Here is a 72,089-nt window from a genome sequence, read left to right as displayed (position 1 = left end):
CAAAACAAGAAGAAATAATGCTTTTTTATGAATAAAGTGCTCTTGTATCTATAACATACATAATATATATATCGATTTAATAAGAAAAAAAATGATTTGAGCATATAATGTTAAAAACTTTTAGCAGATTGATTTTTAATTTATTAAATTCTCGTACCACCGAGTACACGACTTGCAATTTCCTAGTTGCAATCAACTATATTTTTAGAAGGTGTGGGGTGGATTAAAAGTTATGAAGTTTCCTCTCGCATATGTTATCAACATATGCACGATGTGAAATATTTTTTTATATTTCTATAATTTGGGCTTATGTTATTCAAATATGGGGCTGTGCCAATGCAAGTTAAATCTATACTGTAATAATAACCTTCCAGTCTATCATTTTTCGTTTTGCCAGTTCTGCACCTTGGTAGTTATCCAAGTCTACGCTTTGCAAAGATAAATAATCAAAGCAACAAAATCATTTAGCTATCAAATATTCAATATTTCTACTTCAAATTAAGTAGGGCAGGTAGATACTTAGTTTATTTTTATTTTATCTGATGAAACCCTTTGAAAAAGTGCACATCAAGAGTGATTTTATGAAATAAGTTTACATTATATTATATAAGTTATTTTCTACACATATATGCAATATGAATACGCTTGAAAACTAGTACAAAAACACAAATATTAATTAATTGACTGATAATACAATTATAGCTTGATAACTTGTTATTACCTTAAGTCGTTAAACTGAAGAAAAAATAGCTGCGTACTGAATAGGTTATTTTAATTATTGAAGGTGATATTTAACCATACCTAATATAATGCATCGTTGCAGAGTTCAACAATGCGAAAAATATGAAAAATATTTCAAAAAATTTTCATTCACTCATAGTTTATAACTTGATGAGTTATACACAAAGTTAAATCTATTATAAAATAACCTATCATAAAATCAGTATTTATTTATTTTACATGGTGTTAATAATTTAAAAATATATTCAATTGTATTTAATATTTTAATGTATTGAATAATATACCACTTACATAATTATTATTGTGTGTTGCATACACTATTATATTATAATTTATTGTACTTTATATCATCAGAAAAATATATAAGTACTTGTGTGCTACTCAAAATGATATTACATTTTTTTTTTATTATTAACTTGAAGGTTATTTACTGGGTAAGAATTAAACTTGATTTTGTTTTTTTCATTTAAAAATTTAAAATGAATGGTCTTTTTTTATAAAATTATTCATTACATAAAGCAAAAATAATATTAATAAATTAAATACTAATATTGTCCAAGTTGTTCATATATCAAGAAAATCTTATAAGTAACAACATAACCGAAAGTGGTTTTGATGTAGGTAGGTAGTTGTTGTGATGACAGGAAAAAATAACTGTATAACCTAAGACACGATACACATGCAATATAATTTTTTATTATAAAGAAAACTTGATCAAAAATAAAATTTAAAAAAATGTAGTGGAAACTTTTAAAACAATTACAATTTAAATTGAGTGTCTATTATAAATTAATAATAATTCTAATATATATAGTAAAATGTTATAAATTGAATTATTTAAAAAATTATAAATGTTAATAGATTAATATTTGTTAATAAAATATTCAAGTCATAACTCTTATATCTTCAACCACATTATCGTGAAACTGTTATCTTCATTTTACAAAGTTAAATAAATCAAATGCCACTTAATAGAACTTTGTTTTTCTAATATCAAAATATTTGAAAAAAATCATTCACTAAATAATGTATAAGTGGGGTTTTATATAAAATACAATAGTTTGTATATTGAAGAAAAAAAAGTATGGTCATTTGACGAATCGTCTTATTTATAAGTACATAATTAAAGAAAACTAGTCTTAATATCTATATAAAGAAAATGTTATCTAAGTACCTACTTTGATATTAGATAATAGTAATATCAGTAAAACCATCATAATTATTTTATTACTATACAATGGATTTTTTTTTATAACCATCCAGTTATAATGTCCAAAAATATGTCTTAAAATATTTAAATAGAATCAATCAAGTACTACATATCTATTAACACATGATAATGAAATATAATTTTAATACATGTTTATTATTATTTAAAATTTACTCGATAATTTAAAATGAATAAATAAATAAAACATATATTTTAGTCGAAAAAAATATTTTTATAAATTGTTATCATAGAACATATCAGCATATAGTATATTGTTTAGTTAATATACTTAAATTTTTAATTAAATTTTATTATTCTATATGGTGGATTGATTTAAATTTATATAAAACAATTAATCGTTTTATTATCCAATAAAATATAAGTACAAATGACAATACTACAGATATAATTCTGTTCTAACAATCAACTTATTTTCATTTTTGATGGGTATCTCGTAGATGGGTCATGGACAATATTTTGTTTAAAAATTATGTTATCAGTGAAAATTAGGTGGCTATGATGGGGGCATCTATAATTTATCCTTGCTTCTTTAATATTTGTTTGTAAATTAAAATATACATGCTATGAAATATCATAACTATTTTATAGCTTTTAAATATAAAATTATAGTATATACTTATACTCGTATTCACAAACCATGATCATATAGTACTTAATTAATAAAATCTATATCTAATTATTCGAAATAAATACATGACCGTACATAAATCACTTTTTTTATTGCAACGTAATGCAACCAACGTTTAGGTAAACTGATCCGAAGTGTAATACGATCTGGGACAAATAATTTTTTCAATGACTGATGTATAAAATATATACAAAGTAATAAAAAAAAAAAATGTAGATGAATGTTAAGTTTATTCTATCCTGTACATGTATAATATAATTTAAAATTAAGAAAACAATCAAAACAATAATTATATGTTCCACAAATATATAGCACGTTTAATTCTAAATATATTCTTAAAGAAAATAATTTTATTATTGTTATCTTATGAAATACTGGAAATGGAAAAAAGTTGTTTGACTTACTTCATGGCCCAAAGAGCCGGTTTACCATGTGATACCTTATTTTTTACTTTATAGTCATATCATCGTTTGATCGTTATGTGAAAGTTTCGTGTTTAGTACAATATAATATTATATAGTAGGTAGCATAATGTAATAGAACTTTATCAATTATTTGCTTTAAAAAAAGATATTTATATTATAATGAAAATATTGTTTAATTCTTAAAAATGATTGTTTAAAGCAAGTAATTCGAACATAATAATAGGCACCTACCTACATTTAAGATAATAAGCCGACATGTGGTGACCTGTAAACCTTATCGGTTTGGTGACCGACAGTCTTCATAATTTTAGTAAAAAAGTTATTTTGAATCATAGAATTATGTTTAAGAAATATATTTCTATAGGAATTGTTTTAAAATGTTTTATGCACAAGAATGTAAATACACTATAACGGTGATCTTTAACGTTATGAAGTAATATCATGAAACTAACCAAAACAAATTTAATCTAAATTTAAGATTTTTAGATTATCTTCCATTCGTTTGACAAAATAGATACCTATAGACTGAGTATAGTACCTAAATTTTACATGTTTTGGCGATTTTGTATAAATAGTTATTTTGTAAAAATATTAATAAAGTTAAAACGCTTTTTATGTATTTTATTTTATTTCTATTTCATGCGTATAAAATTCTTTAGAGCGAAGACAATAAAAATAATAACGAATTGTTAAACGCTAAAATTTGTCTGCTATACACCTTAATGTATGTCATTATATATTATACGAATACAGAGTAATAGACAATATGGAAACACAAAATTATTCCTGATATTTTCGGGTCAACTCTTTCATGTGATTATTTAATTTGGTAGGTAATCTACAAGTTGTAAACAAATCAAAACAACGTACGAGTTTAAATTTAAGTTAGTACACATAGTTTTTATTTTAAATTTAATTCATAATTTCATCATATTATGAATAATTCAGTATTACGTTGTAAGTAACCTGTAAAAAAACTGCAGATTTTAATAAAAGGAGATTTTTTTTTTTTTTGTTTCAAAGTATCTTATTACGTTCAAAATTATTACAAAAATATACTAAACTAATTTTGTTTTCACATTTATATATCACAGAACATATCATAATATATTATTTTATATTTTCATTTAATTTATTTCAAGCGCCTACAAGATGTACGAATTAATGATGTAAATCAAGATGATTGTTATTGATATATTTTTTACAATAAGTATACATAATAAATCTGTAAATAAACTTTCCCATTCATAATAACACTATGATTTGTTTACATACAGTGCTTACTGTTTGTTCTATTTAATAACGAACCAAAATGAGACTCAAGATTAAGTAGGTAATTTCTTCATATATTACTAGTTTGAAATTTTAGAATGAGTATTCCATGGATGTGTACTTTTATTTTATTATCAATTAAGAAATTTAATGAAAAGTTTAAATTTAAATTTATACTTTTTTTTTTTTTAAATTATAATGTTTAGTTGCTTAAATGATTTCAAAGATGATATATATATTTTTTTTAGAGTATTTATTTTAATAACCGTATAAAATCGGTTTATTCTGTTAAACCTAGATGACCGTGAGTTTTCGTTGTAAACCTCGAAATCATTGTACAAGATTTAAAAATTTGCATCATTACCGTTGAAGATATGATATTGTTACATTTATAGCTTGGATTAATATAGCTCACACAAAAAGTAATTATTTACAGGTAGTTGATTAAAAAAATACCATGATTTATTTTTAAGAAATCAAAAGTTGGCAGATTTATGATCGTGATGTAGTATATTATATTTTCTTTAATACATAGTTATACATTGAATTAAATAGAGTTATAAAAAAAAAAAAAATAGCTCCTCTCAACATATCATAGAGTGGTTTAATCGATGATAAAAATCAAATTAATTATTGAATATATTTAATTAACAATAAATCCTTGAAGAGGTATACTTAAGTATTTTTATTTATTACCTATAGTATAACAAACATTGTAGTCAATTGGTTCGTTTGTTATCTATAGGAACATACTTAATAATATTACATTAAAAATAAATTGGTAAAAAAATTTTATGAATACAATCCACAAGATGAATGCATAAATAATATCGTTGCGGTTAATAAACGAAACAAGTCGCAAAAATATATCTATGCGAAATAATTTATTTTAGTTATTTTATTTGATAACAGCCTACAGCGATGTAAAATTATTAGTGACACGCAAGTATGTAGGTACTTAATAGATTGATTATATAATTCTGTACTGATTGCTTTATATGATTTACTTTACAACTATATATCTATATTAAATTAACTTGTAATATAATTTTATCACATATTATAATAATTTATATAGTTAAAAAAAATATATATATTATATAGTGTGAGTGAAGTAAATGTAATTATATTATTACTATGTCCTAATTATTTTAGAATGTACAAAATTCATATTAATAATTTATTATATTTTTGATTTGAAAAACCAAAATTTAAGCTCATTTTTAATATACAAACTTAATTTCAAGCCATTTAAATGATTAAACGTATTAATTAGTGAATAAATTGAATTTTATTGTTTTTAGTGGCTATTGCCTATTGCTAAATGTGTAAACATTTCAATGATTCATATTGATATTTTTGTAGAAAATATGTTGTGAAGTTATTATAAATTTAATGTTTTTATTTCATTCATTTTTATAACATTTTGCCAAAAAGTTCACCAATGAAAACAAAATACGTCAAATGTTATCTTATACGGTACGCGAATAAATAATAATAAAAAGAAAAAATAGACATAAAACATTTAAGCTACTATACTGCTATGATATAAAAACTCAAAGAATTAATTTGATCACTAAAAATCATTGATTATATGGCTTATATAAATATTCACTTTAAAATGCAAACGCAAAAATATACTGATAAAATTATATATAACTTATTTATTTTTGATTTTCAAGTAAATTATGTTTATTTGTCATAAATATATTATATTATTTTATTTTATTATTTAAGGCCGTCTTTTAGAACGATCAACAATTTTCATATTATATAGTATTGAGTTTGTTAATAATATGATTAAGTTAACTTTAAGAGATCATATTTTAATTTTTTCAATAGATATATTAAATCAAAAAAATAAAAATCATTATTTTTATGTTCAATAAATAATTTTGTTTCAAGTATATTCATTATAATTTAAGTATTTATTTTAATATTAGTTTTTACATTTTTTTTTTATTAGTATTTTAGCATTCAAAATTAATATTGATTATATCACGCATTTATGCAATCAGGTCTCTAGCTTATACGGATAACTCTAAACACATATAAAACATACAAAAATGTTTGGATAATTAACATTTTTATTTTTATATATGTACAAATACGATATATTGTACATTATTTTATTTTGTATTGGAAATAACATTATACTATTTTAAAACTCTGCGTAACTTATAAACTGAAATAAGAGAAATTAAATTAAACCGATCAAATGTTTAAAAAGGGTAAAATTAGGTAAGAAACTTAAAGTTTTTTTTATTATTTTTTTATTTGTTATTATTTTAAAATTTTTTTAAGAACATAAGATCTTAAGCTATAAATATTATTTAATACTTATTGAGAAAAAAAAATATATATTTTACTATTAATTATTTAATAAGATTTTTTTTTTTTTTATTATGAGGAATCTAAAAATTAAAGAAAAAATTTTAAATGAAATAATTTTTTTGAAAAGTGCAAAAATATTAATAATATTTAATACAATACGAGTCACGCAAATCGTTTAATTTAAATTGGTATTAAATTGAAAGTGATGGTAATAGTGGTTATTTCTAAAAAACATAAGTATAAAATAATTATTTACTCGAAAAGACTATTTAGTTAACTGTCATTCAAAAAATTAAAAACCTAAAAAAATATATCATCATAAAAATACAATGACTTTCCATAAATGTTATTGTGTTTAATACTTGCGTTTATCTATGAAAAATATTTCTAAGAATATTAGTATTTTCATGAAAAAGATGGATTTTATTTAAAATATTTAAATTGTACGGACACTGTTGCAATTAACTCAAATATATTATGATTGGTAATCCTTATTCAGTTGTTATAACGTCGAAAATTTGAATTTTATAATGGTTAATGATATAAATAGGTATACAACAGATATTATGTAATCAAAATTATACACGGTCAATGTATATTAATAACATAAATATTTTTATGTATTGTATGAAAATGTAAATCGCATGGTTTAAGATTTTCAATTAAGTATAAACATATATAACGGGGAAATAATTTAAATTATTATAAACAGAGCTGTGATTTAATGCACTAAGAGATTTAAAATACGTAAAGTTTTAGTGAAAAAAAAATTAATTGTCTCAATAAATGAGTTTATAAAAAGAAGAAAATGAAATAGTAATTCACAAAATCAGTGTAAAAAGTTTTAACAATAAGAAATTATTAAAAATAATAATAATAAAAAAAAAAAACTAAGATGTAGGCTATTATACCTATTCTGATTTCTGAAATATTTATTAATAGTTGATTAGTAATGTTACAATAATTACATATAGTGTCGTATCAATGAATATATTTGAATGTAAATTTTAAAATGTTGTTCTTTTATACATTTCTACCCAGCATAAATGTTATTCCTAGGCTATTTACTGAAATGGTACTACTTAATTTTATTCACCTTCCACGGTTTCACTCAAAAAAATTGGTATGTTCATCGCTCTAATGTATAGTTGATGTTGGATGTAAGGAAATAAATATATTTTCACTAAGGTATTTCAAACTAACTTTTTAAAGTAACTTAAAAAATGGTTTTAAGGATAATCAATTTTCTATATTGATTCATAAGTATGTCATAGTGTTTAGAAAATTATTTGGATCTCGCGAAAACATTTTTTAATACGTCACTGATATGCATTAGATACATTATGTAATAAACATGATATTATTATCAAAATCATAGAAATAATAATAACTATATCAACATTGTAACACACTTTCCAATACAAAAAATATGCACATATTATGATGCATAATCTTCAATAATTAATAAATCTTTCTAAAAACTATTTATACTAAAATACTTTTGTTTAGTTTCAACTTAAATAAATTACCACCTCTAAAAATTGTTCATTAGAGTAATAATTCTCTTTTAATTACTCCTTCTTAGCATATTTTATTTAAATAAAAAATGTACTATTAAATTTAGAATTCTGAAAAATATGTTTTCATATTTTATATTATTAATAAGAAAATGTATGACTAAAATGAAGAGTTTAGAATTAGTTTGTTTTTTACTCTACATAATATAATTAAATATTTCAAATAAAATCACCCTTCTAATAAAAGATAGAAATTAATTGCTTAATCATACTCTCACTCACTTCCTGAGTTTATCGTCTATACTTTATAGGATAATAACATAGGTACATATAGCTTTATTATTATGTTAAATGTTAATGCAACAAATATTTAATTTATAAACCGAATATTTGCTCTGCTATATAGAATATTAAATTTCGAATATAGTAACTTTTAACTACATTGTTATGATCAATGGACCGTATAATAGCTTTGAGAATTTCTTTGTACATAGACGATAGTAAACATCTCTATGTAGGTATAATATCAAAAGTCTCAAAACCTTGCTGAAATTAATGTTATTTGAATTTAAACAAAATAACTAAAACCGTTTGTAAATACTAAAAAGTTATTTTTTGATAGGTACCTAAGTATTTAATTTTGTCAAAATTTGAACTTCGAATATCTATAAAAAAAAATTGTGTTTATGAATTCAATTTAAAAATATTATCTAGTTTAATAAAAGAGAAAATATTTTATAGTTATACGTATAATGTCTAAAAATTTATAAATATATATTATATATTTATATAATATTATATAAATGAATATTTAATTGTTTGTCCTTATAGACTGAACAATTACTGGACTGTTTTTAAAAGTTATATCAACATATTTTTTAAGACATGAAAGTTGCTTATAACATTTTTTTTTTTCAACTCTTTATACTTAATCTCACGCTTGAATTTAATTTTGGCTCACAAAAATTGAATATTGTTTATTTATGGTAGTTATTATTGACTACTGATTAAATTACTATTATTAAAATTATTAAAAATATACCAATATTTAAGTACGATATATAATTTATCCTGCATAAAATGAAAAATGTTGTACATTAAAAAAAATACTGATTACTGATTATCATACAACATTTTTGTTCTGAATTTTAGAAATAGAGTAGACAATTTATTATGCAGTTAAATTTGTGAATTTAGCATAATAAGATATACAGCTAAAAAATAATATATATCAAATATAGTTAAGATGAGTTTAAAATATATATGATACTTGAATTTATAACGTATAGATGTAAATAATTTGATTCAACAATAATTATAATGAAGTTTATAATATTGCATATATTGTGTTGAGTTGATTGATTAAAATATATTAAAATTAAATGAGGATATAATATTATAACATGCCGATAATAAGTATTTTAGTCGGTGTTTTGAGAACTTTAGTAAACTAATATTCAAAAGAAATTTTTTTTTTTGTATAAAATGGTATTTTTATTTGAAATAAACTAAAATGTCAGTACGTGTCCAACTCCCGACAGTGAAGCACGTGTGTTAATTCATTGATCGCGTGTGCGCCTTTATCAGCTCCCGATAGCATTGTGCAATTAAGACGATCATCGACGCTCGGCGTACAGGTAATATGTTCCTTATCGTTATTGTATAATATCATTAGCAAAATAAAGTATAATGAATAACAATAGACGGCCAGGCTATATGCCGACATCGTCTCAACGGGCCAAACCTCTAAGTGGAATTACAGCCCAAAATGTTAAAACAAACCTCAACTCAAAAACAATCACTACCAAATCAACCACCCCACCAAATAAAAACCTCGATACAGGCGGATCACGCACTCCCGTCACGGGGCGTGATAAAGCAAACGTTATGTACGATACAACAACTAACACCGATAACAACGAAATATCGGACGGCGAAAAGTCAGATTACACCACACACATAAATAAAACCGTAATTAATAGTCCCACACTATCTGAAATATCAACAGTCATATCTAATAGAACACTAAACTATGCTAACGCAACAGCTAAAGAAAGTAACCCTCAAAGAGACCAAGCCATTTTGTTTAATTCCATCGAAGGAATACCACAAATAGAGTATATAAAAGCAATCGGCCAAATAGTAACTCCAAAGAACATCCTGTTCGTATCTAGAATTTCTAACAACCGTTTTTGTATATTTCTTAACAACAAACATACTGTGGACTCGCTCATTGAAATAACCAAGTCTATCACAATCAATGGAAACGAAATTCAACTACGAAGACTTATAAACCCATCCAAAAGAATAGTGATCTCCAACGTTTGTCCATCCATTCCAAATGAAAAAATCCTCTCTGCACTACAGAGTATCAATATAATACCAATATCCCAGATTAATTACCTTAGAGCCGGGGTAAACATGGCAGGATATGAACATGTTTTAAGTTTCCGGAGACAAATGTACATAAATGACAATGATGTTAATAAACTCCCTGGGTCCCTATTAATCACTCACAATGAAACTCAGTTTAGGTTATTTTTTACTGACGATAAAATAACATGCTTTACATGCAAAACGTCGGGTCACACCACTCTTTCATGTAAAAAACACATCAACAACACTGAAGACAATTTAAGCACAAACCAAAATACTAACAAAACCAATTGGACAAACAACACAAACGCACCAGCTAAGTTGACTGAAGACATCCCTCCCCCTTCAAGCCCTCATTCCGACGAAAGTCCAATGAGTCCCGGGTTGGAAAATATCAAAATAATGGAAGAAAGAACCCCAAACCTTAAACGACCGGCATCTTTCACAACATCATCCTCAAATCCACCTAGCCCCAGAAATGATACAAGCCAAGACAACTTTGCATCACTAAAACCACCAAAAAAAGTGATAATAGTAGAAAATAAATCAGATCCAAAACAGCCTACAAATACCCCAGAAAACAGGTCACGATCCACTTCAAGAAACAGATTTTCAGAACATTTGGATACACACCTGGAACCTATTAAACACCTCTTTGAAGATAAAACAAAATTTAACATATCATTCGACCAATTCACTTACATCATAGAAAACATCCTTAAACAAGACAATCCATTAAATGCTATAAAAGAATATGGTATCGATGGAGATGAAATAATTTCGATAATCGAAACTACTAGGCCATACCTCACCACGAAAATAGCTAAAAATAATTACACTCGCATCGCAAACAAAATGTTTAGAGCGCTCGATACCCAAAACATAACAGAGCCGATCCAATCGGACTCAAATGAAAACTAATGATAAACACTAACTTACAAAAAACAACCGTAACCCGAAAATCATACAAAACCCATATAAGCTATTTTATTTTTTCTAAGATGTTCACACTACTCCAATGGAACCTTAATGGTTTTTTTAAAAAACTCGATGAACTAAAAATTATTATCACTGAAACCCAACCAGAAATAATATGTCTACAAGAAACAAACTTTAAATACAACACCCCAGGAAAATTACCAAACTACACTGGATATAGTAAATACCGAACCACCGGGGCTAGAGCAAGTGGAGGTGTAACAATTTACGTAAAATCCGAATATCCCTGTAAAATTATCAATATAAATACGCACCTCGAAGCCACAGCAGTAACAGTCAAGTTAAGTCAGCTAGAAGTAAACGTGTGCAACATGTATATTCCTAACCAACAAGATTTCACACAAAACGACATAGAAAATATTCTAAACCAAATACCTTCACCCTTCATTATCACCGGAGACTTTAATAGTCACCACACCTCATGGGGATCCATGAGTACCGACAGGAGAGGAAAAGAATTTTACAAATCAGTGGATAATGATAATATAGTAATTTTGAATAACAACGAACCCACTCACATAAACATAGCAAACGGTCTAATGTCCAACATCGATTTATCACTCTCCAACTCAGCGCTAGCACAAAGACTTAAATGGAACGTATACAAAAACATTACTAGCAGTGACCATTTTCCCATCATCATTAAATACCTATCACGGACCAACGACTCCACCACGGGTGAAAGGTGGAACTTAAAAAACCCCAATTGGTCACTATACTCAGAACTATTGGAAGAGGAAATTAAAAATATAAAAGACGTCGAAACAGTAGACATCAATACACTAGTAACTACGTTTACCAACTCGATCAAACAAACAGCAAATCTAACAATAGGCAAATCAACCACCAATAACAGGAAGCCCAAAGTACCCTGGTGGAACCAGAAAATAAAATCCGCAATTGAAGATAAATATAAGGCATTAAAACAATTCAAACTCTCCAAAACCCAAGAAGACCTCATAGAACTAAAAAAACATAGAGCAAGAACCAGATATTTGATAAAAACCAGCAAAAAGACATCTTGGGAAAATTTTACATACAGCATAAATGAAAAAACCGACACGAAAATAGTATGGAATAAAATCCAATCCCTTAAAGGACTAAATAGAAATCGAAAAATCAATCTGATTAATACGAACACCGACGAACTAATTAACGAAGAACTAGTAGCAAATCAATTGGGGGAATATTTCTCTCAAAATAGCAGTAATGCCAATTATACGACACAATTTCAAACTTACAAACACGAACGAGAAAAAGAAACTATTCCTAACACTTTAGATCAAAACCAAATAGACCAAATCCAATTAAACCTACCAATCACTATGGAAGAAATTATATTCACTCTAACAAAATGCAAAAGTCATAGCCCCGGCCCTGATAACATACCGTACATTTTTATACAAAATTTCGGGCCAAACGCCCTAAAATTAACTTTAACGTTATTCAACCGAATCTTCACTGAAGGCTTTTGGCCAAGTACATGGAAAAATGGTACGGTAATACCAATTCCAAAACCTGAAAAAGATAAGTTTAAGTCCGATGGATACAGACCAATAACGCTCTTAAACACCTTGTGTAAAATGTTGGAAAAAGTCATTAACTATAGACTTACTTGGATACTAGAAAAACATAAATACTTATCCAAACATCAGTACGGCTTTAGAAAAAACAAAAGCACAATCGATAACCTAACTCAAATCAACCATGAAATAAACCAGACTTTTAAAAATAAACAGATAATGGGGCTAGTCAACCTCGACATCTCAAAAGCATACGACTGTACATGGAGACACAACATCATAGTCAAACTAAATCAAATACTATGCCAAGGAAAGACACTCGATTTAATAACCGACTTCTTAAAAGATCGCACATTCAAGGTTAAAGCAAACGGTCATTTATCCAAAGAATTTACCCAAGAAAACGGAGTACCACAGGGTTCAGCATTATCTGTTACTCTATTTCTCTTAGCCATAGACGATATAACCCAAAGCTGTTCGCTACCCACAAAATGCAATCTATTTGCCGACGATTTTAGTTATTCATGTCGCAGCAGCAATATAAGCTCAGTACGAAATCACCTCCAAACAACCACTGATAATTTAGTTGAATGGGCAAGAAACACAGGTTTTAACTTCGCACCAACAAAATCAAACCTCATAATATTCACTAAAAAGAAAAAAGTTGGTGAACTTTTAATTACACTCAACAACAAACAAATCCCCATTAAAAAATCAGTCAAAATACTAGGTATCTTCTTCGACTGCCGACATACATGGACAACACATATAAACTATCTTAAATCTTCAACTAGTCAATCATTAAATATTCTAAAAATACTTTCACACACATCCTGGGGAGGAGAATCCAGAACACTAATTAAAATCCACAAATCAATTATCCAATCGAAAATACACTATGGCTCAAATATATACAAATCGGCATCACAATCCATTCTTAAAAAAATAGACAGCACCAACAACACCGGGCTCAGGCTAGCAATAGGCGCATTCCGCAGTAGCCCAATCTATAGTATCTATAATACAGCCGGCGAACCCATACCCGAGATTAAAAGAAAAGACCTATCACTTAAATACATAACTAGATACTATAGATCAAACAATATTAACCCCCCACTTGAAGACAGCGAATCATATGATCAATTAGAAAAATACGGCATTGACTTCAAGCAACTAATTGTAAGAGATCAACCGACCACACCTCCGTGGACTTCTCCATACGAAATAAATACTGACCTCAGTGCATTCTTAAAAACACAGACATCCCCAGAAATGTTCAAAAGATACTTCCTTAATATAATAGAAAATTATAAAGAATATCAAGAAGTATACACCGACGCGTCCAAAACACAGGACCAAGTAGGAATCTCAATAATACTCAAACGCAAAAACATATTAATGAAGTTACCTAACACATGCTCTATATACACGGCCGAGGCCATAGCGATACTAGAGGCGATCAAATTAGTTATAGACGATGAACATTCCAAGCATATAATACTCAGTGATTCCTTGAGTACACTCAACAGTATAAAAAACCAGTTCAATCCCGGAGACATCGCTATAAAAATACTAAACAATCTAAATGAAGCCCTATCCAAAAATAAACAAATAATTCTCATGTGGGTCCCCGGGCACTCTGGCATCGAAGGAAACGAATCAGCCGATAAACAGGCCAAGATCGCTGCCACCAATCCAAAAATAGCAATTATAGGAGGTCCTTCTTACAACGACCTCAAAAGGCACATAGATCACATAACTAATACCAAATGGCTCAATACGTGGAAACAACAGAACACCAAACTCAACACTATAAAAAGATGCACCAACAGGTGGATTAACAATTCTTTAAAAAGAAAAGAAGAATCGGTTCTAAACCGATTGAGAATTGGACACACACGACTTACGCACGGGTACCTAATGGCAAGGGAAGAACCACCCTCGTGTGAAGTCTGTGGTGTCCAATTAACTGTGAAACACATCATAACCGAATGCCTAAAATTCCAACGCGATCGTCAAATCATCGGATTAGATTCATCACTGGACACCGCACTGGGACCCAACACTGAAGAAAACTCTAAGTTAATAAAATTCCTGAAATCGACAGGCCTTTACAATTTAATATAATAATATTTAACCCCACTGTACACTATGTAACCTCACCTATTATGTAATTTCAATATCAATACTTAATTTATATATAAGAATACCTAAAAACTGTAAATAACTATTGTATATTGCATATTTGTAGCTAATGACCATAGTTGTCGGGCTTTTTATTGGATCAATAAAAAAAAAAACTAAAATGTACACAATATATATAGTAAATTTTTAAATTGAAAATTGATGTTAAATCATCTGAAAAAAGCTTGTATCCAATATCAAAAAGAACTTCACCATTTAAAACACCAAATACTTATAAAACTATATAATAAATAAATAAGTACTCCAAAAATTGTGAAAATATAAACAGTGTGCTTTGTACTTTTATGGTATAATTTAAAAATTAAATACCTAGATAAAATAGTTTCAAAGAAATATAGATTACTGATATCAATCACGTATCATCAGATTAAAAATTAAATTCAACAAAATAATTGAAAAAGATAAATAATTTAAGAATATAAAATATAATTTAAAAAAATATAATTATAGATAACGCATGATTGGACGTGAATAAAGATGAAAAAAACATAATTGTAAACATAAAAATGATAGTACAGATATGCAATTCAATTATAATCTAGATAGTAGATACGTAAAATATTCTTTGATGAAAGTGAATATTTCTCTTGGCAATATTTTAGTGAATAAAGTTTTTTTGAACTGCCTGTCCGAAAAAAAATGTTGGCTTGATTAGTATTTAAACTTTTAGTTATAGCATGAAAACAAAAACGTCTTACTGATGTAAATAATATAATCAAGGTTAAATAAATTTGATAATTATTGTATAGTTTTCAAAGTTTTTTTATAGATTTGATTTGATGATCACTATGTATTTCTGAGATTAGAATGTATTTTAGACAAGGCGATTAGGTTAGGTTAGGTTCTTATATCTTATAAATAAACTTAGAAAAAAAAACATAAAATCGTATCGTAATTTCTTCTTTGAAATACACATTTTTTTTTAGGTCACAGTACATACATTTATGGTGTAGATAGTATAAAAATGATATTATTTTATAATTTTCCAATGTAGTATATTTAAAACAATACACTGTTATAAATTTAAAAAATATTTTTGATAAATTTCTTAAAACGTTTAAAAAAATAAAAAATAAATAGCGTTTTGAATGAATAAAACGTTTGTTTTGCATTATTATAAAAAAAAAACTGTTTTTTCCAACCCTACGTCCAATACCATACTTTCCCGTAAACGGTATTCGCGGGCAAAACCCGAATAATTGTATAATTGTTTCCCAGTAGGTAATAAAAGTATAAAGGTAGTATGAAATGTTTGATTATTATATGCTAACGTGTATAATAAATTCGTTATAAATTTAAATAAAAAATATTAACTACATTTATAAGACCAAACATTTAAATCAAATTAATGTATTAATGTACAGTATTATTACTACTGCCCATCGAATGAAGGTTTATTTTATTTATGAACAAGCGTTTTCGACCAACGTAAACAGACATCAATAATAATTATTACAGCCGTTAGGTTAATGGCCCGAACAGGTAAATCGTAATGTTAAACAATTTTATTGATTCTTATTAGACGATTTATAGTATAAGATCGCCGCATATAGCATAACAGTAGGTACTCACGGCTAAGGTATATCATTCATTGAAGCAGAGCAAAAACGAAGTTATAGGTAGGTACACGTCGGCTAGACTTACGACAACCGAACGATGGTCCGTACGACTCTCGCGTGCGAATCATACTGTATACGAAATACATGAACGGCGGCGCTCAAGCTCGACTGCAGCACAAGCGGTCGGTCGGTGACCATAGTAGCCGTTGCCGACGCCGGAGACCACGTGTGCGAATCGGACAGATAGGAGGAGACAGTTAACATCATCTTTATTATAATAAACGGTCGGAGTTGTTGTGGCGGTCCGCGGAGTGTGTTCGAAAATAATATTTGTTTTGAATAATTCTGGATCGACCTTGACCGGCGGACCGCTGTAGACAAGGTTATAGGGGAAACAAAATATAGATATTTGTGGTGGAAAATGTCTATAACAATATTGTTACCATAGTTTGATGAGCGATATTATGATTGTGTTCGAAAGTTTGCACGAGAAATCAAACGATCTGTGCGATTTAACTGTTTTGTTTTGTTTTTAATCAAGACTAAAACAAAAAATATTTTAATTTATTGTTAATGCAGATTGTCTGCAACCACATTAAAGGTATGTCAATTTTTTTTTTTTTTTTTAACTATATTATTAATTTACCTTTATTTTTCAAAAGTACGTAATTTAATCTTCGGTCACAATAATTATTTATAAATATATAAATTATAAATTGTACAATTCGTACTGTGAAATCATATATTTATACGTAATTATGTACGTATTATATGACATGGTAATTAAAAAAAAATATTTATATAAGCACACATTTATTCAAATCAAACGAATAGTAACAATACTTATATTATTATTATTATTATTAGTCTTATAATAAAATAAATAATATAATTATTTCTTGTTTTACTTGACCTTAAATTTGCTGTAATAAAAACATCTTGAAAGTACAATATTTTTTATACCTACACGACGACGTGTTTGGTTTCAACATGAAATTTTTGCATTATGATCATTCATACATTTGTTCGCTGTACACGTTATGTGAGCTTATTTCGATATCTAAATAAAATTGATGCCCGTACTTATGAAATAATACTATAATAGTATAATATATTGACACCTTGAACTCTATTATACTTACTCTTCGCAGAAATAAAAAATGAAATGTCACTGAAAAACCAATTGAGCTATTCTTTATAGATTATCTTTATAAGTTAGCTGATAAAAAATAAGTACCAATAATAACCGAAGACCTACGCTCCATGTTACAGTGTGAAAAGTAATTAAACTGATGGTTTGCTACGTCATTGTTGATGTGTAAGACATAGATGTTTGCCATAATTTTTTTTTCTCAATTAGAATCAAAGTGAATTATCCTAGTGCATTCAGTACTAAATGACGATTTTATAACTATACGTGTTTGATCTCGTGTAAAAGAAAGTTTTATTGAGCACGTATACAATTATATGTGTTACGCACTTCTGACAACTTATACTATGATGAATACAAATAGAAAAGTATAAACAATACTTTAAAACACCATGTACGTATATAGTGTTGATGGATATATTATGCTAGAAATACATGATTATTAATAATAGCATAATATTTTCTAAGATTATTTTACATCAAACAATTTCAATGACTGTGTATATTATATTGTTAATAGTGTTTATTAGCAAATACTATGATGTTGACAAGATAAAAACCAGAGTAGAATTCTAGTGTGAAATTCAAGTCCTCTCAGTAATATTGGTATAAACCTATACGTTATTAATTATAATTGCACGCAGAATATACCTATTCAATGGAAATCACGGCATTGGACCAATAAACACAATTAATACAATATTATCTAGATTTAATTACCAAAATTTTCATTTTTAATCAAATTCATCTTTGAAAATGTTTGTCGACGTATTATATCATACGATGTAATTAAAATTAGTTTTGTTGATTGAGTATGTAAAATAATTAGATACATAGATAATTTTCAATTAAATATTTGCTATTGATTTTTTGGGTTCTCATATAACAAACGCTATTTATGTATTTCTAACAAGGTTAACTTATTGGTGTTGTAAATGCGAAAGGTTAAAAATAAAAATAACAGGGGGTCGTTAATCCAGGAAGTAAATCAAAATGTAAAAGAGGTTTTAATCTATACGAGCAACAGTAGAAGTTTTTTCTATATTCTTAACTAAAACTTAAACCAACGCGACATAAAGTAGACACCAATTCAAATAATTATATAATAATTAATTCTTAATAACTAACTAACTAAGAATTAAATTAATTTATTCTTCATGTAACTTTTCATGTAAAGTATATTAATGTACTTAAGAATCAGTTTACTTAGATTAAATTAATTATGATAAAACTAGTTATTAATTATTATATTATGTTTCTACTGACGTTTACTGTGCTCATTACTGTACTCTCTTGGTCTTTAGATAATTAATTTGATTTCTAATTCAGCCTTTTACACATGCTTATCACGTACGATAGGTAGTTGTATCTCTTGAAATAAAATAATTTTAAATTTTTGTCTTATTTTATGGTTGTTATTCATATCTAAATTCAAGAAAGAGTGAAATATTATAAAATTATGACAAATTTTAAAATAAAGTTAATTATAATTAATTTAATGTTGTTCTATATAATATTTAAAACTATTTACACATAATACGATGAGGTCGGACAACAGACTGTTAGTTTTAATAAAATTTTAAAATTATTTACTATTAAACCTTTGTTTTATTAAAACACAGTGTTTTCAAAACATCATATCAACAAGTTTTTTTTAATGTTTTTATTTAATCGATATACCTTTAAATTTAAGAAAAAATATTTGTTGAAAACATAATTTATCGTAACATTTATTGTTTTATTATTCATCTAGATGTAGTAAAGCATCAACTTTCATTTACAGAATAAACGTAATAAAATACAATTATGATAGAGTTTTTAAATTTTAAAATAGTGAAATTTAATGAAATAATTATTAATAATTGATTATTTTTTGTTGCTTAATCTTACTAGATGTTAAAATTGACGATGCACTGTATACGTATAATATCTGTGTTTGTTCTTGTAAAACAACGAAATATATTTACTATTATACCAACCTTAGCTTTAAATCTTCAATAGGTAATTATAAAGATTTAAATAATTAATGAACTTATGATAAGTGTTACATTAAATCAAAATGTACTTATTTTTATGTGAATTATCTATAGAAATATTATTATATTACATTTATATTTATATTAACTAAGATTATAGTACTATAATAAATTAATGAATGTGTAAAAGTGTAAAAATGACCAGTATTGATAGGATATCGTTTTTAAAAATAATTATTAAAATAATAACTACTATTTTTAACAAAATAGTACATATCTATACAAAATAGATACAAAATTACACGATTACTTACTAATTATAAGCTATAAGCGTATTTTATTAGCTTTAAAATATAAAAAAAAACCGATTCAAAAATACAATGCATGTTATTTGAGTATTTAATTAAATTTGATTTTAATTGAACAAACATGCATTTTGAAGTAAGCTTCTTAAAATCTAAAATATTTATATTTCCAGCCATTCCAGGGCATGTTTCAATTTGGGTGATTTCATATTTCTATTAATTAAAGGTATATTTCATGATTTATTATTTGACAAAAATGCATAGAAATATCCAATAATTATAATAAAATAAGGATAGAATTTCTGAATTAAATTAAATTAATCAACAGATATTTTGTACTTACATTGTTTGTATAATATTTAAATTGAAAATATTATTTTAATTCAAACAAATAGGCAGCTTACAAATAGCACATTTTATAAGCAACAAGACTTTTAGGTCCCCTTACATAATTTTTAATTCTAAGAAATTATTATTCATTATAATTTATGTAATTAATTAAAAATGTTAAATTTTCATTACTAAAACACATAAATATACGTTTGTTGGTATATCAATAATTATTTTAAATTTTAAGAAACAGTATTTTAGTAGATTTAATTCATTTAATTTCAAATTAACAATAAATAATGATATGAGTGGTAAGTAATTAATTAGTAGCGCAGCTTAAAAATCAATTCATTTGTAGTGGTGATTATCAAACAATCAAGTTATTAGAACGAGGACGTCCTCATCTTAGAATGGCGTTATAGTCAAGATAGTACTATGTTTAAACGTCAGTGTATTAAACCTGTTGACCTATGACTCGATTTTAAAACGCTTTTAGCTAAATTTTTAATGTTATTTTTGAATTTTGTAATTTTGTATTTAAATGTGGTTAGTTTTCTTGAATGTCATACAACATTTGTTTTATTTTGAAATACTTGCTGTTAATTTCCCTAAACGATTTTGTGCATATTTATTCCATATAAGTATATATGTATAATGTATAAAGGGTGCACAGTAAGTTTTTCTTACTATGCTAATTTTTCTGAATTTCAGATTTATTGATTATAATAGGGAACAGTATCAATAGGCTTTAATAAACTTATTGAAAGTTAGATAATAATTATTATTCTAATTAAGTTATTGTTTTTTCTCAATGTTACACAAAGATATTTAGTATTAGTTTTCGATAGATATATTTGTATATTGTTAAATTATACGATGGTGAAGTACAAATATGGTGTAGACTGACAAGATTCATTTATGCTAAGACTTTTTGAAGAATTCATACTATTGTATCACTATGATTATAAAATAATATTTAAATGATTTTGTAAATTGATTGTTATTACTTTTTGTAGCGAGTTCAGTGTAGATTATTGTATCATCAGTTAAATGGGCTTAATTATTATTTAAATTATGGATATGTAGACAAAATGTATTATTAATTACCATGATAAATTATATAAAATACAATTGTACATAACTAGATTAATAAAATAGGTATCATTAATTAATTAAAAACATGTTTAATTAACAATTTATTATTTATGGTAGATCAAATAATTAATTGAAAAATGCACGTTATATTATATTGAATATTTTATGTTTAAACTATTTTTCTAGCAGATATTAGCCATGTGGTATACTAAAAATAAATTTAATATAACAATAAAAGTCAATAAGGTATTTTGATTTTGAAAAAAAACAACAACGGTATTTCATTAATTTTATACATGAAAAATGAAAACAATAATAAGCAATAAATAAATATTATAAATTTATTATTACATTATATAATATATATCTATAATTTATATGTTATAGACTATATATAAAGTCACAACATGGTAATACGAGTATTTTATATAGTAATTACAATAACAATAAATGTCATAATTTAATACATAATAAAAAGTTATTATTATTATTATTATTTTTTTTTTTAGTTGCATTTTGTTCAAATTTTTAACAAATATTCAAAAAAAATATTTGTAGGAGGCTGTTTTTTTGTTATTCAATAAAAAATATTAATTTTATTAACAATTAATATGATTTGAAGTATAACTACAATTTTTTCATATTATTTAAAAAAAAAATATGCGAGTAAATATATTTTATTATTTGCAAGGGGCACAAGAAATAATAAAAATAATTTTATGTCAAATTAGCATTATCAAAAATTACCATACTCAACACATTATAATTTATTTTATACATAAACTGTCAAAGATTTAATAGATTTGGTTTAAACTTCAAAGTGACCAAAATATAAATTTTGGGTTCTTTGAACTTAGATAAGAATAGCATTTATAGAATGTTTTTAAAATTTGAAATGTTCATTAAAAAGAAATATTAGTCGATATTTTTAAATATGATTTGCGCAACCTTGTTTTAATTGTGTGGATGAATATAATATAATATTACGTATTTGTATACAATAATATAAATATATTTTCATAATTTATGGTATATGTTTTATCATCGTTAAAACTTTTAACCTTCTAACTTAATACTTAGAACAGAAAGCCTTTTAGAACTGTATAAAGTATTATTTTTGTATGTATAATGTTCGTTTATTGTCTAATAATATATTTTAAATAGCATTTACTTTTAAATAAATTAATAGGTACTTTTTAAATAATCACTACTTAACAAATTTAATGCAATAAAAATAACAACCTTTGATTATTGAAGGTTTAATTTAAAAGTAAATTATTTTATAAGTTAGTAATGTTTGCATTCTAAAATCTGGCCTGTGTGATGTTTAATTTAAAAAGCATATTAATTGCCTAGTTAAAACGCCGTCGTATGTTATCAAACTCGATAATATTTCTTAAAATTAAATAATAATGATATTCAAAAATTGCACTAAATAATACATATTATTTGTATATATTAAAAATTACAATTAATTTTGATATTAGATGATATAAATTTGTTTTATATAAATTATGAATTGATATGAGTAATATGATTTTTAGATGCATTTTCATTCACCATACAAATAATAATTTAAAAAGTTATAATTTATATGAATAATGAATAGGTTATATTATTCTAAATGGACTTCTATTTTTTTTTTAAATAGGTGGGTATATATTGACTATATCAATGTTTTTTAAATTTTTATTCAATCAATTACAATAAAAAAAAAAATATATATATTGATTTATTTAAATTTAAATTTGGCTTATAACTACATAACTTAAAATATCTTCATGTACAATAATATTTTTTTTTGTTTTAGATTCCACCTTGCGTTATATCTACATATTTTAGAAATCTAGAATCAGATTAATGGTATCTTAACATATATTTAACAAGAATATATATGCAAAAATATTTAAAAATTAAATTGATAAATAAATAATAAAAAAAAAAAAAAAAAGAAAAATTATAGATTAGAACTTAATACTAAAGACTAAAATGATAAAAGCTATTACATGTAATAACATCATTGTTTATAAGGATAAAAAAATAAATAGTTTGAAAAGAGTTATATACATATTGTAGACTAAATATTTTAAATTATGTAGGGAAAGATACACTTATTTTAATAAAATGTCCTCGTTTGTATGAGAGTATTCATTACTGTAAACTTCTGTCAATAAACCAATATATTCTTTTATAGAATTATTAAATGTTTAAGCTTTAAATGAAACAGATTTATTTATAATTTTGATGTACAAGTACAAGAAAAAAAATGTTTAATTTTAATTATAACTATACAAAAATAATACATTTAAAAAGAAAATTTATTTTTAGCCCTAAAAATAAAAACATCACATGTAATAATTTTAACAAAGGAAGAAAAGTGAATAGCCACTATAGAAGTATGTTTAAAACTATTTTATATTAAAAAAATAATAAGAGTACATTTTATTGTTTCCAGTATTACGTGCCATCTTTAAATAAGAAATAAAAGACAGCTCATAACAATAAAGACGTAGCTATTTTATTTGAAAGGCTATTAATTAAATGTAAATAATCAACTATAAATTAAATTTAAAACTAGAGGATACTTAGTAATAATTAATTCTGATACAATAATTATTCAAAATTATATAAATCAGTGAAATATTATAAATTAAAAATATTTCCAAATGTAACACTTTTCGTTATTAAATCTTCCTTTAAGTCTTGTTAACATTCTTTTTATGACAACATTTTATTTACTCTTCATTTAAAACCATTACGAACACAAAATATAAACTTTGTCATTACATTTTATAGTTGTTGCTAATTATTTTTACTATATCGTTTACCTTAAGTGGATACAGGCACCTATAAATAATAATCAATGAGTTAATAGCAATAGATATTTTATGTTTATTTATTTTCTTTTAAACAAATATTAAACAAAAAAATGTTCTATAATTAATATTAGTTCAAACAAAATGGTAATTAAACTAATAAAAGAAATACATTATTGTATCCATGAAATTAATAATAAAAAAAAAAAAAAAAACACGTTTCTATTAAAATAAACTTTATTAATTAATAAGCATTGGTGTCAATATCTTTTAAACTAATAGTTATTAATTTTGTAAAATTAATTGGTTCTATGAATGAACAGTATTTTCGTGATTTTTTTTCTGTTATTTTTATCATGTAAATATTTATGGTTTATAATATTTATATACATTATTTTAATGTATTATGAGTTATTTAAAAAAAATAAGAAATATATTATATAATGATAATTGAAAGCTGGAAATATAATATTTATAGTGGCTTGGCTTGGTGCGTTGGCTGCTACCAGTCGCGGAATATGACTGGGAGTAACTAACGGCCACAGCTACTAGCTCCCGGATGGGTGACCACTCGGGTTCATAATGGTTAAAAACCTTGTCACACATGCACGTGTTTGCAACCATAACAACCGTAAAATCTTGAAAACAATCTACCGTACCAACCTTACTCCTATCCACAGTTCATAATCCCTACAACAGCTTATAGCCCTAGTCGTCGGGCTTAACATCAAAAAAAAAAAAAAATAAAAAATAAAAAATAATATTTATAACATATTATATTATTAAATTTATTTATGACAAATTTTGCTTAACATGTCTATACAAAATCTATTTGACAAAATACTAATATAATATTAGTTTCATTAATTTTTAATGTAGATGTATAATAATTCAGAATTATATATCTTATTATAATTTCATTTTAAATAATATACATCTGTATAATCGTATTTACTTATAGTATTTCAATTTGTGCAAATTGAAATAATAATGTATATATTTTTTAAACTTGTAAATCAAAATCAATATAATTTAATAAAGTAACATACGAAAAAAAGACTTTAAAATTTCGTTTAACTTAAAAAACCATGAATTTTAATTGGCATATCATTAGTCAAGAATATTCATTCTTTTACAGTATGCAGGGTCAGTATAATTTGCCAAACGTTGATATCAGTTTAAGATGTAATCGCTCATGAGGCTAAATATTCACGAAACTTAATTTACCATAGTTAATTAGTCCTATTCATAAAATGGGTTTTGTTTAAGTGGGATCAATTGTACATAAATTTATCATCAAGTTGAATATTCCATTTAATGATAAAACTATTTTAATATTTTATAGACTATGTAAAAATGTTCTATACGAATTAATTATTTATTTTTACATGACTCACAAAATATTAATCATAATTTATAAATATTTTAAAGTATTAAATAATAGTGGTGTTACATATTGTTCGACAAACTAACTGATAAGTGTAAATATTCGAACGGAATCAAATGCATATTAATAGTGTGATTTGAAAACTTTTTAATTTTAATCTATCTAGATAGTATGTACAATGATTTATCATTGAATTTATATTTAACAAATCTATTGCAGAGGGATTCAACAATGGTTTACAGCAGAATAACTTCTTTATTTGTTGTAATTAATTATAGCATAGCTTTAAAATCATAATAATAACTATTTTTCGTAAATGGTATCAAATTAAATCCAAAAGTCAGGAATCTAAATAATTATTTTTATTATTTATTTTTATCTTAAAAATATGTAGGTACCTAATATCAATGTATTTTATCAAGTATTTAACTGTATTTATTTATTTTTTTTGTTTGTAATAAGTTATATACCATTCAGTTATTAAGTATTAATTAATACTAATATTTTATACAATAAAAAGTAAAATTTAATAATACTATATTTCCACTTAATATTAAAATCTTAAAATAAAAATATGATTCACCAACGACGATGCTTGTGATTATAAGAGAAAAGAAAAATTCTTATGTTTCATCATTATTGTAGGTAGGTACGTAATATATTATATCTTGTTAAGAATTTTTACCTTGTTTTTAACGAAACAGATTTGCTTTGAATATGTTTTTGTCAACAATTTACCGTTTGAACAATATTATACCATAATCTTCACCATGTTAAAAATAAAATAAGGTAATATTATACAACTTTCTCTTGATTTATTTTCTAAAATCATTATAAATTAATTTTATTTTTAAATTTAATTAAATACAAATCCATGATAAAATCTTGTTTCGTATTCTTAAAACATTTTTTACATCTCTAAAAAATAAATCGGTACTATTGATGTTTCGTATTCTTAAAGTAAAACAAATAGCTATAACTCGAGTTCAAAATGTCCATAAACTATTGCCTAAACGTTCAGATGCTCTCATCAAAAATTTTTTCACTGAAACTCTACCATGAGGTCATATCTTTCTGAAAAGATTGCAGTGGAAGGATTTTCTTCAGTAATAATGTTGAGATATAACACTAATTTATGTATAAAAAAAAAATGCAATACCTGTAGGATTGTAATAATTATTTTTCCTTAAGCTATTTTTAAGCTACAATATTTAAAATTAATTAATTATTACAAACGTTTTGAAGTTATCAATTTTATTTTTTCTAATTAAAATATATTATAGTTCTTGATTTTTTTCGTAGGTATTTTATGATAATAAATAAAATGCATGGTAGCTAGGTGGGAATTAAAATATATTAATTATGTGTTTTTTTTTTCTATTATTTTGAATAAAATTCAAAAAAATAATAAAATTTTACTTATAATTTAAAATAGTCACTGAAAATAAAATATTAATTAAATGTTTGTATTTAGTTATTAGCATATTTAGTAAAGTGTCATTGCTTATAATATGTTATAACTCTATAGTATACACTTATCTTAATCAGCCTTATAATGTATAAATACACGAAGAATGAAGATTAATGTAGGTACTATTTATTTGTATTTCTATATAACTATATTTGTTTATGAAGTTTCCTTATTATTCATCCAATATTAGATACCGATATAGTCTAAATATTATGCCATGTGTTCTATGATACCTACTTTTCAATCTGGATAACGTGCTTTAAATGAGACGTAAAGTGACTTTTCTATTAATTATTAACTTTCTAAACAGAATAAATAAACTATAAAAAGTTTAATAAACTTGTGTAAAATAAATACGCAATTAGATCATGGAAAACGTAATTACTTCAAAACGTTGTTTACACTAAGTAGAGTCAATATTATTGACATTTGAACAAAAGAGTTAGTTTATAATATAATGTAATCAAACAACTTACTTAACTTTTCACAATTTTCACTATTTCCAGTTTACATATTACTTACTTATTATTTATGTATCTACTATTTTGTTAGGATTACCAAGGCTATTTTTTTTCTTTAATATTTATAGTGTTTGTACAACTTCTGCTGTATAATAACATAGTGCGGGGAATAATGGTTGACTGTAGTATTTCTCTAAATCAAATCGTTTACGTCAGTATTTTCGTATAATACAATAATAATTATTAATAATAAAATTATACTTAGTGTCTATATTACTATTATATACTTATGTACTGTCTGAATAACCTACAAAAGGTTTCTGGATAAAAAACAATAATGTCACACGCCCGACAACATATTATATTATTGTTAAAATAAAATACCTACACGGTGACAGCGTTATTGTGTGATACGGACACTCAATACGACATAATAATAATGCATATTATATTATACACTATACACATTTCAGATGATTATATAAATTTTGAAATTACATAATACGGGATATTGATACGAACGAGTATATTATATATCGTGTCGTATATGTTTAAGTATTTTGTGCGCGTGTGTGTGTGTGTGTGTATAATTATTGAATACATATCTAGCCTAAGGTGAACGACTTTGATATAAATTTTAAAAAAGTTTCTCGACGAGTATATTAATGATTTTGTAGCCAGAGTTAGGAAACCTCGTGGCATGGCACATCACGATTGGTGATAATATCAGAATATAATCTTAAACCGTGTCGCTAATGACACAATTTATTATATTGTATTGATTAAACATTTAAATAACGGTTTCTCCAAGTTGACTTCTTATCGACAAACTTAAATGCCCTTTTAATGTTTTGACGAAGCCCGGATACGAATTAGTTATTTGAATCAGTAATAATAAAAATAATAATAATAAAAACCGTTCAATGAACGTTGCATAAGTACGGTTTGATATTATGTCATATTAATTTTGATTGTAAGTAATTATAACAATGATGTATTGATGCACTTATTATTAATGCTATTATCTTGTAGTATCTGACGTACCATAAATAATTTCAAAGATATTATAAAGTTAAAACTATTATCAGCACCTACAATAATATCTAATTTAAAATTACATAATTAACACTTTTTTTTTATTCAGCCATATTTGAAATTTTAGTTATATTGTATATTAATACAACAAAACTTAAATATACAACTATATGTATAAATTACATAATCTATACGTTTGAATGATGATAAAGTATAAGTTTATTCCAGTTATTTCAATTGAATAATAATACTATTTTCGTTTCCGATTGTGAAACAGGTAACTTATTTAAAGAAAAAAAAAGAAATATAAAAGCCTGTCATGATATCAATTTATTTTTAATATTCATTTTTTATAATAAGTACTTAAAAAATTAAAACACTATTTCACACATTTTGTTAAAAGGTTAAAAAAAAATTAAAAATTATAGGTATATATTCCTATATCTTAATTTAGCGACTTAATGAATATGAAATATTTGTTCAATTTTATGACAACAATAATTGAGTTACTATAATAATCAAGCACTTTTAATAAACAATTAATTATTGCTTTTTGTAATCATTAATTACTTTTCATTTGAGTTATTAAATTATATACGTCGTTGAACAAGATAATTATCTTTCTAAAGAATTACATTTAAAAATTATTTAAGATTGATACAACATTCTTTCATGATTTAATATGATAATTTTTTTATTATATTGTACGTGTTGATGAATTTAAAATAATAATAATACGCGTAGGTAAGTATGTATATATATATATTTTATTAATTATGTCCATACTCGATAAAAATAGATATTTTGATAAAGCATTGATACATTTTCTGATTGAGTTAAAATGTATATTTATGATGTATAAAATGAACATTGCTTAATATAAAGATAAGTAAAACAATGTTATTTATATTTTATTACAGAAGTGCACGCATTATGTGTATTATATGCATGCGTATTATATGCAATTTAAATAAATAAAAGCTAATTTACGTGTGCTGTTCAACGTCATTATTGATAATAAAGTAGATAATATTGTAATATACACATCAGTTATCAAAATTATTGTTTTATTGGCAAATCTTAACCTCTAATATTTATTTACACTTATTTGTAATAATTTTAATGTCATGTAATATGTCTCAATAAAAAAAAAAAAATGTTTAGATAAATGAATATATTAACTGACTAAAAAACAGGATAATATTATGATGTTTAGACTCTTAGTTAATTGATTGTAAATAAATCAAGCCCTTTGGTAACAATATTTATACCTAGAATAAATACCTAACTACAGTGGCGTATTTTAAACTTTTTTTGGGGGGAGGAGGTTCAACATATTTTAATTTCTCATATTATATAGGTACTATTATTAGGAAATAGTAATTAATAGATTATAAAAATAGATAATTGTAATAAAAAAAATTGCATGGCTGGTTTAAAAAAAAAAAAAATAGTATATTTTATTCAATTAATATTTCAATATATTTAGTTATTCTTTTTATGATTCTGGTAGGTCCCTGGACCTCCCTCCCCCCATAAATATGCCACAGCCTACTATGAAGGAGTGGTAAATTTTTATGGGTTTTTTGTGTTCAAAAATAGTATAAAGTACTTTAAATTTGTTTGTAAAAACTAACAAGTTAATACGATTTTTTGAAATTGTCCTCGAAGTTTTTTCTTTCATATTTAACTTACGTACCTATTTCACAAGTTATCAGTACGTTTGCACGTGACTATAAATATGAGTATTTATAAAATGTTAGACAATTATTATTTATTTTGTATTTGATGATTTGTTAAGTAATAAAATAAATAATAGCACTTTAATGTTGTACAGTGTACATATTATATATATAAATATATTTAAATGTTGCTATTAATACAAAAATATGCAAAATAAAATTTTTTGTAAAGAATATTAAGGTCACAATTACTCGTTTTGATATTAATAACTAGGTATTTTTTTCGCCAAATTAGAAAAACGGTAAGAAACTATATTATAAACATAGTTCAAATCATTATATAGTTACAATTTATATAAAAATAAGAATTTATATTTTTATAATTTGTATTTATTTAATCAATATAGGCTTATTATAAGTTTAAGTTTGATCGGTTTTATAGAATTATAATAAATATCAAATTTATAGCGTTCTGGAGTTTTGACAGTCAATTTTCCAAGAATTAAATTTCAATAATAATTATTATTTTCTTATAAATATGTAAGTATTATTTTGATAAATGATGAAATAAAAAAGTTTATTAAGCACTTGTTTAACAGATAAAATTTATCTTTTTTCAACTTCATAATTATTATTATATTGGCGAATACGTTTATTGTTTTCTGGTTCAAACATTCCGTAACTAAAATTTTTGTTATCATTTATTGCTAATCGATAATTTTAGTAGATTGCTTATTCCAATTAGTAATATTGAATTAGATTTTACTTTACAAACGTGTATTATAGAGACGTAGAGTGCTGACCTTTGTATATAGTATACATTCCTTCTGTAAGAGTTATTTCATCTACGGAAAATATGATATTAAAATTGTTAGTTGATCGTGGTGAAAGGCAATATTTTTTCCGTTTAAAATATACTGAAAATGTTTAAATTGATTAAAGTAAAATCAAATACGGCAGCCCTGCACTAGCTTTCTAAAATAAGGGTGGCCTCGGGGTAACAAAATTCAATTTACGTGTCTGATAGTAATAATTAAATTTTATAATAATATGTGAATGTGAGTTATGTATATTATATTAAAATGTTTAAGATGTTATATTATTATATTTTATATTTTGACTAGATTTTGTCCATACGATATTTTGCAATACTTGATCAGCGATTTGGTATTAAATATATAAATATTAATTACTTTAAATAATGTATACGGTAATACGATCAGAATTAATAATTACCCATATCCGAGTCTTGGAGATCGAATAATTGTTTGGACGAGGTTTCAGTACATTGCGTATTTCAAATAAGGAAAAATTCAAGAATCATCCAATGAATACACGGAATCCATTTGAAACAGATGTTCTTATTTTGTATATTGTTTTTTTTTTTTTTTTTTTTTTTTTTTTTTTTTTTTTTTTTTTTTTTTGTGTAATGTATTATTATAGTCTATAATATAGTAAAAAATGATATGATATATAGTTTGCTTATAACGTTGATACAATTTAAAAACGAAAAAAATAAATAGGGTGCTTATAGGTATAGGGGACTCAATTGACTGGCGCACGATAGCACGATAGTAGTAATTTTACTAATTGCAATGCAATTATTGTTAAATTTATTATTCCACACTGAACAAAAAATGTAAATTCTTAATTTTTCTGGTATAATGTGTAACTATGGACTTGTGATGATGTGTAAACAATATGTATTATAGACATAAAAAATATGTAAATTGAAAAAATGTTCAAGCCGTATCTATATAAAATGGTACTCAGTTAAAATATAGTCACGTCGATATGTTTTTTTTTTTTTTTTTTGGTAGATATCGGAAATGATAGATGTGAACAAATTATAAACATTCGTGTAAAATTGTACAGGCAACATATAGTAATAAATCGTAAATAATTATAACCTATAGTTTTTAAATAGTAATAAAATAATATTAGTTTAGTTTAAATTCACGAGGTCAGATCAACGATGTTGATAAAACACAGTCTATTCTATCGATCTATTGAAGTAAAATCTGTCCCAGTTCTCCTCAATAACTCAGAGTGATTTATAAACCATTGAACTTTATTTCAAAAACTTCTATAGGGCAGTTTAATACTAATACACTACGTATACCACGAACAGTATCAAAGGATCAAACGATACCATCATGTCATCCGTGATATGGGCGCAAACTGTTTAATTCATGATTTGTGTACGTGTGTTCCGTCGTGTTTATAAGTGGGGTGTCGACCTCGCACACTTGACTACCGATCGATCATCGGATCACCGGCCGTCACTGCCATGGTAGATCGAAACTAACTGTCGACGTTATAACACGTTACTGCTGCCGTGTGCTCAAAATACAATTATTTAGACAATCTAAAAAAAAAAAAAAGTTGTAATACTTATCAAATAAATAACAAATATATTTAAAACATGAATACTTAACTGGAATACTGCAGAAAATAATTATTGGAGATATGGGTAAGTCGATTTCAGCACTTTTTTTCTTTTCTTATATTGTTATTAGTTACCTTATTTTAGAGTAAGCTAGAATAGTAGGACGTGGACCTACCTACATTTCTATTGTTATTAGTTTCATACAATCAACTTTTAGTCATCAATAGCTACTGATTTTCAATATTCAGCATAAAATTTATTATACTAAAAATTTCAACCTATTATAACGAGGTCATAAACCATATTATGCTCTTATTAGTTAAACAAAAAATAAATAAATAAATACATATTTAACGTTAAATACGTTATAATATGTTTTAATCCGATAATCAAGTTTACCAATATTATTTAGGTTTAATAAATACGAGGTTTAAGTTATATTATATAGAAAGTTACGTTTGGCGTTTTTAAGAATAAAACTTGATTTTTGACTAAATTCTATAGTGATTAATTTTTCGAAGTTATTTAAGACTTTAAAACTATACCAGGTTATCATGTTACGTATTATATGGCTTTAAGTTTTTTGAAATTTATAAACAATAAAAAACTTAAGAAAATGAATATTGCTTAATAAATGGGTAATCAACGGGTATAAAATTAACTATTCGAGAATTTTGTAAGGTAAGTTAAATTTTGATTCAATGTTGATTAAAATACAATGTGACTTTTTTCAATGGCAATTAAACGTTGAATACGTAGATAAGTTAAACTTTTTAAAACCTTGAATATTTTAAGTTCAGTAAAAACTAAATACAATATTTTTAGTTTTCAAACATAAAACACAGAATATAATGCATAAGTTTTGAAACAATATTTTATAAAATGCTTATTAAAGAAAACCATTTAAAATATAGTAGGAGCTCTACTTCTGAATGTAAATATCTACTTATTTCTTTTTTTTTATATTTTAATTATTATATTGGTTTTTTTGTTTTTTTAATATTATTTAGTCTTTGGAAATATAAAAAATGAAAAAAATTCTTTCTCCATCAATAAAACTGAAAAACGACCTTCATTTTGGAAATTAGTAATTACCGAAGACAGTTTTTTTTTGTCTGTCTTTGACGTGCCTTTATAATTGTCCTATTACGATTTAAAAAAAGATACCTTTACGAGTCAAATGTTACCTATATATAGTATGATACAGTATATATATATATTTATATATTGTATAATAAACCTTAGGGTATGTGTGTCGGAATGTTATACACAAAACTACATTTAGACGACGATTCCTACTAAGAAAACATTTATTATATTATACAACCGGTTTTGGGAAGAGGTTAAGGCCGTTAATTGCGATACTATAAGTAAGTGAAAAGTAGATAAATATTCGATATGGACTGCAATACATATGTAATTACTTAAAAAAATAAAACTACGAAATTAAGTCCAATATTTAATATAGGTAATGACAGTCATATTGTAACCAAAAATTCGGTCGACGTATAATAACATTTTAAAAGACTATGAAATCGTCATCTACCGAGTTCATCGAGCAAAATGGTCATGTTCGTAAGCACATTTAAATTCAATATGAAATAACCATGAATACATATGTTTAATTTTGTAGATACATACATAGATGCATTCGTTTAATACGTACGTGTAACGTCATACAGATACTTTAAACCGCAAGGACAAGGACATTGGAATTTATTTATTTTTAAATTAAATTATTTTTGTAGGGTCATATTATGTGTGTTACTAAATACTAATTATAGTTTTAATTAAGAAACATCAAAATCTATACATTTTTTTAAAAATATTGTCAGTGGTTTTATACTTGTTTAATTATGCTGTAGTGCTATACTTAACCATTGTATCAGTATCAGTGATAATAATAAAATTTGAAATATAATATAATTAATATGTAACGTGTATTATGTATCAGAATCATGACTTAGTGTATTATTTTATATTTCTGTGCTAATATAGTAGACATTTTTTTATTCTTAAAATTAGTCATTGAATTTATGTTGGCATTTTATTTCCAACTAGTATAATAAAAAGTAAAATATATTACGATATGGTTAACTATAATTTATTATTTACAAACATTTTTTAATGACATAATATTAAAAAATATTTTAATGCTATCATCCCATTTCTCTTTGGTTATGTGTCTACAAACTTTGTATTTTTAAAAGCTTACTTATAGTTATTTAAAATTTAAATTCTTAAAATGATTATTATTTGTAAACTATTTTATACTTAAATGTAATCAATTATTAAAGTGTTAATTGGATGATGGCATAGACCAATATTAATACCATACCGTCCAAACTTATCATTTTATTTGGCTAAACTAAGTTTAAATCAATATATAATTGATAAACCACAATAGTAATTAATTGGCCATTATTTGATTTTATATTGAACTTAACATAGAACAGTATTAATCTAAAGTTTTCTAAAATAATAGTATATTATTCATTTAATTTTAATTTTCTATTTTACTTTTAGAAATACTTTTTTATTAATTATATTTACTCAAAATTAAAAATCATTATTATCTGAAAAAAATTCCAAATTAACTACTAAGATATCGGAAAATAAAATATTATAATATGAGTGGATGGGAAAATTTGTTGCTAGATAGAAAAAAGTTTGAGAACTTAAGATGAATGATGTTGGTCAATGTTTTAAAGATTAAAGAGAACGGATAAAGATGTCATACTATTAAGTTGGGTGAAAAGTGCAAACACCGTACAAAATAATATACTTGACAGCTAGTGTCATTTCCAAGCAGTAAAACAATATTTGGTTTAATACTCCAAAGTGAGTCGATTACATCATAGCATTGTCCATTACTAAACAACGAGTTAATACTATTGAAAATATTTTAACAATTGAACTATAAATGCTTAAATGCTTTGAGAGGCATTAGTAATACCAAATGTAGGTATAAAACGTATAAAATTAAGTTTAGAACTTGAATAATAAATATATATATGATGATATAAACCATAGAATTGTTTATATTATTGTAAATAATTATATTTTTAATATGTTTTTAAATAATTCCATTAGTAGTAGTTACAATTAATATAAAAACAATTAGTATAAAATAAAATTTTTTTTTTAATAATTCTAAAATTTCAAAAAATATATTACTCGTACTTTAAATATGGAAATTTTAATTGGCAATTTGAATTTCATTGTTTCAAAAACATTTTCAATGTACAAGAAAATTTGAACCTTAGGCTAAAATTATTTTGTATGATGAATATAATTGCCGAGTTATAATATTAATTGGTGTACTAATATATTGTACTAAATTTGTAATATATATACAATATACAAAGTAATTCACTAAACATAATTATCCCACTTTTTTCTTTAGATAATAATTTTTTTTTAAACTTTGTTTTTGGAATTTTTGAAAAATCTTTTTCCTGGTTTTAAATTTATTTTCAAATTCTTAATATTGTATTTACTGTTTAAAAGTTTCATGTTTACTGTAAATTATTTAGCAAATAATTTTTTTGAACATTTTTATTTAACTTATTCAAAAGTCAATGAATTTATTTCTAAGTTATTAAAATATTTATATTAATAATAATAATAATAAATTTTATTTTAAAATTAATGGTAAATTTAGATGACATTATTGTCAGGAAAACTTGAATTAAATAATAATAATTATACTAAATAAAAACAGAATACTATTCTTTTAAAATGATCTTATGAAAATATAAAATAGTCAATAGATGTATAATATTCAATTTAATATTTATTATATATAGACCATTTTTATAAACTGTTAATGTTTTTAAATTAATATTAATCGCTAAAATTTTCAAATCACCGTAATTACCTTTTCTTAAAAACCCATTATTTTTAATAAACGAGTACAATATCAAATAACGTAACAACTATCCTAGATTAAATTTTGATTTTGATATTTTAAAATTTTTAAAAAAATTATCCATTTAAAAATGTGCAATTAAAAAGGGGATTTATCATTTGAAAAATAGATGTTTGTTTCTTCTAAATTAGTACAAACATTTTTTAAAATTTAAAAATATAATGATAAGTATATTTAAAAATTTAAAAATCTGAATTGCATTAATGAGGAAAAATAGGGAGTGATAAGTATGCTTACTAAATCACTTTCTTTAATATTAATATATAATAAATTATGTATAAACTATAAGTCACTAAAATGACGAAATTATGTTAATTTTCGGAAATTAAATTTTAAGAAAATTCCTAAGAGGCGAAATTTTGGAAATTTACAAATATAATTTTTTTCTTATGGTTATTTTAAAACCATAATTTTTGTTAAAACATATTTATAATATGGAATTAAAGTAATTATATTTCATATTATATTCTCTCAATAGTTTTTTACTATCCGTTATACCTAAAGTCAATATAGTCATCATATCTCTCGCAAGGTTAAAAATAATTATTTATTAATAATAATAATATTATTGTATTTAAAAACCACTTATGGCTTTTCAATATAATTTATCTATCATTCTTTTAATCATTTTTTGTCAAATCTATTAATTATATTTTGTTTAAGACAGTTTACGTAGTCAACATAATGTCTATATTATAGTTAAACAGAAAGTTATCACGATATTACATGATTTACATGCAATCGATATGGTGAGGTAGGTATACCGGTAAACATGTGTCAATTTATTATACAATCAAATACAATAATTAATGTTTTATTTAAATTTTTTGTGTTACAAGAATGCTAAAAATATTACTATTATCTTAAAAATTTAATTTTAATAAATTATTTGTTAGAAAAACGTGATTATCATGAAACAATACTACAATAGCTGTTATTACAGTACTACTACTATACATAAATCAAACTAAATACACAGATAAACTTAATTATAACTACAGTACTTATTCATTTTTTCGAAATTTAAATTTTGGAAAATTGTAGATAGATGTATATTGTATGCAATTCTAAAATTTTATTTTGTCTTTTTTTACCCTTGTGTAATTGGTTTCTACCTACTCTAATCTACTATAAGTTTTTAATTTTTAAACAAAAACGTATATTTTAAATTGAATTATTTAAAAATAAATACTTTTCTAATATTTAAATGTAGGTATTATGTATAAAATATAAATATAAAATATTTTAGTTGGTTATAATTTCATAACGAGTATGATATGTGATAAATGTGTTCACTTTAAAAGCATCATCAATCACTAAATATAACGTACGAACTATTGTATAGTTTTTTTAGCCGTTTATTTTATGTAAAAATGTAATATAATATATAATATATTGCGTGTCTGAAGTATAATAATGTACCTATATTTCCTGTCGAACTGCCATTATTAAACATTAATTTACGAAAAGATTGAAATCTCATTCCTTTCCACTGTTTTTTATATTGTAATATTACAATCACTAATACGCAATGATACACATACACACCACAATAAACTAATGTATATATATATCCTGTATAAAATTACTTAAAAATTGTTCCCCGTAAAAAGAATAATTCATATCACGGTTATTTAATTTTAATAAAGATAATATGTTTAATAAAACAATTATAATTATTATTATCAATATATAAGGTACAGTATATAAATAATTAATATACATAAACATACAAAGTCTGATATATTATGTTTATTACAATATATATTATATATACATATATATGTATACATTAAAAATTTGCAAGCAAGATTTAAAGTCTTAAAATATTCAAATAAGTGTACCCAAATAAAATTAATTTTTATTTTTCCGTATTACAGTATCATAATATGATATCGACGTTAGTTACCTATAGAACAAAATAACTTATTTTGTGTTTATAATACGCGCAGTACTGTATACTTAAAGATTGTAAAAACATATGACACATTTTTTTTTCCAATTACTTCAAAGTTCAAATATGAGACAATAAAACTTTAAAAAGTACATTAACTCAAATCTTAAATATTATGTAACGTACAGAAGTTAAACTTCAAGTAATCAGAACAAACCAAATAATTAATGTCTAATTGAACACAGAAAATTTTTCACGAGTATTCTTTTATGAAGTATTTTATAAACTCTTTTATGTTTAATACTTTTTTCTCAAACCTAAATTTTCTGTAGAGTCATAAAAATATTATAAAAAAGTAAAACATAATATTAAGTTTTTGAAATATTGTATAATATACAGGTTTATCAAGTATTTATTTTTTTACTAACTGTAAATAAATAAATAAACAGTATACTTATACAATTTTAATATTAACTATTAACTTACGCTATTAATTCTTTAATCTTTACTCAAAAGTCTGAATTTTTAATATACATACATAGATTTTGTTGTTTTTTTTTCAGAGCTTAGATTTATGTTCGTGTTGTCGTTATGGATCACGACAGCACATTCAATGTACAAAATTGGTATCGGAATTGCAGATGTAACTGGGCCTGCAGCAGGCGTTACTTTTGTGAGTATTATTTTAATTTTAATGTATGTAAACAATTATATAACAGTCACCAAGTGCCGTAAGAAATTTGATTGCTCAAATAACAAATTGCATTTGCTTTGTTAAAATCTGTACACCGAAAACTGAACCAATTGAAATTAATTTCAAATTATAATAGCCAGTTCAACATTTCAATGATCTAAATTTAGTTAACCAATAATTCATATTTCCAGAAAACTAAATTGTATAACAATTTTAGAGTACAATTGTTCAAATATTATAAGGCATTTAAAATTGTATAAATTATCACCGGAATAAATACCAATACAATACCGTATAATGCAGTACAAAAATTGTGTATTTTATAAATAAGGGTAAATCATTATCAATTAAGTAACTAATTTTTCGTATAAAAAGTAAATAATAGACGACTCGAGTGAATTATTTAGTAGAAGCAGGAACGGAAAGAAAGACAATGACAATTTAATTGTTTAAAAGGCAACACGGAAATAAAAATCAATTATATTTGCTTATAGTAAACTTAAAATTGCGATAACACCGAAACAGTTGACTAGAAAAGATGATTTTATACATGGTATCAAATATCAAAGAAATTAAAAAGCAATATATTGTAAATTATAATCAATTAAAAAGTTGAAAACTCACGATTAATTGATTTGTTTTCATAATTCATTATATTCGTAATTAATCGTTTTCATGATAATTCACAGTTCATTATATTCATAATTATTAATTCATAGTCAACTATTTTCATAATAGTTCATAATTTACATAATTAATAATACATTATGATATTCATAATCAGTATAATATTTTATAATTCTGTTTATTATTTTGAACAATTATTATAATAAATAATATTGTTACGCTAAGCGTTTGTCCATATTATATGATGGAACTACTAACTAGTTCTGTTATGTGTAGTTTAGGCGTTCATTTCGTGAAATGTTGTCCATATAGCGGAATTACGCGGAGTGGAAAAAAAGCGTTTCCGTTATTGGATGCAACATACGTACATTTTGACGGCGAAGTGGCGTTACGTTGAAATACTGATGATAAAAATTATGGTTTAATACCGAAACGACTGTGACGAAGTGGCGATTTGTTCATTTTCGAGTATACCAAAAAATAGTTCATAATCAACAGATTATAATATAATCGTTATAAAATATATCTTATGTATTATATACTTATAAAATGTTTTTACCAAATTTGTTTAAACCGTTAATTGTATAATATGATTTTGAAATTGTTAAAAACTTTAGAACAAGTTTTATAAAATTGTCTATAACACGTTATAAAATTATTTAATGAATACGTTACCTGTACGCTTATTTCAATACTGATAAATAATATATTTATCATTTTATATCGTGCTATTTTTGTATAGTTGGGATACGGAAAAGTGGAACAAAGTGGAGAGGGAATCCATTTGCGACAATTTTCTAGAGCATTTTTAATTGAAGATTCGACATCTAGAGTAGCATTTGTCAGCATCGATTCTGCAATGATGGGTGACCATATAAAGAAAGATGTGAGTTGAAAATCTATTATTATTATTATTATTATTATTTTTTTTTAAACTATATTATAATATTATAATACAGTAGATTTTAATAAATTCGAAAAGAAATTAAATGCCTTAAATGTCTTACAATTTTGTTCAGTAAGTTTTCTTCTCTATACATATTTTATGGAGTCCATATACTTTTAATCACTTGAATTTGTTTTTCGTATTTGTAGAAATTTCATCATTAATGTTTGAAAATACGACTTAAACAAATAATTACATATTCATATTCGTGAAACGTCACAAATAAAACAGTGTACGAAATCCACTTTAATTTAAACAGCATTCGTAGTATTTTACTTCGTTAAATAATAATAACTTATATACATCCAAACCGACAATTTCCAGATATAACACTGCATAATATTCTGATATACTTTAAAGCCTTAAATTATGTTATGTTCGAATTGCATATATCATATAAATTTCGAATTAAAAATTCTTGTTTTTATTTTTTTTCGGACTATATTTGTTGTTTTTGTTTTTAACCTCTATCAAAAAAAAAAAAAAAAAAAACTATCTACTAAATCTATTTTTATTTACTAGAAACCATATTCTACATTGAAGTTAAAATATTTTTATTGCACTAAAAATGAATGAACAAAAAAATATATATATGTTCAACTCACACGATTATAAAACCAATATATTTATCATTCCTCTAATCCTTTATCTAAAAGTAGTTAAAATAAAAATACATTTTATATTTGCAGTACAGCATCTTAATTTATTTTATTTATTAATATTTTTTACAATTTACATTAAAACAACTTAATTATTCCAACAACTTTATTTCTTTCTTTATTATTTGAGAATCAACTAAATTTGATACTGTCGTAATAGTTTGATTGATGATGAAATATATTGCATTGTAATCAAACGACGAATGCGATTTGAAGGTACTGAAAAAATTGAATGAGAAGCTACCGGGATTGTACGACACGAATAACCTCATGCTTTCATCAACACACACACATTCGACGCCGGGAGGTTATATGTTACATATGCTGTTTGACTTAAGCACCTGGGGTTATGTTCAACAAACCTTAAACTGTTTAGTAAAAGGTATTACATTGGTAAGTTTGACATAAAAACAAGTAACATTTAGATGTATTTGTAAAGCACTCATATTTGTTTTTCAAGTGGCTTACGCTTCAAAACAAAAATAAAAATACTTTGCTTGATTTTTTATCGTTTCTTTTGATATACACCTTGAATAATAAATAAAATATTATTTGACTTTTTTCATTATATTTGTTTTCGATTTTGCACGTACTAGAAATCAAAGATTTTTGTCACGATTCGTATTTGATATGATTATAAATAAATAAATTATTGTTATTAGTAAATTTAAAATATCAATATACATTTATAGAAATAGGGTACATGCATTATTATTATTACTACTTTTTTTTAAAAAAAAGCTGTTTTTTTATAAAATCTGATCATTTTGTACACTTACACTGATGATTTTTTAATTATAGAGTATTCTACGAGCCCACGACAAATTAGATTATGGACGTGTATTTGTTAATAAAGGTGAACTAAATGGAATATCGATAAATAGAAGTCCTCAGTCATATTTATTAAATCCAGAAGCCGAACGTGCGCAGTAAGTAGTATTTTAATTCATATCATACGTCATGCAAAGGAATACACTCATAGGTAACCAATACGTAGGTAGTATAATAATATTATCAGTATTTATTACTGCATGCAATTATTATTTACTGAGCAATTTAAAAGAAAATCATATTTGAAGGTAATCTGCGTTTACTGTTAGAAATATAAGCGTTCAATTCACTTATTTTCATAGAAGGGAGATTGGGGTATTGTTATTCCATACGTACATTTTTTTATAAACATTGTAAAATAATAATTTTCAAAATAAAGTTTCCCTGTCTAACAATAGTACTCATATCAGTAGTAACTATGTTTTATTATCATAGTTCAACTGCAGTTCTGATAAACTGGCAATATTTGGCTTATTATATGTATACATGGAATTAAATTTAAATAATTTTATTGTATGCAATTATTACTAATAATTAATAGATAACTTTGCATATAAGCATAAGCGTAATAATTTGGAATTTTTTGTATAAAATATATCGGTTTATGCTAAATGGTGTTAAGTTAAAAATATTTACCAAATTTTATATTAGCGTGGTCCTTTAATTTATTATATTCACGCATAATATATTATAACAGTTAATCAATCCATTTAATTTATTGAAGCTAATTGTATACCAATATTAAACGTCAATATATATATATAATATAGTAATTGTACTAACCGTAGTATAATGTTGTAAATTATTTTGCACTTTTTCTCCACCCATCAAATATAAAATTAAACAGCCAAACTGTCGCTATATACAAGGTGTTTCACGATGAGCTAACAATTATTACAATAATTTCTATTCTATTGAATATTTTAAACTTTTTTTTTTTTAATTATTATCAATTGTCGTCTGCACTATATTTAAAATATTTTTCGATTTTCTTTTTTTAACATTTTGTATTAAAAAAATGTCTAATTAGTATATTTAAAAAAATCAAGATAGCCATTTTGTAAATCCGATTTTTAGAAAAGTTTTAGTGTCAAAAACTTTTACTAAGGTTGAGTACCAATTTTTAAAGTTTGCTTAAATCCAAATTTATTTTTTGTTTATAAGTGTTGCAATGATTACCAATTATCGATTACCTACTCAGAAAATCTATAATATAATAATATAACATTGTGAAAACTTCAAAAAATAATAATGTTAATTATGGTACTTTGTATGTTTTGTTTTTGAATCGGATGATGTAGATACGCACATAACGTTGATAAGACTATGGTACAGCTGAAGTTTGAGAGCGAGTCTGGTATGCCGTTGGGCGTGATAAACTGGTACGCGGTGCATGCAACTAGCATGAACAACACCAACAGGCTCATTTCATCGGACAATGTCGGATACGCATCGGTGTTGTTCGAGCAAAAGATGAACCCCGAAAATTTTATAGGCAAAGTGAGTTTCGATGCCGACCCAGGTTTGGGGCAATGCAAGCCGATTAGAATTTTTTCAAAATGACTAAAATGACACATATTGTTTTGTTTTCGTACAGGGACGTTTTGTCGCAGCGTTCGCTTCGTCCAACTTGGGAGACGTAACTCCCAACATCAAAGGTCCTCGGTGCCAGAAATCGGGAAAGCTCTGCGATATTCCAGGACCTTCGTGTGACGCTAATGAATTGTGCGTGGCATCCGGACCGGGCGACGACATGAAAGAGAGCACTAGAATAATAGCCCAACGGCTGTTCGACAGAGCGTATGTGAGTTTATTTATTTTTTTTATGGGCATGGTAATTGATATTATTTACTTGAATATTGTTAAAAATATTTACGGATTAATTTTATTCACAATTTATATGATAAAGAAATTAATTACAAATGCATATAATTAATTCGTAAAATAGTTCTAGTCGTGTAGATAATTTTATATAATATCGGTTTCAGGAACTGATGGTTGAAAAACCTATCATCGAGATCAAAGGACCGATTAAAGCGGTACACCAATTTATAGACATGACCACTGAAGAAGTAGACTATAAGATACCTGGAGGAGATACGATCAAAAGAAAAGGATGTAAGCCAGCGATGGGCCATACGTTTTCATCAGGTACCACCGACGGACCGGGCTTATTCTCATTTGAAGCCGGTTCCAAATCCTCGAACAATCCTCTATGGGATATAGTGACGAACTTCGTGCCCAAGCCTAGTCCAGAACAAGTTAAATGCCACGAAGAAAAATCAATTTTGATATCGACTGGAGAAGTTAGTGAAACCAAATATGACGACAATGTTAAACACACACACACACACACACACACACACACACACACATATATATAACAGCCATTGAACTGTTGCACTAATTTAGCGGACGTATTTTTGTTTTAGTTTAATTATCCGTTGGCTTGGTCACCAAAAATAGTTTCCACTCAATTAGCTGTTATTGGACAGTTGATTATTGCTTGTGTCCCGGGCGAGTTCACAACTATGTCGGGGAGACGCGTAAGAAAAGCTATCCACGAAGTCCTCTGTAAAAACTCTTGGTGTACTATAGTGATTGCGGGACTTTGCAATACATATAGCGATTACATAACCACACCTGAAGAATACAAGGTACCAAATATAGATTATATAAAATATAAAATGTTTATATACTTTTTTTATTATTTTTTATACTCATAAGTCATAACACTCATAACACAGCAATCCAGTATTAACATAATTAAAAATTTAATCAATTTTAAATTATTGTTTAAACAAATTTAAACTCTATAGTTTATACCTATACGTTTAACAAAGACTATTTGTGACTTACGTAATAAATTTGAAGATAAAAATATCGTTATGATAAATAAAAAATTATAAGAAGTTAGATTGATTTTTTGTGTAATTAAACTAGGAAGGATTTACTTTAAAATTACCTATGCAAAAATTAAAACACACAAATGAACCAATATACTGATACAATGGTCAATGAGCGTCTTGTGTTAGCTAAGTAACTTTATACGTATTTATAACAATGATAATATTATATTATATTGAATTGTATTATACTTAAAGGAGTTTAAAATTAAGGAAGATTATTTTATATGGATTAATAAACTTAGAAATATTCTCAGAAATGTGTGTATGTATAAAATATTAAAAATACATGTTCGATAACTAGTCATTGTAATACGTAGTTTACAGATGAAATATTACCATTAAATCTAAAAATTAAAATTATATATATTAAAATTATTTTTAAAACCAGGAATTATATTTTGTATTTGCTTAGTATTTAATATTATGATTAACTAAAAAAAATATATACCTGTTTTCAATAATTATAATAAAATATTAATAAATAGTTACAGCGTTATGAAGGTGCTTCAACGTTGTTTGGACCTAACACGTTGCCTATTTACCTTAAACAGTATTCAAAACTTGCAAAAACATTGTTGAACGATAACAACAAACTGGACCCTGGGCCTGAACCGGTTGACCTGAGACTCAATGCGTGGTCGTTACTGTCGACCCCAATGTACGACACTCCGCTGTCTCAACACAATTATGGCGATTGTATCGAACAACCACCGTTCTCGGCCGTATGGGGTCAAACGGTAAAAGCGAAATTTGTAAGTTACTATTTACGATATTTGTACAGTGTTTACAACGTTGCATGGATGCAAAAATAGACTTACATTTATTAAGGCTTTAATATATTGATAGTTATTAGGCTAATACACGTGCATATATTGTTAGTTCTAATATAATATTATTGTTTTCAAATAATGCAAAAATGTTAAAAAAAAATAAAAATACTTAAAAAATATCAAACTTTTGAAAATTTACCACAATGATAACCATAAATGACATATTATAGAAAATAATAACTTAAATAAATGTATAACTATCTCATTTTTATTATAAAAAAAAAAAAAAAATCCCTATAACCACTAAAAAAATTAATTAATACAAAAATAAAATACTATTAATATGTGTAATATTAATATTAATTTTTGCTCCAAATAATTTTTCTGTGACTATATAAAATTCACAAAGTTAAAAAGCATTTTAAAAATTTAATGAAATGTACTTATTAACTTCCAGCACAAAATTACGTTAAAATTTTTAACTTTTTCATAAAGGTTAATTCCTTAAATGGAATTTGAATCCTTAAGATCAATTAGATGAATAATTAAAATAAAAAAAAAAATTCTTACGTTCCTTTCATTAAAATTCAATGTCGAAAGAGTTTCAAGTTTAGATTAAACGAGTATAATAGGGTTTTTTTTTTAATCTAGTTAAACTAAAATAATTATACAACAAAAATTAACTTAAATTCTTATTCTTACTTTCCTGAATTACTTGAACCTATTAATTTTAAAATAAATATACAGTACGATCACATGAAAGTGTATCATTGTGTTTAATTAATATGACAAAACGTTACTTAAAATTATTCACAATAGTGTTTAGAATTAAAATTACCTAAACTATAATCGTTGTGTCAATTTTTTCACTTCTCCAGGTGTCCGCCAATCCCAGAAACAATCCCATGTTAGAAATGACGTTTTTGACAGTTGAACGACTTACAGATGATTTCAAATGGGACGTCGTCGCCACAGACGCTAACTGGGAAACCGAGTAAGGATACGAGCGCATTTGTTTCACAGCTTTTCATCGACTTAACAAGACGTACGTTTTTTGATTTTTTATAGATTCATATGGAAAACAGTTTCATGGCTTTGGGCTAACAGCGTAGCAGATATTAAATGGACAATACCTGAAAACACTACACCAGGGCTCTACCGCATTAGACACTTTGGATATTTTAAAAACTTTGGAGGGGGTGGACTCAGGAGATACTTCGGCACTTCGGAAACCTTCAAAGTGACAGAGAAATAGTGCACAAGTCCATTTTATTTCAAAACACAGATACATCATTATTTTTTTTCCATTTTATCTTAGAGTGTTTGGTATCAGTTCCTGGCTATAATATTGTTAAGATACAAAACCTACTTAGTTCACTCCAAAAGTCGATTTTGATTTATATATTATAATTTGTTGATGATATTATAGTACGAATATCGCATTTTTATTAAATCATATATATATATATATATATATATATATATATATATATTAAGCATATAATAATGCAAATCCTGTTATAATTGTGATACCATAAATACTTACCATAAAATAATAACTTATATTATAATCCTGTCAACGAAAAAAATTGTCTATTCAAAATACTTTTATATTGTTCATTTTCAATGTGATTAATAATATGGATAATATATCTATATAACAATACCCATGCCTGTAAATCAGTATTTGTTGATAGTTGATACTATTGGATAATATGAAAATTAAAATAAATAAAAACAATAAAAAAAGTACTAAATATGTCAATGAAAATATTTTATACAAGTAACTAGTTACTTAATAATAATACGTCAATGTCGCTAGATATCAATATATTGTACAAATTACTTTTTTTGAATGATTCAACAAGAAGATTTTGTGCATTCCAGTTATTGAATTTGGGTTAGTACAAGTTTGGACTAAGTTTAAAAATATTAGAAGAGAACACCGCTATGGAACTATTCGTGAACAGTTTTGTATATACACCATTAGAGTAATCCTACAGAAATCTGAATAATATAACTTTAAAAAATGCTGTAAACACTCATCAATTTTTGATGAATGTAATATGTGCACAACTATAAGTGGTTCCGGAGATTAGCGAGTTCTAACAAACCCACAATCATTTTTAAGGGAAACGGAGCAGAGTGGAGACACAACTACATATATAAAATATATTAAATATTTACCACACATGATGGTTATTACCTAATAAAAACTAGTTTAGTGTTGTTATTCATAATATATAGAGTTGGGTTAAGATCCAATACCACCATGGTGTTTGCTTCTCTAAAACTTTCTCATAATCAGAAAAAATTGTTTTAGTAGTTTAATTTATTAATTTATCCATAAATACATTTTCATACATAAATTTTAAAAAGAGATTTAATTCAAATTGAAAATATATTAAAAGTAAACATTAATAAGTTGAATAATTATAATACCTAATAAATTTACAATATTATAGTAAAAATGGTTTATAATTGTCATTTTTTTCTTATACAGTTTACAGCCACCTGATAATTTCCTTTTTGTTAAAAATTTAATATTACCACTTTTTTAGATAAAAAGATGTTGAAAACGTCGTTATATATAGATTAGAAAGATTGATGCGCAGTTACTCTAGCTTTTTATGTAATCATAATATGATTTTTGAAAATTGTACAACAAAAGGATCTAAAAAAACTGTTTTTTTTTTTTTTTTGAAAACTACGTTTCATACGATATCTAGGTGAATAAATAAAATTTGAATTTCAAAATTTCATATCCACCATTTTAAGTGATGCCAGAAAACTATGGACACAAAAAAAAGAAAAAAGAAACCTAGTATTACCACTTCTTTAAATAAAAAGATGTTGAAAAGTCGTTAGTATAATAGACTAAAAAGACCTGGATCAAATGCTCCTTTTGCAGCTGGGTTAACACAGCCCTGGAGTCATACTGAATCATATTTTTAAATTAATTACCTTATTAATTATAAAAAAACCTAATCAAAAGGCTCGTTTTCAACTAATTAATATTTTAATTTATAATGGGTTTTTTTTGTGAATAAAACAGTTATTAACATTGTTTAATTGAAATTCTATTAGTACTAATTACTATAATATATAGATAATTACATTAAATTGGTCTGTAAATATAAAATCGAGGATCAACAGTTATAACCCTGTAAATAAGTATACCATTCGGAGTATTTAGAGTTCAACACTGGTTGTTGCATGAGATTCAATGTACTGTATTGCAGTAAATATTATTAGTCTTTGATCTTGAGTCAGAAAGAAATAAAGAGGCTATTTTTATTTATGACCTTATTTTTTATTTATGGTCTTATTTTTTATGAATAAAAAATTTAAGCCTAAAAGATTTTCATAAAATTGTTTATTTATTTTGTCGAAGTAATAAATAATGAATTGTATAATTATCTATAAAATTTTATCATGATTTTTCAACATCTTCTAACTGACTTCAAAAAAAAAAAAAAAAAAATAATAAAAAAAATACAACTCTAATACCCCACAGAGAGTTTAGAATTACATTTTTCATTTTTACCTCTCGACTTACTAAATCTAGATCAAATAAAATTTGTCTTGTCTTATAATATGCGCAAATTAGTCACGTTGAAATGAATGATAAGTCAATCGCGAGCGGTTTTGGATTTGGCGGTTGGTTTCCTTACGCCGTTGGCATCTCGTAGATTCGGCCGAATCGTAATACTAAAATCCCGGATATACGGTACACACAACTTAAGGAAGATATTATTACGAACAATAAACGTAATAATATTATATTATTATGCTCTTGTGTCATGATATTAATATTATATTGTAATATCATGACATAAGCGAGCTATACGCGCTCGCTACAAAAAAAAAAAAAAAAAAAAAATAATAATAAAAAAAAACTTTGTGATATTAATTCGCTCGTATAACTAGCTACAAAATCTCGTGTCGTCCGGTCGCCAAAGCCATGCTCAGGTCGCGCATAACACAGTTTATAAAATCAACAGCACCGATCGATGTGCATATCCGACATATTATATCGTTAAACCGTATTGTTGTCCCGCACAAAATCATATCGCGATAAGTAAATAATTGTATTCGTGTCATATTTTTCACGATCACAGTTGTGTGATAAAAATTGTTGAAGTCGTTTGACAAGAGTCGCTCGTTCCTCGCGCACACGCACGACGGCATGCCTATTGACCGCGACAAAGCGGTTGTGCGACGCGCACTGGTCGTCGTGTGTTCGGCGTTGTTCGCGTGGCCGCGCGCCGTCGTCGCCGCTCCCGTTCTGATGGCCACCGACGGACCGTCAGAGGTCCCGCCCGAACTGCCGGTCCGACAGCAGAGACTGTCGCAACACCGCTGTCACTGCGGCCACCAGGCCACGGTCACCGAGCCCTATCCGTCGGCCGCGACCAACGGCTGGGCCGGTCATCACTACGGCCACACGACCGCGGCCACAGACACTGAACGCGACGGTTGCCCCGAACACCCACAGCGGACGCCTTACAGCACGCCGTCGCCTTACAGCACGCCATCGCCGTACAGCACACCGTCGATGGTGATGGACGACACCGTTACGGCAAGCGTTTCGGCATACGATTAGCGAGTTTGTTATCATATAACATACATGCAATACTGTACAATAACGGTCCGTGAGCAAATTGTGTGTATACAGTTGTGCGCAGGCTGTGGAGGGGGGGTTAGGGAATTTGGAGACGGGTCCTCGGCGGGATTGGCCTACCGAATCCAATATATTTCGTACAATATCCGAACAACTATGTTGAAAGGACAGAATCAATGTTTGTTAGGTAAACATCGTTTGATCGAGACGGCCGCCACGGCTTGATCGTTGTAATGCAATCAAAACGTATCTATACAGTCGACAATCGATACTTCGGAGTTGCAGGTGTGACTTAAGAAAAATTTCGAATTACTAAGAATTGGAATTACTGAGAGTTAAAAAATGATTTTGTTTTTATTTTTATACTTAATTTTTTAAATATTTCGGCAAAATTAGGAGGTATTGCAGTTAAAACATGTTTTTAAAATGTAAGTTAAACTATGAATATAATTAAACTGTGCAAATTAAATTATTATTATTGTTATTATTATTATTATTATTATTATTATTAACAGACGATTAAGAAATAAAATGCTAGCGATAAAGTTTTTACGATAATAATTCTATAGATAAATTTCTACACGATTGTATAGAAAATTATCAGAGAAAAGATTATAAGAAATACATTTGGTGAATGAACTTCGAATTACCGAACGTTGAACGGATGAAACTTCGATTGTCTAGTGTTAGCGTTCAGTTTTCCCAAAGTTTAATTTCGAATTATCGAGTGTACTTAAATTAATGGTTTTTATTTGAATTATCACGAGATTTTCAAGAGAACGAATATTTACTTCGAATTACCGAAAGTTTTTAATTATTGAAGGATTGAATTATAGAGAGTCGACTGTATTTAGTAAAAATAGATTGCCCATCAAAAACTGAAAGATCTTTGAGTCTTCGTAATTTTATAAAAACAAAATAATTTACAATGACGGCACAAACCTTATAAAGTTGTGTTACTAATTCTTGTAATATTTCTGCAGCTGAGTACAAAACCGGAACTCGTATAAATTATAAGTGGGCATACATTAATTAAGTTTTAGTCAATTTTTTCCTTATTGTAATATGCCCGGAACGTTTTAAAATGATTTGGCATTGAAGTGACTGTAAAAAATAAAATTATTAAGTAGGGGACAAAAAATGAACACTATAGTAGTCATGTTAAAAATATAATAATTAGGACGATAGACAAAATATAATTATGATTGTTAATATCGATTTATTTTTCGTTAAAATTGCAGTGTTTACGACGAAACCGCAGGCGAAGACATCGACGACGACGACATTTCGATTTACAGCTTCATACCATTTATTTTGTTAGCGACGTTTATTGTATCCGAGTCTTTATTTTACTAGTATTGCGAGAAAAAAAATGTACAAGTTTTATTTGCAAATGAGTAGCTGCCGTTGTACAGCAAAATATGTTCGCTGTTAAATAACCATGGTTTGAAAACCGATATATTTAGCGGTACAACGACAGTTACTCGTTTGCAAACGAATAGTGTCTTTTTGTGTTAAATTACGGGCTGTTACAAAAAAAAATTTTGCTTGAGCCCTGAAAAAGCAGTGAAGGGCTAACTCGCGTGATTTTTATTAAAAAAATTCTGCACGCAATTAGTATCATGACAACGAAACTCGTGTCCACAATTGTTATGTTATATCTGCGTCTAGCATGTGTCGAACCGCTACTCAAATCGTAAGAGCCTCGTGACTTAAAAACGATAATAAGTATATATTATAATATAATATGTTATATTGCTAGAAGTATTAGAAATAGTAATATAGATATATATATGTGTGGCCTAATAACTATAATATATACGAGATAGTAGGTTCATATATCTATGAATCTTGTTTTTAAAAAACATCATAATAAATATATCAAAATAGCAGTCGTGTGACGAGGTCGTTTAAATATACTATTGCATTTCCACAAATTTCCAATTAAAAACAGATGACATCCTGGAGATTGTTGTTTTCAAGTATGAAAACAATTCCAAGAATTAATATGAATTGGAAGGTTGTCAACTACAACAACAAGAGACTTCTTTGTATATAAGGGAGTCCAGAGACCAACAAGGGCAGATGTACCAGAGCCACGAAGACCTGAGCAACTTCACAACATTCAGCCATTTTTTGTATCAGTTACATGAACTTTATGTATACGTAATAAAACATTATTGTTCTATTAAGAGTTGTAAATTTCATTTAAATAACACCCTGGATCTGGATCTAATATTGGCACGCAACACTCTACTGATTTCAACACTTGAATATTGCAAAATTTGTTCGCTAATAAATGCCTCCTTTTTGACAGTTTTTTTGTTCATTTTAAATGTTGTACAGCAGTTGTAGGTGCAATTCATTTCCATATAGCTACCAATCTACACTTCATTTAAGACGTCGATCAATTGGTATATAATAAGGCGACTGCGATTAAACATTCCATTGAGGTTAGCATGAACACTCACAGTATAAAAAGCCCGTAAAGATTAACTAAGCTCATTTTTCCCTACTTCGTCTACTATAAGGTCAACGACTACGATACGGTGCACGTTATTGACGGCGATATCGGTGTAACCGGAGAGACGAAGAATCAGTTACCCGCGCTACACTTACTTGTCAACAGTCTGTCGTCAATTTGCCGCCGCAGAATCAATTCGTTTCTTGTGTAACGCACAAACACATACAAACCGTTCATTTTGTTGAATCGGTCTTGCTGTGTTGAGCGATCGTACCCTTTTCCTTATCGCGTCATACGCCGTTTAGCGTTTCGAATCGCATAAAAATATATGTACCTATTTACGTATATATAGTGAAAAAAAACTGTCAAAAAAAGAGACATTTAACAGCAAAAAAATGTGAGAAAACAAAATGTTCGCGCAAGTTATCAGACGATACGAATTTATTTAAAAATATTATCGCCTTATCCGTGATTCGTCTTCCCTGGAGTTTAGGTTAGCCGCTAGAATTCGACATTCAACTATATATAGTTCTAGTCAGGTAATTAGGATACGTACCTATACCAAAAAAGAATCGTTTCAAAACAAAATTAGTTTTTTTTTCTTCAGATTAATAAAATAATAATAATATAATAAAAAAAATGTCAAAAGTTTAAATATATTGTTGTATATAATAAATTAATTGGTAAAATAATGAATACATTTTTACCCATAATATTTTCATTAATATTTTATCATGTAACAAATATAATATACGGCTTTAAATTAATTTATTCTTCTTTTATCAATAAGTACCTACGGTTAGTTAACTCATTTTTTCCGAAAAACAATCGAATAGCTTATTTGAAATGATTACATTTTTGATTTATAAAATATTATTATAGGTGTTGTACAACGTTTATACGTACGCAGTCTGCAATAATTCATTGTCTATTCACAGACAAGATGTACGATATATTGCTTAACGATTTGATTAAGGCTAGGATTAGGCTAGGATATGCAACAGTATATTTTTTTTGCAACTTCTGATTATTGCTCTTGTAAGTTATGTCCACAAATCATTTCACGATGAGATAAACAGTGGTGATTTTATTTTGCATATTATTTTTATATTTTGGACAAAATGCATATTATTATTGGATATTTTGAATAAAATTAATATTATTGCATATTTTGACTATACAAACGCGAAGAACAGGAAGGAGGTATTTGTCCCCTTTCTGCACTTCAAACTAAATTCTATGTAAATTCTACTATAAAATGTGGAAAAAGTAAAAAAAAAAGTCATCAGATAACTTAACCAAAAAAGTTATCAATTTATTAACTGCTTCCCCTCTCCCTCTAATTAAAATTCTAGCTACGCCCATGTCAAGATCTAATAGAACTTTCCAGTTTTGAAAATTTTAAACACCATATAATTGTTTTGTATTATACATTTGAATAGGGTGAATAGTTAAGAATATTATTTAATTAATTTAAAACTTAATGATTTTTTTTTTTTAACGTAATTTCATATTGATTGGCGTATATTATAATATTAATTGCATATTTTTAATAAACTAAATACATATTTTACAATTTTTCATTGCATATAAATTCTAGGCCTTGTTATGAAATATTATATCTAAAATAAGTAGGTTTGTCATAAAAATAGTTATATATATATATATACATGTATATACTAAATAATAATATGTGTAGTAACGAACATTTTTAAGTTCTTACTAATAATATATTTTGATAAATAAAATATAATTTGCACATTTTTTTAGATTAATTGACGAATTTTGTTAACATTTTAACTCAAACGCCATTAAAAAAAGTAATTATAATAAATTTTTGATAGATGAACATTTTTCTATGAACAATCTATGTGGGTTTTTACATTTTAAACTTTTTGTTGGCGAGCATTAATACATTAAAATATAGAAAAAAAATCAAAAATTTAAAATGCGTATAATATAAATAGTAAAAATATTTTGAAAATTTAATCGTATATAGAAAATTATGATTCAAATACTAGAAGAAGGTTTCAAATTCAAACTGCTTACAATTATTATTATTATTTTTAAATTATGATATAATACCAAATGAAAATTATTTGACAAGAAATAATTGTTATTATACGCATAAATATCCAATAATATTTAAACTTCGATTATTTTTTGAATCACGATTATTTTTAACTGTTTTGTTTCCAAACGTATAGCTTCCTATAGGAATTTTTTTATTTTTTAGTTCGCACGAAAAATAAAGACTCAGACATATTATAATACGAGGACGATACGTAGATACAATATAATAGTTAGGGATTTTTTTTTTTCATATTTATTAAGTTTAAATTGTGTCTAATGCACATCTGTGCAATATTTCAATATTTGTGTTCCTATACCGAATGATACAGACTATAGAGGTACAGATTGGAAAAAACAGATACATTATCACATATTGTGTTATAACTGAAAGTGTACGAGTGACATCGTTTTTTGTTATACGAACATTATTTTTGTTAATAAATTGAGTGCATCCTTTGGTAGCTGGACAATGAGTGTGGGCGAGAAATCGTACCAGTACTTTGTGTGGGAAAAAATCGTTCGCTGAAAACAACAGCTTGACAATACAACGGCACACTAGTACCAGACAGAAGCCGTACTCATGTGATGAGTGCAATAAATCGGTCACTTGACTTTGCCCACTTTCATAACGTCGGCCCACGCGTACAGAAGAGAAATCCTGCCCTTTTTCGTATATAAATATAACACTTGTACGTTTTACTGTTTGATTAGAAATACCATTAGTGATGAACTGATAGAGGATATACGCGTCGTCGCAATCGCTAATATTTAATAATTATTATTAATAAAATATAATTACATGTAAAATTATGTTCAGTGACGGCGCTCTACGTATTTTGAGCCTCTGGGTAAAATTATTGGCGGGTGCCTTGATGATTATGGAGCTAATAATTATAGATAGTAAATACTGACACTGGATTTTTTTTTTTTTTTTTATGTAATACCTAACAATATTTTGACACTTCAGATGTCAATCACCAGTTAACCAGAGTGATATATTTTAATATTCCTATAATTGACGATTTGTTTAAAATTATTGTAAACAGATCAGTTTATTAGATATTATTGAAATTAAAACATACTTATTACAATTCTTATATATTTTTATCGTATTTGTATTGATTTTACCATTAATCAGTTTATAAAATTAATTTTTATCCACAAAAAGTATATTTTAAAGATAATTATTGATTGAATACGCATACCGAATATGCGTCGTTATCTGTTGCTGTTGTTGATCGGATTCGATACATTATATTTTATGGGCATATTTTATTACATGTTATAAGCCTATAATTTGTATTATTAACAAAAATATCAATTTAATATTCTTGTATATTTTCATTATTACGATATGTATTACATTTATAAAAATATTGATTAAATTATTTATTTTTTAATAGGTACCTGTATTACTTATTCACTAATAATTGTTCTAAAGTTGTGTGCCAAAAATTAAATGATTTTTTTTTTCTAAGTTTGCCATAAAATTATGAAAAACGAATAAGTAGACACGGGACCCTCTAACCACGAGGCCCCAGGAATTTGCTACCCCCTCCCATAGCTCTGTCATTGAGTATGTTGTATATTCTAATAAAAAATGATAAAATTTACTTGAAATTTGGCGATGTGTCGTACGATGATCGTGATTTAGTTTATTCACTATGCTTTTATAGTCAATAAACACGCTAAAAGTTTACGAGATTAAAGTGATGGTTTTTTCTCGTAAAAAAATTTTAAGCCCGCTTGCGTTGATCGGTGTAATAATTAAATTAGTTAATAAAACAAGAGATAAGTTATTATTTTGCGAAATAAAAAATTAAATATTTTTAAACGCGGGTTGAATCTATATATAATTTCATTTTTTCGCATACCCCCTCCAACTTCATAGTAGACTTTAGAAATACACGCCGTTGCATAATCATGGGCGTTTAGTTAAATTGATACAAAGTGATAATTTATCTTGTATTTGTTCAACATTATCTATAGATGACTTTTAAATGGATATAACATTGATTCATAAATAATTATTTCTGTAAAACGTAGTGTAGTATTTTCTATTTTTTCACATCTAATAAAATTGTTAAAAGGAATAAGGATTAAAGTGGTCAACTAAGCTCTCGCTTGGCCCGGAGTACAAAGTCCAGCCTTATTCATCTACTCTGCTGAATTGTGACATACATACTTATATAATTTTATATATGTGTATAATATATTTACTCTATAATGTACTTCTTGGCAATGAGCCGACGTAAAAAGTAAAAACCAAATAACCATGGTTATATTATTGCACATATAATTTCTTGTCCTATTTACGCATGTTTATTATGTAAATTGTATTATATAATAACAACTTCAATAATTTTAATGTGTGCAGTTGCAGGTATAATCCGAATATATATTTTTAACTGAATGGGTCCGGCTTCACCCGCGTGTAAGCAGACTTTTTAATGATTCGGTTGGGTCAACGACTTCTTCCAGTAATACGCATTGACTCTTAGGCAACAAAATACTGAACTGAACATTTTTTAGAATTTCACTATTTTAATGCTTAGCAATAATTGCATTTTTGAATAATGTTTACTGTTGAAATCGATCAATTAACCAATAAATTTATCATATTGAAAAACAGACATTTCTTGGTATTTATATAATTTTCCGACTTTTCCTTTTTCATTTCAAATGTCTGTGTTAATTTTTCGTATTGCTATTAATTGTTTTGTATGAAAGCTTCTTTTTTTTTTTTTTTAGTTACATTTGTTTAACGGCCTAGATAATATTTTCTTTAAATAGGTATTATGCAGTAAATTATAATACAAATAACAAAACGAACCAAGAACATATGGGAAATTCATACGATATGTTTTTATTATAAGTAATAATAATTCCGTCTGAAATATGAATACATATTGCTGAGGACTTTCCATGATTTTGTTGATTCAATCTCTAGATATCGATACGAAAATAATTTTATTATTAGATGAAATAACATATAAAACATGTCTCGTGGTGTCTTCTCTAAATTAAAAAAAAATATCATAATAAATAATAATTAAATAAGTGATTCTAGAGTCATGTTACAAGTTCGTAACAAAAAAAAAAAAAACATTTTTTATCATTACATAATATATATATAGATTTAGGCGTTAATTTCAAACATGTATTGAAAAAAATTGGGCAGGGTAATTAATACAGGTAAACGCTCTAGCGTATATTACTGTAATAGGTATATGTATTAAATCATTGCATATAAAAAGTCCTGAGCTAAAACGGTCTGTTAGCCTATATTAGGTGCTAAGTTTATTTTATTTGATATATTAATATTGCTATTATTAGTATTAAAATAAGTTGAGTTAATTTTTGTCTAAAACAATATATTTTTTATAATATTATCAATATTTAATTATTTTACTAATACATATATTATATTTGTCATTTTTTAATAACTTATGAATCAATTCCAAGTTACCGTATAATGATGTAAACAAATTTGTAGCATAAATAAGTAATAGCATAAAATTAATCTAAATATTGTAAAAATTGCATAGTGTATTTAAATAAATTAATATAGGTACATTAATTTAGCATCATAATCCAAAAATATTTTTGAATTACAAACAAAATAATTAAAATTGTTATTCTTCTTTTAAATATTCAAAATTGTCCAAATTCGGACTAAAAAATGTTTATAAAAAAATTATTTTTTAATTCAAGTGCGTAAACCACTTTTAATACATTTTCAATTTTAAGTAAAAAAAGTTAATACCACTTACAAATTTTCTTGATTTTGACGAATTTTGTCAAATTTGAGAACTTTAATGTTATACTAATTATTGTAGGTATGTGTTATCTGTATTTTAAATAAAACAATGTATTAAATAATTTACCTACTTTATACAATGTTTAACCAAAACAATTATGTATATTTTATCAACTGCAATATTCAACAGCTTAATACCTGTTACCTACGTATAGTGCATATCTTTGGTAAACAAATGATTAATTTTATGAATTTCAATATTGTATATAATTCACATTAAGCACATTTCAAATAGGTATAATTTAAACAATTTAATCAACTTCTTCAACATTCGGTCCTTTAGCACCAGCTTGATGTAATTTGGTCATGATTGGAGAACACTCTTTTTGTAGGGTTTTCAGTTTATCTTCGAACTCGTCTTTATCGGCTAATGTATTTGTTTCTAACCACGTGATTACTGCTTTACAACTATAAAATCAGGCATGAATATTTAATTTCAGCATATTTTAACAGTATTATACAATATTAATAAAGTAAATTTGTTACCTATCTAAGACCGATTTCTTGTCCGCCTCTGTTAGTTTTGAGCCAGCTTCTTCGATTGCTTGTTTGACACTAAACGCATAGCTTTCCAATTGGTTTCTGGCAGTAACGCGTTCCTTCTGTTTTTCATCCTCTTGTCTATACATTTCTGCTTCCTTCAACATTTTGTCAATATCTTCTTTGGACAACCGTCCTTTGTCATTCTTTATAGTGATCCTTTCGGATTTCCCCGTGCTGATTTCTTTTGCAGACACATTGAGAATACCATTGGCATCCAAGTCGAACGTCACTTCGATTTTTGGGACACCACGTGGTGCAGGAGGGATTCCTGTCAAATTAAATGTACCTAACAAATTGTTGTCCTTCGTCATTGCTCGTTCACCTTCAAATACCTAAAGCAATAATTAAGCTCAGTTCGACCAAAAGACAAAAAAAAATAAAATAAAATAACAACAAAAATAACTAAATCCTAGTTAGAAAGTGGATAATATATTATAAATGCACACCTGGATTGTGACAGCCGCTTGATTGTCGGAATACGTGGTAAATGTTTGTTGTTGTTTGCATGGTATACGAGAATTGCGTTCCACAAGTTTGGTCATTACACCACCTGCTGTCTCAATACCGAGTGACAGAGGAGTGACGTCAACTAGAAGTACGTCTTGAATAGCTGAACTGGTATCACCGCTAAGGATGGCAGCTTGGACAGCAGCTCCGTACGCTACGGCCTCGTCAGGATTGATGGACAGGTTTAGAGATTTGCCGCAAAAGAAGTCCTACAATAAAACGACGTAAATAGATTATATGTATTATTCAAATGATTACTTACTTAACCATTACGGTAGGACTGTATACCACAAAACAGCGAAATTAAAAATAGTGAATAAACAAATATCTATAGGTAGTTTAAGTGTAAATAACAGCGAATATAATTATCGTCGATATAAATGTTAATGAATAATTAATAAAAAATATTGTATAGTTAAAATAATCTGCTTATGTATAATCACTAATCAGTGTATCTATAACTAAAATTTAATTTGATTGTCATCACGATTTTAATATATTGTAGCTTGTATATCTTCGAACCGATAATAATATATTATACAGAATTTTGAAATTTTATAATACAAAATTAAAATAAATATTATCATTATTTGAAATATAGTACTTATCAATATAATAACTACATAAGCGGTTCTTAACAAATCTTAAAATTCCTCAGTGAAAATATTTTGCTCGAATACATTAATTTAATTAAAAAAATACTAATTAAAATATATTATAATATTCATTGTAAATTATAATTATAAATATTAAGCATTTAAAGAGGTGTCACAAATGTGTGATTTTCTCCTCATGTGTTTATTCCTGTTAATTGTCTGTACATTTTTATTACTATTACTTATTGTACATTGTATAGATCGTAATTCTTCTAATAAAGCCAAATTTAAATTTAAATTAAAAAAAAATATTAAGCATTTTAATATACGTTTATTATTATTACTACTTTATAAACCGCTATCATTTACTTAATCGTATTAAGTATGTATTACATATTATATCGCTAATATTATTATTTATGTTTCGCTGTTTTCGATTCACTATACTATCCCGCTAGGAATCGTAAAACACTCACCTGTAACATTTTCTGTATTTTTGGTATTCTAGTCGAACCCCCAACGAGTACTACGTCGTGTATGCTGCTCTTGTCCATTTTTGCGTCAGCCAGTGCTTTTTCCACAGGAGAAAGTGTGGACCGGAACAAGTCCATGCACATTTCTTCGAATCGGGCCCTGGTGATTTTCGAATAAAAATCAACGCCGTCGTGTAAGGCATCGATCTCGAGAGACGCTTCGGTACTCGATGACAACGTTCGTTTGGCTCTCTCACAGGCTGTTCTCAGTCGTCGAAGAGCTCTTGTGTTGCCACTGATGTCTTTTTTGCATTTCCTCTTAAACTCTTCGACGAAATGTGTCACCAATCTGTTGTCAAAGTCTTCGCCGCCCAAATGCGTGTCACCAGCCGTCGACTTTACTTCGAATAACGAACCCTCGTCGATAGCTAAAATCGACACGTCGAACGTACCACCACCCAAATCGAATATCAGCACGTTCTTCTCTCCCTTCAGATTCTTGTCGAGACCGTATGCCAGGGCTGCAGCCGTGGGCTCATTTATTATCCGCAACACATTAAGTCCGGCAATGGCTCCAGCGTCTTTGGTAGCTTGTCTTTGGGAATCGTTGAAGTACGCCGGTACAGTGACTACAGCGTCAGTGACCTAGTACGATAAATCACCACAGTGCATATATACAGTCATTAGCCATCATTACTAATAATATTAAATATTATACAATCAATGTTAGACATCTGGTTTTTGATTACAGAGGAATAGGGATTAGAGTATTTAAATTAGCTCAAGAATAAAAAAATAAAATAAAAAGTATACTCAAAACTATACAAAATTAAAAAAATATATTTGGTAAAATTAATTTTTATTTTTCTATTCACTGATCTGTTATATGTGGAGACATTATTGGATTTTTTTAAGCATGCATTTTAATCAGTATGTTACTTAACTTAACGGACTAAGATATATTATGTATTTATGCTAGGTACCTATAATAATATAGAATATATAGATCATAGTTAAAACAAAAAAAATCATTTTTTACATAATGTTGGACACATAGTTGTTTGTATTATTCTATAACACGATTACATATCTAGTATTTACTATTATATTATTTTTCTAAAACAAAAATTAAATTATTTTGTTAAATTTTTTATTGAAAGACCGATAATTGTTTAAAAATAAAAATAAACCTAGCATCTGTGTAGTAAATTAATTAAACATATCTAAAACATACAAGTAAATAGTATAAAACTATGGAAAACATCATTGACTTATATTAGGTGTTAATAAATTAGTTGAAAAACACATTGTATACCTTTCCGCCCAGGTAAACTTCAGCGATTTCTTTCATTTTCGTAAGCACCATTGAACTTATTTCTTCAGGAGCAAATATTTTCCTTTCGCCTTTATACTCGACGGCTATTTTAGGTAAACCACCTTCATTAACCACTTCGAAGGACCAATGTTTAATATCCTCTTGTATTTTTGGATCGTCGAATTTACGACCTACTAAACGTTTGGCATCGAAAACCGTATTTCGTGGATTCATGGCCACCTAAAATAATAAACAATATTTCGTAGTTAATAATATGTTAAACAACACGAATATACACTACAATGTAGTATAGTAACTATAACACAATGCTTCTTATACGAAAAAAGTATCAATAGTTTTATTTATTTAATTATTTATTATTTATATTATTTATTTAATTGTAGAACGCACTAAATTTATGTATTAAATATTTATAATTATTATATTTTCTACTTTTTCTACTACTTTTTTTATTATTACGTATATCGTAAGATAACGATTGGATAATTTAAAGATTATCAATTATTATCAAACACTTGTTATATTTATTTAATATATCTAAGTGACTTATTTTATATAGTTGTATTTTAATTTATATGATAGTATATTTTATAGCAAAAATACATGTTTATTTATTATTATTACATCATTGATACTTTAGTGTTGTATAAGCAAATTTCTTTTTAGAAAACAAGTAAAGAAAATAAATAGTCTCGTTTATTTGATAGGTATGGATATAACCAGAGCTTGAAAACGTTATAATAACGTTATACTTGACAAAAACCGATTGCAATTTGTAAACGTAATTATAACGGATAACGATAAACATAAATAATTAAATAACACAAAACAAAACATAACGATTAACAAAATATATGATACCTCAAACAAAACATAACGAAAAACATAATATTATATAGTATATCATAAAAAGAAATAATTAATTTCCAATTATTTAATAGTCATAAATCATAAAATATACTAAACATTTTAAATCTGAATAACGTTAAACGCAAAAGTTTATTAACGTTTTAATTCTGAATAACGATAAACACAAAAGTTGAATAACGTTTAAATTCTGAATCAAAATATTTTTTTCAAATTCAAGCCCTGGATATTACACAATTATTATGTATATTGTTTGGTGTTGTATATAATTCTAGATATTTACGTCTATATTTTTTAATCCATATTATATCCATGCGAAAGAAATTTTATTGTTTGAAATCGAAATTATCACAATAATAATAATTATTATTATTATTATTGTCGATTTATCGAAGGAAATATCGGACCGTGTGCAGTAAAATATGGATTCGGATGATTCATCGTCGTCTGAGCGTCCGCCTCCATCTATGGGCACACACATCTTACATAAAAGAGACGTGCCTACAACTATTATCATGTGTGCGTATGTTCCCAAACGCCCGATTTGGTAAATTAATGAACGTAAACTGGCCTAAATGGGAAGGTCATCCAACGATTTCGTTTTAATGGTTTTGATTTTGTTTTGTGCGAATAACGATTATAATTTTTAGTCAGTCTAAAAATACGCCGTTACACATCACGCTTATATAAATAACACTTTCCAGATAAATTATAACTGGGAGTATAGTGCATATGTGTCATCGGGATATTTTTGTATCTGCCCAGTTGTATGATATCGTTGTGGGTGAGAATAATTAGGTACGTGGGTTTGCGTTCGCGTTGGCCGAATTCGAATATGTTTAAACGACTATGCGTGAATATCTCGAACGCATGTATTTGTAAAATAATTAAAGCAAATACAATGTTCCATTATTATTCCGCAGAAATTAAGACTGCCAGAGAAATTCTAAGTAGGAACAAATTATGTGAACTGATAAAAATAATAATTCGAAACTTAAGTACCGACATTTTAGAAATATATAACAAAATAAGAAAATACATCATCACTACTATTATTAAAAAGAAAAATTAGATACATATAAGTTTAAAAACCAATTATTTAACCAATACTGAGTATGTATTAAATAATGAATTATTTCGATGTATGTATAAAAAAAAAATAAATAAACACTGTATTAAAGTATAGGTTTAGTAGGCATATAATATTAGTAAATAACTATACATATTATTGTTTATTACGAAGCAAATAAACAATAATATGTATAGTTTTCTCAAACTGAAAATTTTTTGACTTCAGTATCAATCTAAGTCAAATACTCAAATCACTGACGGTAATTTTAATTTTAAATTTAATTTTCAAGAAAATATTCAATAAAAATATTATATCATGCATAAAAGGTACTAATGCGGTACTATGTACATATTATGAAATTATAGTTAGTATTAAAAAATAATTAATTTATAAGAATACGAGTGCCTATAAACACTATGTTGAAAGTCTGTAAATGTTTATGATACTATTTAAATAGAATAATATACTAATGGTTGTTATAAATTAATTAATTATATAAATAGGTAAAATATATAGTCTTAATCAAATCAATGTTTAAACGTCACAATAATTTTAATAGTAGTAAATTAAAAGTATTAATGGTTTCAATCCTTAGTTTAAAATACAATTTTGGCTATGATTAATTTTAAACTATTGATTTGGATTTTGAATACGTATAGTGTAATACGCAACAAATGGTTGATTCGTTAAGAAACTATAAAGGGTTAGATTATATTTTTGAGGATTATATTTGATCATTTTAATCGATATCGTTATTTGTAATACCTAATAAGTAATAACATATAATATCTCTGTTTTGTGTACCTGACTCTTAGCGGCATCTCCGATCAGCCTTTCTGAATCTGTAAACGCCACGTAGCTAGGCGTCGTTCGATTTCCTTGGTCATTGGCGATGATTTCCACTTTTCCATGTTGCCACACACCCACACATGAGTAAGTGGTACCTAAATCTATACCTACGGCTGGCACTTTGCTCATTTTTGAAAATGTTAATTAATGAAAATTTAATTTAAAAAAAAACAAGTTGTTATCACTCAGTTGAAACGAGCTAAAAATAAATAAATAACGGTCACTTGACTGTTGAAGTGTTAAAGAAAATGTATCCAAAACTGAACGTACGGTATTTATACTCCTAGCTCCCACTTTGCTCTCCGCCAGATCATTTATAGACCGAAACCACGCCCACGCCATGAACGTTTGTTTTTATTCAACACAAACTGTTCGTAACATTTTTAACAACACAAACATGATTATTTTTCTTTTACAATTATTATTTAAAGATACTTTTGGTAACAGTGACCTTTAGAAGAGAACATAATTACGTATGCACTTAACATGCAGTTCTGTAATTAGATACTTTCAATTATTATCTAGATACTGATACAGCTATATTTATTTTTTATTAAGTATCTAGATACTGATATATTTAACATAATAGATTAATATCTTTATAAAGATTTATTATACTAAAGATATAGAGTCATCAAATTTTAGTAAAACAAATGGTGCATATTTATATATATATAATATAAACAATTTAAATTACAATATTTTTAATACCAGTCTTCAAGTTTAATTTTGTATTATACAATATAATCATTGACAGTCAAAAATAATAATTCAAAGATAATCATCAAAAATTATTATTATTAAAAATGTATAATAGTTGAAATGCATCATAGTCTGACAAAATCGAATAAAAATAACATAGATAAAACAGGTAATGAGGATTATCCACCTGACCTTCTGAGTAGTATTCACATTCTCAATTCAGTTTCATTAAATTAATAAAGTAATAATTTTTCTTTCTGATATGCTTCAACTATGATATACAACATTTTACGTATATCTAAGAAGACAGTCAAGATACTATGTGCACGATAAATAGTGCATAGATATATTTTTGTGCATTGTACCCGTGTCTAAGGTACGGACACAAATTCATTTTTTTTTAAAGTATCTAAATACAGATATAAAGTACAAAAAACTATCTAGACACTATATTTTGTATATATGTAACTAGATACATTACAATACCTACTGTATTTATATTATTTGATTATTTTGTATCATGTACAACGGTTGATTTTTGATTGATAAATATATTAAATTTAACACTAGTACTCATTAATAATTATATAACGTGGTCGGAGGTAACTGTAGTTAAATACACGGTATTCGGGGAAAAAATTAGTTTCTTTCAAATATATAAAAACCGCAGATCAAGAACACGAAAGGCATTTAGGATTTTAATGCTATAAATAAGTAGACTGGTTTAATAATAGTTAATATTTAAAGATTATTATTTACTTACAAACACAGTTTACCAAAATGTAGGGCTGTCTCGAAGTTCAGGTGTGCGTGATGGTTATCCCGGAAAACTATCGTTCTTTTACACATTGGAATTTGGCTATAGCCTTACAAAACAAATGTGGGAAAAAGCAGGAGAACTTGACATCTAGTCAGCGTATTATACACGTTGTACTTATATATACTATATATAAAATATATGTATATACTAAATACCTCTAATGTACCTAATGTACATTATAGTTATAAAATTATGTAATAATCGTTAAAATTACTTATTACTATTATTACGATTCTGTACATTTTTTTTAGTTTTATAGCAGTTGTTTTATCGTGTACATATTTAATAAACATTTTAATATACTTCAGTAAGTATATTTTGTAGTCTTTTAGTTTATTTTGATACGCATAAAAAAATAAAAACTTAAATTAAGTTTACGCACACAGTCAAATAATTGAAAAAAAATGAATCCATTGTTCGTTTATTAGTATTAAACATTATTTATTAACGAAAAAAAAAAATCATTAACGAAAGAATATTGGTACAGTTATACAGAATTTACAGAATAGTAAGTATATAGATGCTCTTACAGGTTTTTTTATGATAATGCAATGATAAATCAATTTTATAAATATATAACGATATGTAATAACATATAAGAATACGATAACTAATCCGAGTGTTTAACTTAAAGATTTTTGGGTTCCTAAAAAAAAAACAAATTTATCTTTTTCAATTTTAATATGATTTAGAGAAAATTCAAAATTCTGATACCGTTTTTTTTTTTTTTTTTAATTAAAAAATGTCTATTTAAATATCAAATTTAACCAATGACCAATTCCAATATAATTTATATTATCTTAAAATAAAAATTAAAATAAATACTAAATTTCTAAAAGCTAAACCTACTTCATTATTATTTACTAAATAAAAAATAATAAAAACAACTTGTTTAAATCAATATGTTTTCCTTGCAGTACACAAAATTTAAAAAAAATATATTTATAAATGAATAATAATCTAAGTAGTATTACAGATATTAAAGACTAAACTACTAAAGTATAATATTAATTATTATCATAACTATTTCGATAACCATTTCTGAATAGAAACATTAAAATGTTGAATAATATCATAACTTTATAATACTAAATATTGAAACAATAAAACTAAATAACTTCTGTTTCAGACGTAAACACTTTTAAACAGGAAATGAAATAAATCAATACACAATTTAATGACTGGTTATTATAGTATTACATAATTTTTCATTTGGTTTACTCATTAGAAAAATACCAAATAACAATAATTATAACACTCATTAGGAAAAATCAGTTTTATACGAGTATTTAATTTAACATTATTGTATTATTCTTGTTAGGTATTTGTCAACACAATTTAAACTTTTTGAAACATGCAAATTATAAATGTTTTTTAGTGAGAATAAAATTAGTTAATTGTGAATAATATTATATCTATATGAAAAAATATTTCACAAAATCACCCCATACACAGATGTAGGTACAGTAAAAATTATAATAACAAGGTAGGTATTCCACTTAAAAAATAACAACACGATATCTAAATAAAGAAAACATTAATATTATATTACAAAATATCTTATAACATAATACTTTTGATATAAAATGTATAACATTTTTAAGGTAGGTAAGGAATATCTATCACACATTTATGTACATGATATTTTCAAAAGTGCATATTAAAATGCATTGTATATGTATATAACGTATGTACATTTATCCAATTAAAAAAAAAAAATAATATTTTAATTATATACATACATGGATAAATTATTTTATTAGTTTAAAAGCACTTGATCATCACATTTGTCGATGAACACAGCCGAAGTCCTAGAAGCAATATCAGCATACTCTCTTGGACCCTGGCTGCACAATTTAGTATCCACTTGGATACCTCGTTTACTAAAAATAAAACAATAATTATACATAACTATACAGCAATTATGGACTCTATTATTATTTCAGATATCTTAATATGTATGAGAACTATAATTGTAGATAGGTACAGTAAGCAAAGGTTCAATGTCTTCTTTCGCTTTATAAACCAGATACTCACAATTCAAGTTTAAATATTATAATGTATTTGTAATGTTTTCAATATTGTATTTATGTATAGCTATTCAATTATTGTTTATTAAGTTTATTTGTTTGGATAAATTATAATCTTGAACAAATGTTGCTTGGTTTATTTGATAGAGCGCGACACGTATAAGTATATTGTACATAATAATATTATAATGTAAGTACTTACACTTTAAGCTATAAGTCAAAATCAGTATTAATACGTTACAATAAAGAATTGTTATACAAAAACTATATCATTAAGGTCAATTTATTTATAATATTGTGGTTTTTGTACAAAATTCAATACATTTTATTCATTAATGCAGCAGTTACCTTCAAAAAAATAAAGAGATTACTAAGATACCATTGATACCAAATACCAATAGCACCACTATTATACCAATAGTTTAGCACGGTAATCATATAATTCTCTATGCCGATTTAACTATATTACAATTATCTTAAAAAAAAAATAAAATATTTTCATGGCATTATCGTTTTTTTAAATAACAGCTCTGTGTTGTATATCTATTCAAAAATATATTTATAAGTTAATAATTAATATTATGATTTATGAATATGACCGTCATACCCTCTGTTCCCATCCTCGTCTGCTTCTGTAACACCGATACTAGACACGTATAGATGGTCGTTACACCAGAAAAAACATATGGACCTGGGTTGTAGTACATCCATATCATACTCCCAGTAAAACTCTACTTGTTTCACTTGGCCTATATCGTCCGGATGGGTAACTACAAAGCTTCGACTGGTCCCGTGCTCCATACGCTCATAACCACTATGACGTTAATAAATACATACATTTATAAATGCGATGAACATTACTATTATTATAAAATTGTTGATTTACTTAGGAGTCAAATCTAGGTTTCTTATAACTCCGTTGTCACTGTGTAACGACACTTTCATAAAACCTTGAACCCAGGACTCAGCCCTAGGTGGCTTGGCCAAATCCAACATAACCTTGTATTGTCGTCCTAGAAATTGAAGATATAGTATTTAAATATATAATAATTATGTAAAAATAATAAAATCTATTTCATGATAAATGATGTACTTTATAATATCTTATAATTTCATAAATTACGTTAATTATAAAATATTAATTAATACGTATTTATAAATATGTATATACACACTAATGATAATAATTTTCAAACATTTAATTGTTTACATTATATTAATTGTAACAAAAATAAATTCTTTTAGACAAAACGTTTTTAGTCAATTATTAGTCGTTCTTAATGACTATTGCAGTTTAAAAAAAAAAAAATGTGATACAAATAAGTATAATAAAACACATTAATACATAAATAATATTATGACAATGGCTTTTAAATATTATAATTAGGTATGCAATTATATCATTTATAATAAAATATTACATAAAAACATAAAACCGATTACCGATCTATACCATAACCAATTTATTATTATTTGATTTTTGCTAAATAAACTTGCATATTCTTTTAAAATAATTTTAGATTTTGGATTGAGTGATGAATGTATTTTTTGTTGGAAATATATCAAACTAAGATTTAAAAATAAAATAATAATATCATAACAACGAGATATTGTATTTGACTCTTATATTTTAAAATTGTTTATTATTTAAAATTTAAATAAATTAGCTTAAGAAAACTTATTTTTAAGAATAATATCACGATTACAATATCATCTCGATTAACCATAGTCATGGAAATTTAATATAAACATCAGTTTGATAAAAATCAAATATTCCTTTTGTGAATATACTTACTACAATATGGCGTATCTTTTCCAGTAGATATAAAATACTTGGAACCGGGTGCATTATTTGGTCTAACTGTATTTAAGCCCATTATGGCACATCCTCCATCGTTATCCTTACACGAGAAACATTTACCCTTGAACATTATCGAAATTAAATTATAATTAGAATATGAAATAAACATTGATTGTTAATTTAATTCAGAATAATTCAGTTGGTTGTATTCATAATTTCTTATTGCTAAAACATTTTTAGTTATTTAATATATATGACTTAAAAAACTGTATATATAATTGTTTAATACTGTTAAAGTTTAAATATTTTTACGTAAATACTTATTATAATATGTAGAATTAAACAAATTTTAAATTTTAAGCATACTTATTTAATAACTTGAAATATATGTCTAAAACAATCTTAAAAAATGTAAATTACTAAATTACACCTCAGATTTGTAATAAAACTATTTTTAAATTCTGTACATTAATATTATTTTTTTACGCTGTAACATAAAACACTCAATATTCAGATTTTGTGTATCGCATATTTTTATAATTTAATAAAAATTAAGAATGTTTGGATAAAAATAAAATAAGCATTTACGTTCTAAAAATTATAAAAACGTAATTTTTATTTAATTACTTGTAAGAAGTTTTGATATGAGTTGCATTTGTGTGCGATGTATGGACACTTCGAATTTATAGACTCAATGAACAATTTTATGGCTCTTACATGATTACAAGCTACTAAAACGCGACTTGCTTCTTCAATTCCCTCTTTGATGAGTGTAAGAGGTAATGGAGTTTCTGTTAGATCACAGCCAGGCTGTTCCTTACCATTGTTCGGATAAAAGTCTATGTGACCACAAGGTTCACTCATCCCATAGCCTAGATATATATAAACGTATATTATTAAATTAGTATTATTCGAATTCATGGGAAATGCGAGTATATTTTCCTTTAGGTTAATAAATTCAACTATTAAAATATGCATGTATTGCTGATAGATTCTCAGAAATGTGTAAGGATAAAAAATCCTGGTTTATTTTATAAAAATTATTCCTTATATATAATTCATTTTTTTTTTTTAGTGTATTTTAACATAGATAATTTAATTAGTTTTTTTATAATTATTCAAAGTTTATAATAATAATGATATTAATACAATTTTTTTTTTTTTAACTGAATATTTTAAATTTTCAAGTTTAAGTTCTATCTATAGGTTTTTTAACCCTCTAGTTTTTTATCTGTTAGATATATTTTCTCAGTACTGTAATAAATACAAAACATCATCAAAAATTTAAGCAAAATTATTCCATATTTTAATATTAGCCAGAATCGGATATATCGAAATCAGGAA

The 72,089-nt window shown here is 25.9% G+C and overlaps 4 protein-coding genes across 9 annotated transcripts in view; 1 reads left to right on the top strand and 3 right to left on the bottom strand.

The window, feature by feature from the left end:
• The window catches only part of LOC112597750 (pyrokinin-1 receptor-like), a 65,903-nt gene extending 48,944 nt beyond the window's left edge, over positions 1–16,959 (bottom strand). For all 4 annotated transcript variants that reach the window (XM_025343936.1, XM_025343935.1, XM_025343937.1 and 1 more), the window contains exon 1: positions 16,824–16,959. The gene's annotated coding sequence lies outside the window, so the exon portion shown is untranslated. The remainder of the gene's footprint in view (positions 1–16,823) is intronic.
• Positions 16,960–32,957: 15,998 nt separating this feature from the next.
• On the top strand, positions 32,958–47,610 carry LOC112597839 (neutral ceramidase). Its single transcript, XM_025344065.1, has 12 exons — positions 32,958–32,991; positions 39,296–39,405; positions 40,796–40,939; positions 41,875–42,051; positions 42,460–42,587; positions 43,791–43,989; positions 44,087–44,293; positions 44,478–44,795; positions 44,922–45,146; positions 45,884–46,150; positions 47,047–47,162; positions 47,237–47,610. The coding sequence occupies exons 1-12, from the start codon at positions 32,988–32,990 to the stop codon at positions 47,421–47,423; spliced, it is 2,082 nt and encodes a 693-aa protein (XP_025199850.1). The 5' UTR covers positions 32,958–32,987; the 3' UTR covers positions 47,424–47,610.
• Positions 47,611–59,201: 11,591 nt separating this feature from the next.
• On the bottom strand, positions 59,202–65,521 carry LOC112597823 (heat shock protein 70 B2-like). Its single transcript, XM_025344042.1, has 6 exons — positions 65,348–65,521; positions 62,584–62,823; positions 61,272–61,913; positions 60,139–60,408; positions 59,636–60,024; positions 59,202–59,557 (listed from the first exon to the last, which is right to left on the bottom strand). The coding sequence occupies exons 1-6, from the start codon at positions 65,519–65,521 to the stop codon at positions 59,401–59,403; spliced, it is 1,872 nt and encodes a 623-aa protein (XP_025199827.1). The 3' UTR covers positions 59,202–59,400.
• A 2,993-nt stretch (positions 65,522–68,514) lies between these two features.
• The window catches only part of LOC112597832 (pancreatic triacylglycerol lipase-like), a 23,988-nt gene continuing 20,413 nt past the window's right edge, over positions 68,515–72,089 (bottom strand). For all 3 annotated transcript variants that reach the window (XM_025344057.1, XM_025344058.1, XM_025344056.1), the window contains 5 exons: positions 71,373–71,617; positions 70,740–70,866; positions 69,831–69,957; positions 69,552–69,758; positions 68,515–68,797 (listed from right to left, as the gene is read on the bottom strand). In XM_025344057.1, coding sequence (XP_025199842.1) covers positions 68,674–68,797; positions 69,552–69,758; positions 69,831–69,957; positions 70,740–70,866; positions 71,373–71,617 — 830 coding nt within the window. In that variant the 3' untranslated portion in view covers positions 68,515–68,673. The remainder of the gene's footprint in view (positions 68,798–69,551; positions 69,759–69,830; positions 69,958–70,739; positions 70,867–71,372; positions 71,618–72,089) is intronic.

The sequence above is a fragment of the Melanaphis sacchari genome, unplaced genomic scaffold (genome assembly GCF_002803265.2).
Source record: "Melanaphis sacchari strain LSU unplaced genomic scaffold, SCAv2.0 Contig43_pilon_pilon, whole genome shotgun sequence".
Taxonomy (NCBI): Eukaryota; Metazoa; Arthropoda; class Insecta; order Hemiptera; family Aphididae; genus Melanaphis; species Melanaphis sacchari.
The sequence above is the reverse complement of the archived record's forward strand: the minus strand, read 5'-3'. Positions and strand labels throughout refer to the sequence as shown.

Excerpts from the sequence above, each read along its gene's own strand:
- LOC112597839 (XM_025344065.1), top strand. Across the intron at positions 42,052-42,459 it reads TAGTAAAAGGTATTACATTG|AGTATTCTACGAGCCCACGA; the intron begins GTAAGTTTGACA and ends TTTTAATTATAG. Across the intron at positions 44,294-44,477 it reads GGCTGTTCGACAGAGCGTAT|GAACTGATGGTTGAAAAACC; the intron begins GTGAGTTTATTT and ends TATCGGTTTCAG.
- LOC112597823 (XM_025344042.1), bottom strand. The coding sequence starts at position 65,521 with ATGAGCAAAGTGCCAGCCGTAGGTATAGATTTAGGTACCACTTACTCA. Across the intron at positions 62,824-65,347 it reads GAGATGCCGCTAAGAGTCAG|GTGGCCATGAATCCACGAAA; the intron begins GTACACAAAACA and ends TTATTATTTTAG. Across the intron at positions 61,914-62,583 it reads AAGTTTACCTGGGCGGAAAG|GTCACTGACGCTGTAGTCAC; the intron begins GTATACAATGTG and ends TTATCGTACTAG.